The sequence below is a fragment of the Eutrigla gurnardus genome, assembly GCF_963514095.1.
Source record: "Eutrigla gurnardus genome assembly, chromosome: 20".
Lineage (NCBI taxonomy): Eukaryota > Metazoa > Chordata > Actinopteri > Perciformes > Triglidae > Eutrigla > Eutrigla gurnardus.
In genome coordinates, this window is record NC_139931.1 from 16,618,386 (window position 1) to 16,689,931 (window position 71,546).

Below are 71,546 nucleotides of genomic sequence, written 5' to 3' on the forward strand. Positions count from 1 at the left end.
TTTAACTATGGATTTTATGACTGTTTTGGACATAATATATAGGCTAGTACATCATATCATATGGTGGCTTTTTATAAGTTTTTAATAATTTTTTACATAATTCTATGAATTATCTTGATTGACTTTTATTGGCAAATTTCTATAGTATGACTTTAAAAAAAAAATGTGACTGTAGCCTTTTATGACTATTTTAGACCTTTGTTTGACATACGATAATGGGTTTTTATGAGTTTTAATGATTTTTTACAACATTCTATGACTCTTGTCTACTGACTTTTGTGAAATTTTGATATGTTATATAATATGACTTAAAAAATAATTTGACTATGGATTTTTAGGACTGTTTTGGACATACTATAATAAATAACATGATCTGATGACTTTTTTAATGATTTTTACATCCTTTGAATTTTGTCGACTGACTTTTGTGAAATATCGACATGCTATAGTATGACTTTTTTTCTCGAAAAATTTGACTATGGCTTTTTATGGCTGTTTTAGACATAATATACTGAGACTTTGTTTGACATATGATACAATGTGTTTTTAAGTCTTAAATTTTCCGACTGACTTTTTTGTGAAATGTTGAGAGCATGACTTTTTTTCTTGGCTTTTGATTACTTATCAATATATTTTATATATTTATATTATATTTTATATACATACAAAAATCTTTGAAACTCATTGTTGAAAAAGCTTCCATTGATTGCCATTGCCTGAGACACCTGAAACCTCTGAGTTATCTTTGATCAGGCTCTGTCCTTTCACTCACGTATTAAACAAACTACAAGGACGCCTTCTTTCACCTGCATAACAAATAAGGCTAAAATAAGGCCCATCCTGTCTCGAAAAGATTCAGAAAAACTAGTCCATTCACTGTTACCTCAAGGCTGGATTTATTATATTAGCATAATACGAGGACATTTTCATGGCATACCATACTATGATATTTTTATGAGATGGCATGTTTAATTGTTATTTACTATTTCATGGCATTCAACACTGCAACTTTTTATGACATACGTATATTCGTTTTTTAATGGAATAATATGACATTGTTCTTTTATTATTTCGTTATTGCATACCAAACTGACACTTTCATTATAGACAAACGTTATTTTTTATTTGTTGTGGCATACAACACTACATTTTTACAGCACTTTATGACATGCTATATTATGACATATTTAATCAATTTATATTGCATATACCATTTTTGTCATACCATACACATTACTGTTAGTTATACTATGACTATTTCATTCCATTGCATTATGGTTTACTATACTATGTTTTATACTGTGAATTTCCTAACATATCATCGTTCAGCTTAGGCTGTGTCACGGTATACCACTGAACTTGGAAATCCCGACGGTATGACTTTCATTACCGTCATTAATACAGACACTGCTTTCAGTGATGCTGTGTTTATGTGATGTGTTGTAGTGACCAGCAGACGCCACCAGATGGCGTCTTCATAGTGTAACAGGCACCTGAGTAGATGGATGGCAACTCAACTAATAGTTTGATGTAGGGTTTTCTGAGGCAATGAGCATCATGTGCTGTAAATCAAAACAGCGACACAACTAATACAACTGCTGCTGGACATGTTTCACGAACAGGTGGTCCGCTGATTTCCACTGATATCAGCGGGAAAAGTACAACAAAGTGTTTATACGACGCCATGTTCTTCTCACTACTCTTTAGTTTTCACTACGCAGCTTTCGAGTTTATTCGCCGCAAACAGCCATCGCCGTTAGAACAAGTTAGCTGTGCGCTAGCTAGCAACAGCTGACCGGCTCACAGCGTCGTTTTATCTCCCTTCACAGCTTGCCCACGGCTCAAAAGCTTGCCCGCCCCCGCGGTTCGCGGGGGGGCGCCCCGCGCAACCGGTCTACTTCTTCTTCGTTGTGTTTAAAGGTGTATGGAGGTAGATTTATGTCTTTATTATTCAATCAAAAAAAAGGTTGCTTGAATCAAAAAAAATATTTTCAATAAAAACCCCCCCTTTTCAATTAAAGGAAAAAAGTGTTTGAATGCAAAAATATGGTTGAGACTCAAAAAAATGCATTTGAACACCGGTTTTCTTTGATAGAAGTGAAGGTTTTTTTGTGTGAAGCAACTTTTTTGATTGAAGTAATGTTGTTTTGTGTTTGGGCCATATTATGGGTAGGACATTTGTGTCTTTATAATTCAATCAAAAAAGAAGTTGCTTCAAACAAAAAAAAAATATATATATATTTTCAATAAAAAAATCACTTTTTTCTATGATTGAAAAAAACCTTTTTCAATCATAGAAAACAGTTTTTGAATGCAAAAAAGATTTGAGACTCAAAAAATTGCATTTCTTTTATTTGCATTTTTTTTATTGAAAATGTTTTCTTTGATTGAAGTAATCTTTTGTAACTTTTGAAGTAATGTTGTTTTGTGTTTGGGCCATATTATGGGTAGGACATTTGTGTCTTAATTATTCAATCCCAAAAAAGTTGCTTAAATCAAAAAAACCTTCACTTCTATCAAAGAAAACATTTTCAATCAAAGAAAAGAAAGAAAAGTGTTCAAATGCATTTTTTTGAGTCTCAACCATATTTTTGCATTCAAACACTTTTTTTCTTTGAAGCAACCTTTTTTTGATTGAATAATAAAGACAAAAATCTACCTCCATAAAGGAGGCTCTCACACAACGCTGCGGTGCACTACGCCCATCAAACGGTGTGGAGTGTGACTCACGATTCTAACTATTTTAGTAATTATAATAAACAAATAAAATTAAGGAGTAGCATTAAACCAAGGGGCGTGGCCTGTTATGTTGTATGCTTAGTTTATAGTACGCATGTGCCACAACACATGACGTTACTACCTCGAAAGGTTTGTCTTGAAACTACAACAATATTCTTGTAATCGAATTACAACAAATGTGACCAATCAGGGTAGTTATCAGGCATGACATTTATGCAATATTGTTCATGATAATATCAGTTAGGTATACATGTCTAATATATTTTCTTATGTTTGCAAACTAATCCGAATGAATTACAAATGCGTCATAAAGTTATCTCTTTTGCATTATGACTGCATTTTTTTTACCTGCTCTGTGGTCTAGATTATAACTAACCTGTTATATAGGAAGCAGTAATGGGCCTAAAACACATTAAATGCAGTTTTCCACTTGCCAAAAGTGATTACAGCTCCTAGTGTCACTGAAAGAGTTGATATTATTCACGAGGGTTATATTTGACACAGCATAGCTTACCCAGCCTTTATTATCTGTTGAAATACTTTAAATGGCCAATACAATATATATATATATATATATATATATATATATATATATATAAATACTGATCCACGAACAGAAAGTAGAGCCAAAGCCAAACTCTTTGAGCACAGTGAACAGATAGTTGTATTCAATCCTGTCAAATTATTTTATAAGGTCTGGCTTGACACTGTTGATATATGAAATTTTGCCACGGTTGCTCCTCTAACTCCAATAAAACCCGTCTGATGTGGAGGCATCATTTTCTCCACCGTCTCTGCCGGCACCTTGGTTAGAAATGTATTGTTGTAACATAGTAGACTAACTGGGCCATAAGACCAACACATCAACAGATCTTGATTCTTTTTGAGTAAAAAAATGATAGGGGCCTGCATCATAGTTGGGTAACAGCCTTTTTAAACAGGACCTGTTGAAATACCTTCAAAAATGACTAATCCTATTAAATACCCAGATGTCTGTTAAAGGTAAATTTCTTCCCCAGTCTGATTCATCTAAAGAGCTCATTACACATTTACTGCAGGAATGATTCCTAAAAACAGGAAATAAATAAGTATTATACACTTCCTTGTCTCAAAGTTCATTTTTAAATGGGGTTTTTCGGTTGATGCCTGAAATACGGTCAACAGAAGCTTAAGATATTCTAATGGTTTGTATAATATAATGGCCCTCTTACAAAATTTTAAGCTTTTATTTGTCTTAAAAAAGATGGTTGCCAAAAAGTGGCTTAATGAGACTAGAAAGTCTGTCATCAAAGCCTCGATGTTTATACCGTGTACTCCCTTCATAGCCGAACCTTTTACTTCTGCCGACTGCGCTCACCCTTAAAAAATCACAATTTGTTTGGGAAGATTATCTTGCTGAACAAAAAACATGTAAGCACCATATTCTTGTGTGTACCACTGAGTTTATTTTTTGCAATAATCCAAAATCCAATGGAAAATCTTTTGGGAAAACGCTAAGTTCTAGTTTGACCTACAGAATGCCTCCTCCCTGCAGCTTTCTATCATGATGTGATTTTAAACGAAGGTGCATTTGTCACAGTATCGTCTTGAGCAAAATTCTCTCAGAAGGCGACGTTGAGTTTAATGTTTAACGTGCTATGACTTATCTCTGGAGGGTCCGTTAGTTCTGAGAAATACATCTTTGTGTGTTTTAATAAAGTCAACAAGGTGTTTTCCTGCCATAGACTTGAGTCATGTAGGCTGATATGCTTTCTGAAGTACTAAACAATGATCTAATATTACCATCCTGTTGTATTTTACTAGTTTAATTATGGGCAATCATGTTTGGTGGACCACGGAGGAAAAAGTGTTCGGACCCTTTAAGAAATGCAGGTATGGTAAAAGTTGACCAAAAAAATTATGATGGAAGAAATCCACATTATCCCGATTGGGGGCATAAACTAAAACAATTTCCCTTGAGCGATTATTGCAGCGGCTATTTGTGGCATTTGTGGTTCCTTATTTATTAATAAATAATTGGTTTCATTATTGTTTTATTTTCTTAATCACTGTTGTTTGATAAGGATTTTTTCCCCCAGCGTCTGTCCCTTCCCCTCCCTCTCTCAGGAGAGCAGCCTTTAACTCCATGGTGATGTGTGTTATTACCCAGCTTGCTTTGGTCACGCCCACCTGTCCCCCCTCCCCCTCCCTTTCCGGTACTTATAACCAGCTGACAGCCTTAAAATAAAAGCAGAAAGCTGAAAAAGTCACTCGGACGGTGGAGCCACAGAGACAGAGAGCATTGTGGGTCACACTCAGAGGACAGGAGAATAATAACGCTGCTGTGCTCCTGTTATCTCACAGTCGGTCTGCTCCCACAGCAACAGCCTCCATCACCACAGCGGAGGGAGAGACTCTGAACAGGAACTCAGAGAACGCCTTGGATACCTCCCGTGAAAGGTAAGAGTGACTTCATCGAGCTGCTTTAAAGTTATGTGGTAGATTTTGGGTTTCGCCGTCCCGTCACAGGAAGGGACCCATCCAACAATGACCCATTGTCTCCTGAGACCTGCCTGCAATTATTCCACTCAATGGCGTCCTTTGAGGTTGGTCTGTTTGCTTTTGATGGAAGCTGGTCAGTCAGAGACGAGATGTTTGCTGAGTATGTGTGATTCACCCGGTTGCGTTGGACACAACGTCCTGCTGGGACTTTTTTCTTGTTGTTGAGATTTGCTTGTGACTCCAACTCGTTAATACATCACCAGGCCGAGTCGTCGTATGAGAGTGCACATCGCTGACCGTGGAGGAAGTGAGGATAAAGCTCAGAGGTGATCCAGGGAGTTTGGGGGAGTCAAGGCAACCGCTCGTTATACTTCCTGAATGTATGATTAACTTGATGAGGAACAGCTTCGGAGCAACAGCTGCAGCAGGCTGACAGAAACATCTTTACTTGATGTGTCGAAGGTGTTGGGGAACCATAAGATCTGTGGAACGCATGAGAGAAGGCCAATCCTGAGAAAGCTGCAAAACACAAGGGTTCTGCTCAGTCATTGTTGTTGGGGGGGGGGGGGATAACACGTTGTCTGTTTTATCACGACAAACAAAGGGCACTGTTTCCCATCTGGCAAACAGTGCCCACACATTTGGCTGTGGCAACCTTGAAGTGACTCCAGAAAGCCCGAGGTTGTAAAAGTGAGTGGGATGAGGCGACGTGGAGAGGAGTCAGTGATGAAGATGATGAAGATGGAGAGGTGTTACGTATGAGTGTGAACACCCTGAGGAGAATGTGTTTCGTGCATTGTGTCAACAGATATAGAGGCAAGTCAATGGGCTGTTATGCTATGATGTAATACGTCACTGCTAGCATCACCGTAGACTCTAACACTTAAGTGGATCAGCCAGCACTTTTCTATGGAAATACTGACACTGGTTCTTTGTTCCTTTGTGTTGTGTATTTCCGAATATGAATGCAAAATGTTGTAAATATGAATGCAAATAGAAAAAAGGTACAAAGAGATTAACATGTGTTCATACATGGGTTTGGTTCCCATTCCTCATTTGCATACCACTGGCTTTGGTGAAAAGAATATGCACACTTCCTCACTTGTTCACCTCTCCGCTCCCATGAATTCTAAACTACACAAAGCCCCCACCCGAGCGCCCTGCAAGGTGATATGTGTACAGTAGACGTCCTTAGGGTGCCAATGAAAGGCTCAGAGCACTCTGAGTGTTTGACAAAGATAAGTTATGAGGCCGACAAAGGGCAAATGGTGAGGAGTTGGGAAAGTGGCAGGTGTTTTCTCCCCCCTCTCTTGAGGAAACGGCACAATCACAACGTTCATTTGTCACCTAATTGACATACTGACATTGTGACACTCAGAGGCGTCATCGAGGTGACTAACAGTGCACACACATGACTGTGACATGCGTATTTGTTCCTGGATACTTCAAGATAGGTGTAAAAAATGTGAAATGAAAGCTTTCATGGAAAGTAATAATAACACAGAAGATGAGAAGAGTATTGGTTGACCGTGCCTTTTCCTCTCTTTGTTTCCCTCTATAGGTAGAACAATCCGCAGCAAATAAAATGGGGTGCTTTGGATTTCTCAAAGGCATGATGTTCGTCTTCAATGGCGTCATCTTTGTAAGTCTGTCATTAGAAATACTTTTCCACCCGAAACTTTGTGTGCAGCACGAGTTGGTTTCTGTGTGAAAGGTGTCGCAAAGTATGCAAACAAAGTGCAAAGAAAAATGGTGACGGAAATGAATCTATGGGGCTTGGAAGATAGGAGATTTGACATTCCATACATGTTATACTCCCTTTTTACAGAATCATAATTTAAAATGAATTAAAGGTCACACTTTCATGAAGTTGTTGGACTTGGGGGAGGGTGATTAAAAGAAAGGCGATCAAATTTGATAGCAGGAACAAATATATCCTGACTTCTTGTCCATAATATGGGGCAAGCACCCAAAAATGCTAGATCCTACAAATCCCACAATGCATCTCATCATTTATACCACCCTCCCTGCTTGGTAAATGTTTCCTCCTCCTCCTCCTCCTCCTCCTCCTCCTCCTCCTCCTCCTCCTCCTCCTCCTCCTCCCTCCATCAGTTGGCGGGTGCTGCCATCCTGGGTGTTGGGATCTGGGTGAAGGTGGACAGCGGCTCCATCCTCAGCTTTCTCGGGAAAATTGAAGACGCGCCAGCAGAGCTGAGTCAGCTGCTGAACGTGGGCTACCTGCTGATTGCCATCGGAGCACTGCTGCTCGTCCTCGGCTTCCTGGGCTGCTGTGGAGCCATCAAAGAGAGCAGGTGTATGCTGCTGCTGGTAGGTTGTTCAGTCTTTGGTTTTGGTTGGATGATTAGACTGATGTCTTATGGTCACAAGCAGAGTTTCAATAGTTTACATTCAAATTGGATGGAAATTTGAAGCAAATTTCCAGATAAAGGCAGTACAGAAAGCATCAATGTGTGTTTCCAATTTCCACCCAAATAGAACGTGTGAATTTGGGGAGTTGGGTGTGTTGAGATAAACCGCTGTTAGCACATTTTCCAGTTTGCTGCCATTAAAGGTTGAGTATGTGATTCTATTCAGAAACACTTTCTGTTATATTACTTGAAATCCTCGTAATATACCGATGATAATAATGAATATTGGACGCCTGCCTGTCTGTCAATGATTCATTGGAGTGGCTTTGAACAGAGGTCTGAACCAATGAGGCGGGACTTTTTCAGTTCGGCGATGCGTTCAAAGTCAAAGTCTCTGTGGTTTTTCCAAATTACCTTATCAGACATTGGAGCAGAAGACGGTGCAATGAGATGATGTAGCTAAAAGAGCACCAGTCAAACCTCAAACAATTGAAAACCACGTGGAAAATGTTACGTTGAATATGACATTTATGGGATTCATGCATTAATTTGTTTGTTTGTAAGAAAGTTACACACATTGGCCCTATTTGGAAATGCAGCCCAGTCAACGGGAAAAAATGGCGGCATTGTGTTTCGGTTTCTGCAAACCACAGATATGTTGAACGGGGACATTTTTGCATTCGGTGAGAGCTAGCGATCGTTTTTGAAAGTTACGTGCTGTAATAATGAGTATAACAAGTGAGGAAGTCTGTGAAGCAAGGTCTCAGGAGACAAACGTTTGTGTCCCGTGTGAAACAACAAGTAGAACTTTGCTTTAAGCTTGTCACGCAACGTTGTTATGCTTCTTATGTTGTAACGTAGCCTACAAAAGTCCGCTAATGGGGGTTGTTATTTATTCATGCTAGTCACATAACATTGCTATGGTTGTTGCGTTGTTGTATTGTGTTTGTTAGCGATGCTGTCAAGTTATACTGTTGCTATTTTAACCACAAACCTTTTTCCAACCATGACCCAGTATTTTTTCTGCATTCGCGATAGGAAAGTGTCGTACTTTTGGTTTAGAAACGTTGACGTTCAACAATCCCGTGGTTGGCAGAAACGTGTAGTGCCGACATTTTTTCTGGCGACCGGGTCGTGAAAATGACAATATTAATAATCCTATCCCAATAAAACCTTTAAGATTCTGTCCTTTCCCCTAGTTTTTCATCATAGTCCTGCTGGTCTTCATAGCAGAGGTTGCGGGAGCAGTGGTGATCTTGGTGTTCAGACCCGTGGTAAGTCAACTAAGGAGCCGTTTTACCATCATGATGGGTTCGGCCTCCCCATACCTGGATTCAGAAGCTACTGTATTCTTGCATTTTAGGCAGACGAGCTGTTTGTCAAGTTTGGCACCGCTGCCGTTAAGAGCATCAGGAAGGACTACGGGAAGAATGCCGACGTCACCGGGCTGTGGAACACGACGATGAGCACGGTACGTCATCCTCCCCGAGAAAAGGCCTCCACACCGCCTCACCGATGCTTTAACGTGTGTTCTCTCTTTGTGTCCACATTAGCTAGACTGTTGTGGATTCTACAACTCCTCAGACTTCGTGGGCTCTCCGTATTACTTGGGTCACGACAAGCAATTCCCACCGCAGTGCTGTCCAGGGGAGAGCAGCTGTAACCAAACGGTGGCTGAAGGCGTCACGGTACGGGCTTTTGGTGCATCACAACCAAACAAAAAACATCCACGTGCAAACCGTTTCAATGTATTCTTCACTTTTTACTCCCCTCAGATGATCGCTGGCTGCTACCCGAAGATCAAGCAGCTGATTGAAGACAACGCGGTGGTCATCGTGGCGGTGGCGCTGGGAATCGCAGCTCTTGAGGTACGTCCTTATCTCTCGTCCTACTCATTCGCAGGGGCCCACTTTAGATTAGGCTGAGGTGATGTCACAAACCCATTTCCAGTTCAAATCAATGCTGTGAAAAACATTCCCTTGAATAGGCATCCTTTCTTGTTCGAGCGTTTTACTAATATATATGTATTCTCCTCAGATATGTGCCATGACCGTCTCCATGATCCTCTACTGCAGAATAAAATCCAGGGCGGACTAACTGCAAAAGGCGAAAGCCTCGGAAGGGCCATTTTAATCACTGGGGTCTTTTTTTCTACTTCCTTTAGCGCCTCTAGAGGCGTGAAGGGCTACAGCTTTATCTCACAAAAACTCCTCATCCTTGGAGACAGTTAATGTCCGATCTTGTGCAATCAGAACTACTGAATAAACATAACAAATCTATTTTTTACTACAATCTATCTAATAGACGCCGCATGTGAATGTACATGATCCGTTTGAGAACGTGACACTTTGTAAAACAGGCTGCACACACTGCCTACTTCCTCCTTCAAGGTGCTTCTGCCACCTGGAAGAGACGGCCAGCCAATGAGGAATCACACGACGACTGCGTTCGCCGTGATAATGAAACAAAGGCTGGGATGTGAATGTTGTTGCCATGACGCAGCATGTAAGATAGCAACAGAAACAATGGGTTATTTCTATGTATGTTGTGTGGTGATCAATTTTGAAATAAAGTGCAAAGTATTTGTAGTTTTTGAGCTTGAAGACAAATGTGGTTAAAAGTACATTATCAGGTACTTAGTTGAAATCCTAAATTTTGTTTAGACAAGATAACATATAAGACATATATTTACTGAATGAGGAGCTTATTGTTTTGGTTTATTTAGGTTGATATAATAACAACAACATTATAATAACAGATGTTAGAGCCTTTAGATGAATTTTGCTGTGAGGGTTAATATACTAGACTGAGCACTAGTGCAAATAACTTCCTGCCATGCTGAGTGATGATCCTCAAATAAACTATGGGAAGGTTGTGGAATCACGTACTTAAATGTAGCTACAGCATTGTTAGATATATAGTGTTATGTTTTGCATACTCACATTTGTCCAGTTCCAATATATCTGATAGAAGAAGGTTCTGTGGAAAGACGGTCAAATGTTCAGTTTCAGTGACGTATGCCAGAACAAGATGGAAGGTGTGAATACAGCAGCGAATGGGTTTCTGTCCACTCAAACCAACACAGCACTAAGGCTGGCCTTCAACATTCACGTGAATATTAATATTAATTAAATGTAATTATATTTCATGACTATAATTGAAAAAAAAAAAAAACTCAGAAGAATTCAGATAAATAAATATTTACACATTTATAAAAATGTTATATATAAATATATATACATGTAGAGAATACCATACAGAAAACTGGGGATAAACTTCCATATCTTCTCAAAACACCGGAGGTTATTACAACTGGACTTCATTCTTTTAGGATCATTCTTTTATGAGGACCTGAGTAGAAACATCCAGCCCATAGTGGAGCATCAGAAATACACAGTGAAATACTATATGACGGCCTGTACAGTTTCTGCCCCCTAGTGTCACATTTGTGTTTTGCAGTGAGACAGCCAGATCCCTCAAAGGACGTGACGTAACAGACTCAGAAAAGCTCTGTTAAAGCTCTGCTGGCTGCAGCTTTCCTCACACTCTCTGCCTGGCATCCAGACATTCTCCTTATATCACACTGCAACAATGCAACAATGCAACAATACACACTGGAGTTAGAACCAGGTTTACAAGGACAGTAAACGCAACATCTGATATCAAATAAAGTCAGTTCATTTCAACATCATCTGTGAAAAACTGAATGTATTATATGTTATTCAAATCATTATGCGACTCCTCTGGCTGCAAAAAAAGTTCAGATTGTATAGAAGTCTATAGGAAATGACTCTCACTTGATTTATTATCTCAGTAAACATTGCAAACATGAGTTAATTGTCTCAATCTCTAGTTTCAAGTCTTCTTCAATCCAGCATGACGTTCATTTAGTCAATTATGGATAATTTAGAGTCAAACAGACCCGAAAGCAGGGGATGCTTTAGGGCGGGGCTACCTGGTGATTGACAGGACGCTATCATCCTAACAATGCAATTAGCTAATTAGTTGGAAAAATTCCAAGATGGCGACGGCCAAAATGCCAAAGGCGAGGCTTCAAAACAGTAGTCCACAAACCAACAGGTACCATCACCATGACTACGTCCACTTGTTATATACAGTCTGTGTTATTTACATCCCTCTGACTGTCTCACGCCCGTCTGTCACACTCTTCACAAGACGGCCACAGTTTTATATAATAATAAAGTCGGTGGACAGACGGATGGAGGTATGCCAAGGCTCTCTGGTGGTATTAACAGGAGACGAGAGGGAGGGGGACAGAGGCGGAGACAGGATAAAAACATCAGACAAGCTGCCTGCGTTTAGTGGATGAGAGGAAACATTTGGTGATTGGACAGGATTAGAGGATTACCCACACAGCTGAAGGAATCTCCATCAGCAACATCACTCTGTCTTTGTTTCTCTCCGCGTCCATCATAACATCCGTCCTCCGGCGAAGTGAGAGGACACAGAAGTTGATGATCCAGAATGGAGATCTGGTCCGGGTTCTCCATCAGCAGAGGAGGTGAGTTGGGAGAGGGAGGCTTCGACCTCAAAGACAACATGGGTTCTTTTTTTAGATTAAACTCTTTAACCTTTGTGCGATTTTAATTGTGGTCATTTTTTTTATCCTAAAAATGCAAAAAACATAAAGTATACATTTAAAAGTAATCTCTTGCTGCTTTGTTTTCCTCTACATGAGCAAAATAAAAATAAAGTAATATTTCTTGACAATAATTATATTATATAAACAAAGATCGATTCGTTTTGAAGATTTGAGGAAAAAACAAGCTGCTTTCCAGTAAATAAGAAATAAACGGTGGATACGGGTATCACTTATAGCATGTTGGTGTGTGAATTTCAGACAGGCTTTCTGGATTTAATCCTTTCTGCTGCTTTGCTCTTAATGACTGTGATTATGTAATTACATTTGGATGGGAAGGGGGGTAAATCGGATGAAAAAACCTATGTTAAAAGGGCTGAAAGTTTTAAAATAAGTCAGTAATGAAATATAAAAAAAATGTGCAGACTGCTTTTTTAATGCTGGCATTTGATTGTAAGAAGTATGTGCGCTCTTTTAGGGTGAAAAGTGATTTTTTATATTCAAATAAAGGTAAATGTCTTTGCCTTCTTATTTCCAGGCTGACTCCATAAACAAACATGTGTCCCCTGTTCCCAGCCCTTGTCTTCTTCCCTCTTGCCTTTTACTTCCTACCGTCCCCTTTCCCGTCCGTCGACTGCTTACCCTCGTGTCCTCACCACTGCATCTGTTACGAACACACCGACCTGGTGGACTGCCGCAACCGCGGGTTCGAGCGCGTTCCCGGGGGCCTCCCGCACGCCACGTGGTTGCTGGAGCTGGGAGGAAACAATCTGAGCGAGATTGGCACTCAAGCTTTCACAGGACTGTGGTCCCTGCGGGTGCTGGTGCTGAGCAACAGTCACATACAAGAACTGGAACCACAGGTAGGAATGGAGGAACTTTAAAAAGCCACATCTTACTGAGGAAAATGCCCAGAAATAGCACTGGAAACAGGGAAACCTCTACCCCACCCAGACCTCCTGGACTCATTTAACCTAATTTGTGATCCACAACAAAATATTTCCCCTTTGAACCAGAAGTCTCAATGCCGCTTTGTTGCGTAGATCATAGTTTTTGAATGAAAATGTGCTTCAATCGAAGCACTGAAAGGATCAGGTCTTGTTCTTTCTCTCCAGGCGTTTTTCTCTCTGTCCTTCCTGGAGAAGCTGGACCTGGGCTGGAACCAGCTAACAACTCTACCTGTCGACTTCTCGGTCAGTCTATCTGCTCTCAGAGAGCTGCGACTGGAGCACAACAGCTTACATCATATATCTGCATACAGGTATACCTGCACACCTGTCTTTGTTCATAATAACAATGGGCCAAATGACTCAATAGGCCTATAATGTGCTCCCATTGCATAGCTTTAGGCTATCTTCAATTAAAAAGCTCCAACCCCTCGTCTCTTATTACTGAAGGTAAACATTCAAACAATTTAACATTTTACTCTTGTGTCTGGTCAAACATCTTTTAGGCTCTCAGACCTGGAGTCTACAGATGAACACTGGATTCCCTTAACCTTTATAGTCTTGTTTGGATTTTCAGACCCACAACTTTGCCGTTTGCTTCACTATCCGAACACTCCCATTGCATTTAGCTGTCTTCAATGAAAAACCTCTAACCCCCCCTGGTCAGGAAGCTTTCGGATGATAGATACTTTCAAATGTGGTAGAGACCAAAACTGGAGCTAAAAACAAGTAATTATTGGACTTGACATTCATCATGAAGACAAAAACTCTACTGAATGCTAACAAATTGGCCATAAACTCTTTTCCTCCACCATCCCACAGACCAGTTTACTGTTGGTGGGCCAAGTGGCCACACAAACCTCTTCGCATCAAGTAGCAGCTGAAGCTACAGACAGCAGTATTCGGCACATGGATCTCTGTCTCCGTGTCTCATCCTGTCATCGTCTCCCTTCCTTCTGTCAGCTTCGAGTATCTGGACAACCTGGAGAAGTTGGACCTTAGTTACAACCAGCTGGTGGGGGTTGGCCCCGGGGCGTTTCAGGGCCTCTCCAGGCTCAGACATCTGCACCTGCACAACAACAAACTGACGGTGGTGCAGCAGGGGAGCCTGGATAGGCTGCCCGGACTAGAGGTGCAATGAATCACATTTGAATCGATTATACCAAGTCGCCAGTGTGCCTGTCTATCTGCTTACATGTCTGTCTGTCCAAGGTGCTCCAGCTGAGCAACAACAACATCTCTCAGATAGACAGCGATGCCCTGGCCCCTCTCTACAGCCTGGCGGTCCTCGCTCTGGATGGAAACAACCTGCATCACCTGAAGTTTAAGACCTTCATCAGCCTCCATACGACCGCTACACACATCAAGCTGTCAGGTTTGCAGCATCTGTAGCAACTGTTGCCCTTTTTGTTGTTGACCGAGTGAAGAAACTTGTGCATGTTCGCATAGCAAGTTGAACAAGTTTCCATTTCATGTCAACACAAGATAGTTATTATCTCCGATAATCCCCTCTTTCATTGCTGTGGATGGTACATTTGGCTAACAGCTAACAGCTAACAGAACTACACACACAGCTAACTGCTGTTTCTCAGCCGGCCAGAGACACAGTTTCCATTTTATTGGGCATCAACCTCAAGTCTATACGGTATTGCCCCCCCTATATTTTCATAACCGTTCTCGTTGCTCCACCAGGCAACCCCTGGAGCTGTGACTGCGACCTGCATCGCGTCTTCAGTAAGATCCTGCACGTTCGCCACCTCCACGTCGATGACTACGGCAACGTGACTTGCCAGGAACCGCCGCAGCTGGCCGGGGCGTCGCTGGCCTGGGTGGACAGCCGGCTCTGCATCGCGGAGACCGCCACCGTGCTCGTCATCACCGTCACTGTGCTGGTCACCGTGGTGGCGGCGCTGGTGATGGCGGAGAGGACCAGGAAGAGGAACAGTGGGAAGAACTGGGACACTGAGTCACAGAATCAAACTTCCAGTCCTCCGTCCTGAGAGTCCGCGTGACAGACAGTGAGAGGAGGAGGCCACCTAATCATACGGAGACCCTGTGGGATGATGGGTGAACTCCCGGGTTCCTCTAGTGACGACAGGCATGTGACATTCAAGATGGCTGCCAGGGACGATTACTTGAATGGACTAATTCCCTTTACCCTTCCATAAAACAGAGGATCATCTGATGAAAATAAAACCAGTTTTCATAGTTACTGTTAGAAGTGGGATGGTATTATTAAGTACTCATCAGTAATTGGCAAGTACTGAAATCGAAGTACGTCAAAAATATGACGATTATTTCAACCATTTCAACCAACCCTGCCATTCATGGCTCCATTAACTACATAAATGAACAAGTTCTTGAATATTAGAAGTTTTAAAGAATGATGGTTGGTTGTTTTACCAGATACTGTATCAAACATCTACTTGTTATTCCCCACCCTCAATGTAACTTGATTAAAGTATTTCTGATTAACATCATCTTGTTTTTTTTTGTTGTTTTTTTACAAGTGTCAAGAAGAGCATGGAAATCTGGGCCCTGTAGTCCATCTTCCCGTTATAATAAATCCATTTTCATCCATGTAGAAATGACTGAATTCTCAAGCACCTTTAATGGTTACTTGATTAAACATGAACTGTTTCTGCAACGTTTAAAGGAGTCATAACCTGGTTTTATACGTATCCAGCCCCCCTTGGATCGCTTTGGATCAATTCGTAAAACTTATTAGAAAAAAAAAAAAAAAATTTAATCAAACATTGAGCTTGTTCTGACCCTTTTTCGTACCGCGATTTTATCACGCGAGATTACGCGCGAGGTTTTGACTGGTCCGGATGTGCGTTGTATAATATGTAATGAGGCGCGCGTTGATTCGCCGCAGGAAGGACAGAGCCGGGGGGGCTTGCCTGCATGCAGACTCCAAAACATAATGGCGGCGCTTCGGCGATTTCAGGTAGCGGACGGGGCGGGGTTGGGTGGTGAAAGAGGGGTGGGCTTATGCAAGTAGCCGCCACGGTGACGTCACCGAAGGCGCAGAATCAAAATCTCGTGCTTTAGGAATGCACACCCTTGTGTGCTATTCCTGTTCGGAAAAAGAGCAGAAGCGAAAAAACGGCGCCACTTTCAAACTCCAGCCTTTCAGGCAAGTTTCAACTGAGGTCAAACACAGATATGCATGTTTTAACAAGAGAAATTGCGATTTCCTGGTGATGACTCCTTTAATAAAAATAGACACATTTTCGATTATGTTTGTGTTAGTCTGCACAATCTGCGATCTATTACTCTGTCATCTTTTGCTGAACCTTAAAAAATCTTAAACACAAATAAATAGACATAAGCTTCATACTATTTGACCTTTGACATCTTCCCAGTGTCTCTCTAACCTTCAAATAATACTTGAAATTTCAGTCTTCTCGAACATCAGTTTTTCCAGCAGCCACCGTGTGACGTCCAAATCCATTTTCAGCATTTATCTTCACAAACAGTCAGCACTCGAGTGAATTACGAGGACAATATGTCTTTGGACACAACAGGATTACTGCTGGACTGATGAAGAGAAAGAGAGGTAGAGTGATATTGAGGTCACATGCCAGATGTCAAGATGATTAATGCTGAACTGGAATACCTTTATTCAGTGTGTGTGTGTGTGTGTGTGTGTTTGTGGGGTATTATAGAGGCCAGACAGGCCTGACAGCAGACTGTTATTCTCTTTTCATATTTATTAAAACTATATTTGAAATGTCAAAATCCCATCAGGCAAAAACAACCCAAATCTTTAAAGAACTATTAAGACCAGTGTGGCGTATTTTATTGATTCTTATGTTGGACATTACTTTGTATTCTACCTGAAGCGTTTAGTTCACATTGTTGCATCCATCAGTTTGATACCTTTTTTGTTGTCTTTGAGTTACCGTCTCTGCTGCAGTCCTCCTTCCTGGTTTGGCCAAAGGAGGTGGTTTAGGGTGGGGCCCACTTAAATGGAGCAACCACTAGCTTTGTGAGCATCGGGGGAAATGGGATGAGTTCTAGTCATTGTTTATGTTGACCCCCCCCCCCCCCCCCCCCCTTGTTTCATGTGGCCTGATCAGCCAGTATACTGTTTGTAAATATGGATTAATGGACAAAGAGTTTTGATTGCTTTGATTGACCCCTTTTAAGGGCCCAATTAGTAAATTATTCATTTATTTTCATTGTCTTCGCCAGTAGGAAAATAAATCAGCAAGGTCCAATCATATCATTCTGCATAATAATTAGTCATATGCTTCTGTTTATTGTAGGAGAAATGGGATAATGGGCTGTCAGACAAATGGACTTTCAGTCCAATTGGACAGTTTTCGGCCTACAGGGTTTCGGAACTATGGGGAGTCAGGGAAAGCTGAAGGGAAGGACTGGTCACATTGTGAATGAAGACAAATTCGTCCACTATGTCTCTCTTTTAGGTAACAGGTTTTAAAGCTGGACAAAATGGACTGGAACAACAGGGATTAGAGAGAGATTTACCTCGCTAATGTGAACCAAAACAAAACCCCATACGAGGCCCATCACACTGGGCCATTTCCCCCTAAACATGATAATCTTAAGCAAAGTAGGTTTCAGAAATCTTAAGTGAGTTTGTTCTCTTGTCTCAGATTGTGAGAGCTGAGAGGTGACTGCATTTCTTTGAGCTCTACTGTTTCAAATCTGTCCATTGTTGCTCAGACAGTCACTATTTCTGACAGCTTGACACCTGAAGAAGTCACCAGCTGGAAAGCTCACAGTGTTACTATGACAACCAGCAACCGCAAGCTGTCATCGTCTTTGCTTAGGCACCATCCTTTGTTGTATAAAATGGATTTAATGTAAATGTTGCCTTAATTTTTTGATTTAGTAAAACAAGTCCTCCAAACTAAAGGACAAAATACAATGACAGTTTTTTTTATGTTAAGGTTTGATAAGATTTAGGCACAAACATAACTTTGTCTTAGTTGAGACCAAACAGATTTGGTCACAAAGCAGCTGCAGGTGGACTTTGGCTGCCGGGCACAGACACACTTCAACAGAAGTCGGACAGTCTGTCAGTGCTGTACAGCGCTCAGGAGGAAGATGAGCTCCACCAAGGTAGCTGTCTGTCTATTTCTCTCTGTCTGTCTCTCTGTCTGTCTCTCTGCTGTCTCTCTCTCTGTCTGTCTGTCTGTCTGTCTGTCTCTCTGTCTGTCTGTCTCTCTCTCTGTCTGTCTGTCTGTCTGTCTGTCTCTCTGTCTGTCTGTCTCTCTGTCTGTCCAATTTGGTCCTTAATTTGTTCTCATGTTTGTCGGATGTTTTTTGGTCACAATTTTTGGTTTCTTTTTGTTTCAGATTAGTTCTGCTTTCGTTATTGTTGCGGTGTTGTGGGTAACCAGTTGGGTTGGAGCAAACCCAGCTGACTTGGTTAGTGAACTGACCTTTGACCCTTGACCCTTGACCCTTAACTTGTGGTCATGTGTTAATGAATGTGTTAATTGATGCTTTTGGTGTGAATAAAGCATTATACTGACTCAACATAACCAACTCCCTCCTCATTCACCCCTCAGGTCCTCCGTCAGACAGCAGCCAGTCAACAAGGTAGGCAGTGTGTGTGTGTGTGTGTGTGTGTGTGCACATCAGAAAAAAACAATAACATTAAATTTTTTGTCAGGCATTTGATTGAGACATAAATCTGTCCCAGGGGGCGCTGTTATTTTTTTCGTTGACTACCAGGGCCAGCTGAGAGATATCCTCTTCGACCCGGCCGTCTTTAACGAGGTGGTGGTGAACCAGGGCTCGGCTTACAACAATGGAGTGTTCACCGTGCCAGTTGCTGGCATTTACCAGTTTGTGTTTGCTGTCCAGCTCTGCCGTGGAAACCACGAAAACAGATGGAACTTCATGGTCAATGGCGAATCCAGGATGGCCTGCTTTGCTCAGGTACATAACAATAAACATAATACCAGTACCAATACCATAGAGACTATACAGAAGTGAGAATGGCTTAAAAGAAATATAGTAACTTAACTAAACTAAACAAAAAAACACCAACAAAATGTGATGAGGATTCAGAATTACAGTGACACCTATATTATGTTGCTACTGAGATCTTCTTAATGAGCTAGCCCCGGCCAGTCCACTCTTGTAATACCACTTGTACCTCAAGGGGCGGTAGTGAGTCGCTGTAGCGTCCAGTCTGCCCTCAGTCATGAGAAGACGAAGAAGTAGAGTTTACACAAGTTAAAATAAACACAAAGATGGCTAACGTAGACTATAAGCTAATGCCTATAATGTCCCTTTCACCAATAGAAGGCTTCTAACATTATTTGGAAGCAGCAGAAAATGTTTGGTTGCCATTAGCTGTCATTTAATCCAGCTGATACATCTGTGAGGTTGATATCAGTGAGAGAGAAATAATGTGTTTACAGCCTGGTACAAAGAAAGGCTTTGGTCTTTATAGCTAATGTCCTTGTTCATCACCACTGTACATGGGAGAACTCAACCATTTCTATTAAGCCTTAAATCCATCCATTATCGTTCTGCTTATCTGGGACTGGGTCATGGGGGGGCAGCAGGCTTTGCAGAGTATTCCAGATGGTGAAGTGCATTCGATCTGGTCTCCTGGACCAGAAGCTAGTTATACTGACACATCTTCCTTATATACAACAACCCCCGGTACTCCGTATTCCCACAGTAGCCCCCACACGTTGTAAGTCTTCCCCACAGTGAATGAAAAACCATGTTTAAAAATCTGGTCCTGTCCTCCAGGTGTCTGGTGGCGACACAACCCGCACCACCTGCAACTACATGGAGGAAGTGCAGCAAGGTGACCGGGTTTGGATAAAACAGAATGTGGGGAGCTGCGCCTGGGCCAGCACTACCTCCAAAACCATCACCTTCTCCGGCGTCCTGCTGGCGAGTAAGGGTGTGTCCACGCTGGGGGAGGAGTATGGCTCTGGCAGCTCCAGTCCACTGCCGAGCCTGGGCGGCGACAGGAAGATGGTCTCCAGCTCTGAAGGCTGGCATGCCTCCTCGTCTCGTGTGATCATCACTCTGCTAATCTGCTGTCTCCTCTTAGATTAATAATGGCAAAGTTATACATACCGATATTATATCCATTTACAAACTCACACACCTTTTGCAGTACAACCCAAGTTGTATGCTCACTACGTATATCTACAAGATAGGAACTATTTTGTTTCCATTGGTGACTTTGTATCAGAACCTACCAATGTAACGTGTGGAGTCCCCCAAGGTTCAATCTTCGGGCCAACTTTATTCAACATCTACATGCTCCCACTAGGACAAATCATGCAAAATAATAACATTGACCACCATTGCTATGCCGATGACACCCAAGTCTATGTATCACCAAACGACTATCGGCCCATAGATCTTCTGTGCCAGTGCACTGAGCAAGTCAAAGACTGGATGTGCCAAAACTTCCTACAACTAAATGAGGACAAAACTGAGATAATTGTTTTTGGTGCTAAAAAAGAAAGGTTTAAAGTAATTCAACACCTTCACTCTCTGTCCCTGAAAACCTCAAACAAAGCCAGAAATCTTGGGGTTATCATGGATTCTGATTTACACTTCGACAGTCACATCAAATCAGTCACAAAATCGGCCTACTATCACCTCAAAAATGTAGCAAGAATTAGAGGGCTCATGTCTAGACCAAAAAATGTGAGCACATTACACCAATTCTTAAATCCTTACATTGGCTCCCTGTATGTCAGATAATTGATTTCAAAATCCTCCTGCTCACATATAAATCACTACATGGTCTCAGGCCGAAGTATATCACTGATATGCTCCCACTACATAAGCCTTCTAGTCCACTAAGATCTTCTGAGACCAATCTGTTAGTGATTCCCAGAGTAAACAACAATCACGGGAGAGCATCATTTAGTCACTATGCAACAAATAGCTGGAATAAACTTCCTGAAGATGTAAGACTTGCCCCAACTCTGACCACTTTTAAAACTAGACTGAAAACTTTTATGTTCAGCTGTCTGCTAAATCTTTAACGTCTGCACTGTTTTTTGTTGTTGTCCATTGTTATGATGTGAAGCACTTTGAGTCTGCCTTGTGTATGAAAGGTGCTATACAAATAAAGTTGCCTTGCCAACGTACTACCAGATGCATGTTCAATAAAACCTTCCTGTTGAAAACACACTACAGGAGCCTTATATTTTTAGGTTAATAAAATCCAGTGAAATTCACAAATATATAAGATGTTCTACAGACATTCATGTCATATTATGTTGCAAAGCTAACTTCAGCAGACCGATTATCTAGCCACTGTTGCAGCTAGCTGTTCTGACCAGCTAGAAGCCGGTGAGCGAACCTCTGGTAGTTGACCAGCCTGATAAAGTCGCTTCTAGCTATTGGAGTGTTGCCAGATTTGTTCAAAAACGTTTATTTGCCAGAAAAGAAATAGTCAGTAGGGTGACAAATCAGGTCAACATTTTGTCTACCCACCATAAGTTAACTTTAAGTGAGCCAGTTGATTTCATTCAGCAGGAAAATCCCAAAATATTCCACACAAAGGCCGTCCCAGGGGAAACAATGGCACAGCTATCATCAATTTATGTGATTGCTGACATGGACAGCGGTCTCCTGGATGAAAGTCCTCAGTATATTTGATCCGTTCACCTGTAATAGGATGCTTTATGAATACGGCCCCAGGAATCAAACTGATCAAAATTAGTGTTGACCTTTAGTGCAGAGTTCAGTCCAGTTGAACAGGCTGTTGGGAATAACAGTCAGTGGTGTAACAGCCCTCACCGTCCAGCAGATGGAGACACCTGAGTGAGAATAATGTACATCCTGTGTTGGGACTTTCATTTATGTGCTGCATGCAAGAGGATAAATATCACACAATATTATTCTATTCAGACAAAAACAAAGAAAATTAAAAATAAAAATATTAAAAAAACATTGCCAGACCAGACTTAACAAACAGACGTAGTCATTGTGACGTCACCCTGTCACGTGAAAGACTTTATGACCCGATCATCACCTGATCTGATATAGTGACCATCGTACAGACCCAGATATCTCAGTCTGAACCGGTGACGTTTTTGTAAGAATTAATATTGTAAATATTTAGAGGTCTGGCTGAAACGAAAACATTTTTCAAATACTGATCAGTGCAAATGTCCATCAATGATAAAGATGCTTACAACTTAAAACAATGGTAATAAATATTGCGTTTATTGGTTTAAAATATATCAAGATGTATGAATACTCTTAATGCAAGTCAGTAATCAGGTACATCATGTTATAGTGATAACACTGATAATGATTCCCTTCATATTTGAAATCTTATGTATCAGTCCTTAAAGGGGGATTTCAATATGAAATGGCCTTGGTGGAGGAAAGTTCAAGTTCATTTGAGTTCATGAGCACCTGTCTCTCAAAGCTGGAAACCTCAGAAGTACGTCTCAAACTTGACGTGATGTCATCATGTATAAACATTCTCCCTGACTTCCACATTTTACTTGATGACATCATTGATTTGAGTTTCAATGCTCTAGTTTGGGGGTTTTGAAAAATGATTGGACTGTCTTAGATCACAGGAATATCATGTATACATTTTTAAATGTTTCAGTAAAAAGGAAATAAGGAAAGAACCAGTCATTACATCCCTGTCTGTCCATCACTTGACCATTTTATCCTATTAAATATAAGCGTTAGCATAGAAATGATGAGTGGAGGCCAAAAAGAAAACAAGTGAGGCCACAGTGACTGTTGACAACCAAAAAATCCAAGCTGTGATTTGTTACCTAGAACTTTTCACAGCACTATTTTGTCAGAAACCACCCTATCATGAATATACTCTTCCGAATGCCCTCTGTGTTGAGTTTGAGGTTGTAAAGTTTCATGAGTCTGTGATCAACATGGAGGTCACAACAGGTAATTTTATACAGTGACGTCAAGTTTCAAATAAGGTTCTCCGTGAATATTGATTGAAAATGTTCTGTATGTTCCGACTGCTGCAGCAGATCAAACTCAGCAGGTGCTGGGTCAAAGCATCAGTTGACACAGAAAACGCCGTTTGTTGCAGAGTTGCTCCTCAGATGCAGGTGTTGTTTGCAAAGGTCGTGGTGCAGTGGAGGACTGCACGAGACCACATCCTCCCCCGTGCTGTCGCTCAACGCCTCAGCCTCCAAAGTTGACTTCCTGTTACAAGCGCTGTGGTCGACTCACATGTGAACATTTGTTCCTTTAACTGAAAGGAATAAAGCTTGATTCACAAACAGATTGTTAACTAGAACAGCCATACACGATCGGCATAGTGGAAAAAACTAAAATCCACTCAAGTTCATAGAAATCAAATTAAATATATTTGCAAAGATAAAAGCAAAGCAAACGTTTTAGTTATTCCAGTTCTTTCAGTTGTGATAGTGATGCATGTGAATTAGAACCATAAAGATGAAGGAATAACACATAAAAAGGATCGGTAATTAAGATCAAGGCTTTCCAAGATACTAAAAATGTAAAAAGCCTTAATTGTCCCTACTGATGAACAAGGACTAAAAACATGAAATAATTACAATGTTACTTTTGAATGTCACCATAGAGACTTTGATTAACTTTAAGTTGCTCACCAAATGACCTAATTAGTAGAGCTGGTGTTTTATTGGTGTGAATGGAAATGTGTCGGAGAGAAAAGGTTTCTCAGAGAAAACAAGTGAGCAAGGTGCTAAAAATACCAGAGTTTGCAGTTCGCATGAATGCAACACGGATGGAAACTTGCACGTTAACTGCTTACAACTAACTGGCATCTGACAGGTGAGAAGATTGACTTAACTCCTGACCTTTGGTGTCACTTCAAAGAAATAACGATGGAGTACATCTCTTCGGGGAAAAAACACTTTTAATAGGAATTCAGCATGAAGCACTTACACACACAGACAATGTTAAGCATCAATCGGCTTCGGCTATCAGATTTAAGCTGCTCTCGCCTTATGATCTTTAACTGGTTGGTGCAGCTCTTCTCTCAGTCGTCCTGTTTTCCAGATGAATCCCTGTGCAGCAGACAGACGGACACATTTTCATAGGTTTATTATTGTTTTTTTCTCGTTTTATCTGCAGTTTGTTTACTTGATTCCCCATCTTGGTTTTGTACATTTTATCAAATAAATAAAAATGTATGCATCATCCGGCCATGAGCACTTAATTTGACAATGCACTGGAATTTCTTTATTACAGCTCAATGACTCACGTTGGAAGAACCTGAAGCCTCCACACCAGAAAAAGCATAAAGACTCCCAAGATGCTGCTCTTGACGATCAAAAGGATGTAGGACAGCTTGGCAGAGCTCGTGATCCTCAAATATTTAGCTGCAAAAAAACCCATTTGCATCATTTTATGGAATGACCCAGTTTTCCGAATCACAAAAGAAGATTTACCTCTTATCGCTGCAGCTCCCGGTCCTAAGGGAGAGAGAAAAAAATATGTAGTTGTTTTATCAGTCCAATCGTCATTAAAAACTTGTCTGGGTTCTTTGAGTTGTGAATGAACGTACCGTTGACGCCTTCGACCCAATTTGAACGGTGCACAGTCTTGTTACCGTTGAAGAAGCTTGCGGTGCAGGTGAACGTCCTGCCCGTGGTGAACCAGTCGTTGAGTGGGACCCTCAGCCGGCTGGTGATGCTGTAATAATCGCCTTCCCGCAGGGCGCCTCTGTCGGTCGCCACGCCATCTGTGACATCTCCCCCGTTGACCTGCCAGGACACGCTCACCTGGTCCGGGTAGAAACCAGAGGCCACACACACCAAAGTCTTCTTATTCTTCTTGTCTTTCTTGTTTTGACACTCTTTCACTGAAGGTTGGAGCACTTTCACTGTCGGCAGGGCGATAGCACGCTCTGAATCTGTGGGGACAAAAGAAACAGAAGAATTAGTTCATATTTTGGAAATATGCCTTTTCTCTATTTTTATAACTTTGGAGCTAGAAGCAGCAGCTAGTTAGCTTAGCATAAAGACTGGAAACGGGGGAAACCGTTGCTCATAATCTTTTAAAAGGCAACAAAATCTACTCAGCACCTTTAAAAGGTAACTAATTAGCATGTTTTTTATGATGCACAAAATCACAGACGGACTACCACTTGGTAAACAATATGTGAATTAGTGAGGTTTAGAGGTGCTGCTTAGAGGGTTTTGTTAGCTTTAGCTAAATAATCTTTACCCCTGATTCCAACCTTTCTTGCTAAGTTACACTAAACTAAACTAAGCTAAGCTTAGCTAAGCTAAGCATCTGCTGGTTCCATCAACCTGTTTACCGTACAGACGTAGGAGTGGTATCATATAACTCATGGCTAGAATGCACATGTTCTGTAAACTGCCCATCTAATTCTCTGAGATGTTTCGACTTTAATGTCATAATTTAGAAATTAAGAGGGGAGAGGATGCAGAACAGCCACATACAAACAACATGTTTCAGAGCAGTTATTCAGTTTCTTTGGATGTCTAAGATGCATCTTCCCAGAACTGATCAGTGCAAAATTAAATGGACGTCCTGTAAAATTTAAAATGGGATTTTACGTTGTTTGCGATCCCCCTAACTACACAGCAACTAAGGTCAAATCTAACTGCTAATTCAAATTATATTTTTCTTCATTGTCTATCAAACTTAAAAAAGACAATAGAATTAAAAATAAATAAATCTCCAGCCACAACTTGTGGAGCCAGTGATATTTAAATTATGGAATATAACACAATATTCCTGTTGATATCTTTATATAATTATTTATTCGTTTATATGTTTTACCTTACCTCAGATCGTACATGTTCACAAAGCAGGAAACTCACAGACCTGCTAAGAACTCACATTGATGGGAGCAAATCTGGGCAAAGAGCCAATTATTTCACTGCTGCAGCATATTGCTGGAGAACAGTTTGGTATTGAAACAAAAACTAACATGTGCATGAAATGTCTTTATCGTTTAAAGTGGGAATAAGCCCAAATATAATGTTCCTCTCATAAACGACCTGAAAGATGCTTTTATACATTGATGCAGATTTTCTTACCCAAGACGGTCAGTTTGGTTCCGGCTGCAAAGACGGCCTCGGTGAATCAACACAGAGCTTTCATACTGCGACAAAAACCCACTGTGCTGCTTTTGTCTCTTTGCAATTTGATGATCTCTTGTCATCGTCCACCAAAACACGCTTTGGATGTTATGGAAATTTGCATTGTATTCTGAAAATCGTAAGACATTTTCAATAAATAAAATACAATAATAGACTGAAAGATTAAGCCAAAATGATCATGTTGGTTCTGACAGGATGAGTGCTGGTTAGATTCTTCCCAAATGAGATAATCTACCCAACCGTTGGACAGTGTTTCCTTCATTGTTGCGCAATTAAACATTTTTTTTGTGATTAATTGAACTTGTGAGTCCCAACTTACCCAGAACAGTGTGTTTTGTTCCATAGCCAAATTAAGCTCCGTCCTGAAACCAAAAAGGTAACAACACCGCCCATACCTGCTTGGAAAGAGGCTTACAATCCACGACCTTGAAGAGTGGATGAAAACCACATTCTGCAAATCTTTAATTCCAAACAATTTTCCCCAAATTTAAGTTGTTGTACTATGTCAGATTAGTGATGCATCCCCCATCTTTTTCAGAATATTCATGTCATCTGTCAGAGTGACTAGCAGCCGTTAAATGGAGGAGGTTTTTGTGCAGAGGCTCTATGGGGTTGTATCACCGTGCCACTGTTCCCACGGCGATAAAGCATTACACAAAAACCTGGCATCTCTTCGCCCGTCTTCTCCTTCCCCCCTCGTATCTGAGCCTCCATCTGTCAGTGAGGGCAGCTGTGCAGGTCGTTCTGACTGCTGCTATTTCTGTGACAGCTAAGAAAGGCAGCGAGCCGGAAAAGAAAACTTCACAGAGGAAGTGACGTTACTGGGTACACCTCATCCCGCCGAGGTTAACTGAAAAAATCTTCGCTAAATGACATGATGGAACTTGCAACAGCAGGAATCGGCCTACATCCTGCATAACACGAGACAGGTAAAGAGACCGTCCTCCACTGGAGAGGACACCCTAGTAGTGTATTTACTGAATGTGTTTTGTCTGGATTCTCATGTGGAGAAGGTGGGACCTTCCTGAAGACCATCAGCTGAAGACCTGATGCCAGTTGGAGGGTAGAAAGAGGAGAACATGGGAGGGTTTGATGCTGGTGACCATGGAGACCAGCGACAAAAGACGGTGCCGAAGGAAGACGCCCCGTGGTCAGGAGCAGCAGGAGGTCCCGCAACCTCAGCAGGATGCACTTTTCGTATTGGGTTTCAGGTTTTATATTCTCCTACAATGTTTGCTATTATGCACTTGTTGTGGCGAGGATAAGGTGAAAGTAAAAAAAGAAAAATTAAGCCTAATAATTTGACCAACAACCAAATTAGGAAAAGGAACCGACAACGCCACCCTGGGAATCTCGCCCAGGGAATTAATTTGGAAGGCACACAGGTAAGTTTACTCAATCAGGCATGAGACGTGGTTCAGATATTTAGAAAAATATACAACTTTTATTGTTAACTGACTAGTTTAAAATATCAATTTCATTCATACAAAAGAAAATCAAAACAAAAATAAAAAAAAAGGGAGGCTGGAGCTGAGTGTATGGACAGGAGCGTAGTGCAGGAGGGGGGGTTAACCAAAAAGAAATCAACTCAAACACCCGACGTGACACACACACTCAGTGAAGCGAAGCCTGCTTCCCCGGACACTGCAAACAAAAAGGGGATACCACCACCCGGGCACCAGCACTGCCACCACCAGTCTCCAGCAACTGAAGAGAAATAAACAAATTAATAGATCAATCACAAACAAAAAGGGGCAAATAATCTTAACCAATATCAATACGTGCCCACTTTAAAAACTGAAGAATAAACTAAAAGAACAAAACAAATTTAAATATGTAATCAATCCAAAATAACAAAATTACTCGAATAACCCAACACTCATCCACACACACAGGCCAGGCTCTAGTTAAAACACCCAGGCGTGAGTCTAACAGAGACGCTCTAGGGCATAATGTGGGCCGCAGACGCCAGGCCGCGGCGACCGCCTGGTGAAGCCAAGCAGAGCAAGAGCAGCCACACAGCCAAGCAGCGTGAAGACCACGCAAAGCAGAACAAACAGTCAAGAGCAGAGCAAAGCATCAGCGGTTGAAGCAGAGATAAAACAGCGACAAAGCAGCAGCGACCCCAATCAGCTGATCGCACGTTACACCTAATAATAGAAGAAAATAAATAAATTAGCGTCACTACATTTAACAGCAAATACTGCGGTCGGTTGCTATACCAACACATACCTGGGACACACCCATTCGCACCGGAGGAGGGAGAGAGAGAGAGAGCGGCCACGGCTGGTGTTTACCTGTGACCACACTAGCGTTAGCCCTCAGACAGCATCAACTACAATGGCAAGAAAGGGAGGACACTTACCACACAAACTACGCCACACATATGGGACGCACGAAAAACAGCACGCCAGCAGCTGCCCTACAAACAAGCACAAATGCCGTGAGCACGCAGAAAAGGACCGAGCGACCAGTGTGGTGGAGCAGCGGGCACTGAACTCCTCTTCATCCCAGGGAAAGACTGCCCTCGCATGGACCTGTCGGTCACTGTCAAGGACATCACAGTATTTCCTTCCTCAACTGTTGAACCTGGGGGTAATCCTTGATGACCAACTATCCTGCTCCCCCAACATCACTGCTGTGGCCCGATCCTGCAGATTTGCCCTCTACAATATCCGCAGGATTCGGACCTTCCTCACAAAGGATGCAACGCAACTCTTGGTCCAAGCACTGGTCATCTCCCGCCTTGACTACTGCAACTCTCTGCTGGCCGAACTCCCGGCCTCTGCGATTAAACCATCGCAGCGTATCCAGAACGCTGCAGCACGCCTTATCTTAAATCTACCCAAATTCTCCCATGTGACCCCCCTCCTCCGTGACCTCCACTGGCTCCCTGTTGCAGCACGCATCCAATTCAAGACGATGGCACTGGCCTTCAGGGCCATCAATGGAACGGCACCCATCTACCTTCAAACACTGGTCAAACCACATGCCCCGAAGCGAGCACTTCGCTCCTCTACTTCAGCTGGCCGGCTGGTACCACCATCGCTGAAATCAAACAAATGTCGCTCAGCAAAGTCCAGACCCTTCTCTGTTCTGGTCCTCAGTGGTGGAACGAACTCCCGACTAATGTCAGGACAGCAGAGTCATTTGCCATCTTCTGAAAAAGGCTCAAGACTCACCTATTCAGACATCACCTCGACTCTGCATAGCATGACCCACTAACACCCCCCCCCCCCCAAAAAAAATCTTACCTATAGCACTCTGATCATAGCACTGTTGTTCTTAAGGTATGTTTGCTGAACAGCTACTACTTTACACAGACAAGGATCTATCACTTGTTCTATTTTTAGCTCTTTATCGGCAATGATATTTTGTGGTTTCTTTGTTTCCTTCTTTTGACAAATGTATTTATTGTAAGTCGCTTTGGACAAAAGCTTCTGCTAAATGACCTAAATGTAAAGGTAAAGAGGCAGACAGTGCAGGAAGTGAAGAAGCTGAACTCTGACCAGTCAGGGACAGGCTGAGGTGGAAACAGAGATGAGGCAGGGTTATTAGAGCAGAGCCAAACCAAACCGATGGTGAGAGCAGGAGAGGCTTATGTAGTGGCTTGATTGATTGGTGATGTGGAGCAGGTTTGCCCAGGTGAGCAGAGGGGGCGTAGCTTAGGAACAGCAGAGTAAAGGCAGGAAATTGGCCGTCTGAAAACAAATTGAATGAAAGCAACAACATGCATTAAGAAGACAAAGTGGCTGTAATGTGATGAAACCCTTCTCTCTAACAGACACCTGCTGTATTGGTGAATGATAACAGTGCCACACTGTCGAGCTGAGGGGAATTTATTGAGTTGTAACTCCACCTACAAGAATGATCTGAAAAGCATGATGTGAATCCTAATCCTCAGTGATCCCAAAGCAGGAGATCTCAAGTTTGTGCATGTCGCCCTGGAGTAGATGGACTCGAGGCACCTGTGGGAAAGACACCAATTACTATTTTAACGTCTAAGATGCTATATTATTTGCTATATTATTATTATTATGGTTATTATATGGTCCATTTTATATTGAGTTTACCATGTTATAATGCTGTCCAATGTATAGTGAGAATTATTATACCTAGTGGACCCAAAATAACCCACAATTCATCTTGAAATGTACAACTGATGGTCACTAAGTGAGCGTTATATACCAACATGCACTGAAGGAAAAAGGACAGATGCATGAAAGTAATATATTTACATTCTATTTATTTCTACATCCCAATCTCACCTCATAACATTAAAGAAATAGGATAGGAAAATATGAATAGATTTATATTTGCTAATTATAGGTTGTATTCATGTTAATTTTTGGACATATTTACATCTTTTGGAAGAAATAAAGCTTGGGTTCAAATCATTTCGGGGACCCCCTGCAGTAACTCTGCGGACCTCCTATGGGGTCACGGACCCCCTGTTGAAGATCTCTGCTCTATATAGTCCTATAAGTCATCTATATAGTCATCTAGTCCTTGAAACAGTCCCCATTACAGAAGTCCCTGGATAGTGAGTTTCCTGCTTATCAGCCAGTGGCAGGCTGTGGTTAGACACAGGTGTGCTCATGAGGCTGTTCATCACGAAGGTTTTTGTCGAGAAGAGAAGGCGACTGAGTCACTGTGTGCATAGAGGCAGCACAGTAATACATGCCGCTGTGCTTCAGATGTCTGAGGTTTAGAACATGAAGCTCGGCTCTCTTTCGGCCGTCTCCCGTCATGTTGAAGCTGTCGTCACCGAACGGCTTCTCTACGACCGACCTATCGTGGACCACATACCCAATCAGTTTGAGCTCAGAGTCAGCATTTAACTGCTGGTACCACAATATAATGTCGTGTCCACTGATCGAATGGCTGCAGCTGATTGTGGCAGAAGCGTGAAGAGGTCCCAAGATGGCTGGCGGAGCCTGGTGGATTTCCCCACACTGAGAAAGACCTGTGTTTAAAGAGAGAGAAGAGGACGCGGATGAAAACAGAACTGGCATTTAAAATACATTTGAGTAAAGGTTGAATAAAGGATTTGAATTGAAACCCACATAAGAGCCAGAGGACCAGGAGAGTGATCGTGTTCAGGTTGCTGATCATGGCGTCTCTGCTCTCGCTGCACTGACACACTGTGGGACGAACAGAGGAGGAGACAGATGTTTTGTTTTTAGTTCTTCCTGTCGTGCTCCTCTTTTCTGTCATCATGCATTTTTTGACTAAATTAACACTTATATTTATTATTAATTTGTTTTTGATCTTTTTATTGGTGTTTTCCATTGTAAACAGTATTTTTTTTAAATAAAGTGAAAACATACGATAGTAAAGGTAACCTGCAGCCAGCTTCACTGAGGTTTGAACCTGCAATGTCTCCGTATGGTCAAAGCATGCGTTGGAAAAAACATGTGGCTCAGTGATGCAGAAACTTGATGGCACGTGTCACAAACAGGGTGAATATCAGTATAAAGTTATCAGTATAACGTTTTGTCCCATTTGTGTTGCATGATTTTACACTGGGATGTGATGTCAAACCAATCATTTCATAACATTAACCATAAAGCATTGTGTGTTTTTGCTAGCGTGTGGCTGAAATGAGACCTTTCCCCCCAGAAACAGCATTCAATGTATTCAGGGGTTCGAAGAAACGTACAATGCCAACATTTTTCTTTGGCAACTGGTTTTAAAGCATCACTTGACTCAAATGACCAAATTAGTAAGTTAAATTAGTTAGCAACACCAGTGACATTCCTATATGTATAACTATATATACTACAAACGGTTTCATTCTCCCCTAATATTGGAGTGATGGGATTAGATTCCAAAATCTGGTCAAATAAAACCCAAACTTCATGACTAAAAATCCCCGGGGGATAATTGATAGAATATATTTTCTTTTTATGTCATTTGGGCAAGTATTTTAAAAGTCCCAGTCCCTCTTTATATGTATACATCTCCATCTCCTTTTTTAAATCTGCTTCTACCTGGCCTCACCTCACCAACATCCTTCTGATGTTTACCCACAGCACTGAGTCCCACTCGCCTGCAGAGGGGCTTCCTCTCATCAAACAGAGCCTCCTCTGTGTCTGAAACCGGAGAGGTCAGCATTCCTCTGCCCAGGCCTCAAATAAAGACCCAAATTCTTGAAGAAATAATCCAGATTCCCACTGGGACTGCAAACCTATCCTGAACTGCTCCTGGGTAGAGCTGCCTCCCACAAGGTGGACAATCAGTGTCTTTGTAAAGCCGCGCTGATGCCAACAGGCTGAGCCCGGTGCAGGTCCGCCCGTCAGTCCTGCAGCTCGAGCTGTGCAGATGCTTTGCCTTCGCTGTGGGATCACTGGATTATTATGGACAAATATTATCATCATCATCAATGCCGGATTATCACTTATGTGTTTTCTTCATGGATTGGGGATCTTCCTTTTCAAATTCGGATTAAACAGCCTGGATAAAACATCACCAGCTCTTTGGGATTGCCTGTCATCAAGGAGTCTCAACCAACTGCGAGGTAGGCCACCTTCTTTCTGAGCGAGACATCGTACATGTGGGCAGGAGGCTGACTTTTTGTATTTGGCCAGATAACTGTGGGAAAAAGATTTTCAGGATTCAAGCAAAATGTCACAGTGCTTCTCAATATAAGGGCAACAAAATCCGGTTAAGAATCTGCTTTGTCTCAGTTGCATCTTTTTTTTCTTCCTTTTCCCACACACTTGCACCCTCTGCCTCAATGAGGATCAACCCCTCCAAGAGATTTCATAAGCATTTCTGAGATTCTAAGTCTTTCCTCTTGTTCCTGTGGTCAGTCACTGTACTACTAGTGAAGAGTTCACTCAAGTCCTAGGGGGCAGTCAATGAGTCAGTCAGGGAATTAGGCAGGATTCACATGTTAGACCACTTAACATGCTTTATTTCAGCATTCAAAATAATTAAAAACATCTCAATTTATTATACATATACAAAATAGGTACAGATCCTTGTGGTGTTTTCCCCCCATGGGTGTGTCTGTCTGCATTCTCTCACAAACTCTTGACTGATGGCTCTCTTTCTGTGCATTTAAAAAAAGAAAAATCTCTGTTTGATTCCAATCTTTTGCTGAGAAAATTCACCCTTCGCACAAGACAACAAGAAATAAACTACAACAGGATGATGGATTGGAGAAGAGGAAAAGTGGAGGGCAGGTTTGAAACATGAAACCAAAAAGAAGAGATGTGGATCCTGCTTTTCACTTAAACTCAGAGTTAAGAGTTTGAGTGCCAGCGCTGCCGTGGCTGGAAATCGAAAAGAAGTCTGTCTCATTCTGGATGCCAAGAATAAAAATAACAACAACTTGTGGTTTCATTTTAGCACCAAGAGGGCTCTGCCACACCAGATTAACACTACACAACCCTGTAGCCATACTGGACGGCCAGGAGACCTCAAAGAAAGAGTAGCACCTTAAGTTTGAGCTGTTTCTGCTTCTGCTAAAGTAGAAAAACCTCGACTGCCCCATAGACCGCCAACAGTACTGCAGCCTTCACTTCACAAAAACTGGGCCCCCTTTTTTTCCTTTTTTTTTTACAGCTGGTATTCCTTGCTTTTCTGAGGTAGCCATACGTTTTTTTTTTTCTTTTGAAAAAAAAAAAAGAGGTTTGAACCCACGTTTCTCTGCTGGTGGTTTTAATGTGACTTTTCTTAAAAAAAAAAGGTAGAAACAGAAGGGAACAAACAAGAAAACAGCCACAACAAAACACATCACAATCACAACAGCTACAAAATCAGCGAATGAGGTGGAGGGAGGCAGGTGGACAGGGGGGGCAGAACAACAGAGACAAACATGGCTGTCAGTTTCACCGTTTATTCATCAACACCTGAAACGTGGTACAAAGCAATTGGGTTGTGTCTGTTGGGGCTGTCCTTTCAATCCTCTCACCACAGTGGTGTATAAAAATACAAAAGTCACCTGTGTGTTTCTGTAAACTCCAGAGAGGCCTGGTATGGCTGGATGAAGAGGGGAAGTCAATTTTTGACACTTTACAGAAGCATATATTATTTTCTTGTTGCCAGTGAAACAAAATGTCTTCTCTACAGGATCCTTGGTGTTGGTGATGGTAAAAAAAACAAAAAAAAAACCAAGAGTCAGAAACAAAAAAAAAAGTAGTGGTCCCAAACACGACTTTGCAGACTCCGCTGCTTTGCCGCCATCTTGTTGAAGTGCAGGTTTTTAGGCAAAGTGGACCATCGGAACAATGGCCGAATGGAAATTCGTAGAATCAGGAACGAGGGGTCAGATTTTTCAGAAAAAATGGCATTATAAAAATGTTTTGGTGGGTTTTTTTAGAGAGATGACTGCTAGAAAAAAAAATAAAACACGCACACACACACAACAACAATTTCAAGTCCAGATTTCTCTTTTTACAAGAAACAGACGGGTCCAACTTCAAGGCCAAACTCTTGGTCTGGAGCACCAACGTCCATAGGAGCGATGTCAATGATGGGCAGGCGAGATGTTTTCGATGTCTTGTAGTCGATGACTGTCTTGCCCCATGTACCGGTGTGTGACTGGAAGGAGAACAGAAGAAAGGGTCATTCAAAAGGGCATTTGAGGAATGCCTCCAATTTTGCCTGAACTTTTGTTCAAAGTGCATGAACCATGAGATTATCTGCAGTGGATAGGATGCATGTTTGATATCGGGTCCTCCTTGGAGTCTTATTATCTGATTCAAAACCACTGAGTGTATGCCATCGACATTGCTGATTTGTCATCTTGTGGTTACTCCTAACTTTGAGTGTTTAGCATTTGAAACTTTGAAGCTGTCAGATGGATTGAGATGAGAGTATGAACTAAAGTTTCCTCACCGTGCATCCGTCTTCCAGGACGCTGTAGGTGAAGCGGCTGTTGCCTTCGGCTCTGATCTCGATCTCGTTGGAGCCCTGGAGGAGCAGGGCCTTCTTGAGGTTGCCGGCGGCGGCATCCATGTAGGCGATGCTGTTCTTGCAGTGGTAGGTGATGTTCTGGGTTGCCTCAGTGGACATGAGACGCAGGAAGGTCAGCTGGATGTTGACATCCTCTGGCACAGAGCCCTCGCTGCCATACTCGAACTGTGTAGGAAACAGGAAGGGGGAGAAGTTACTGACTGAACTGAGAGGTAAGATGGAGACAGTTGAGATCACCAGAATGGATTTGCAGAAAAGAGCAAGGAACTGCTCCAGTATAGCACGTTTACCTGGAAGCCGTCGGTCATAGCCTCTCCGAACCAGACGTGCTTCTTCTCCTTGATGTTCTTGCTCATGTACCAGTTCTTCTGGGCGACCTCACGCTGAGTTGGGGATACACATGTCTCTCCAGTCTCCATGTTGCAGTAGACCTTGATGGAATCCTGAGTGCAGCCCTGGTCGGGGTCGATCCAGTACTCGCCTGGAGGAAGGAATTTGGAAAGGAAAAGGTCAGATATATCACAACTCCAGCATGCTCGCTTAGATTATCCAATCCTCCTTTATCCTTCAACTGATATACCACTGCTAGTAAAAAAACTCACCGCTCTTCCAGTCGGGGTGGCACATCTTGAGGTCGCGGCAGGTTCTGGCGGGGTTCTTGCGGGTTCCGTCGGGGCTGCGGATCTGCTCGATCTGCTGGCTCAGGCTCTTCAGGGTGCTGTCAACCTCCAGGTCGCGGTCGCGGAGAATGTTAGCGTCATCAGCACGGAACATGCGGAAGGGATCAGGGCCCTTCTCCTGTGGCTGGGAGATGAAACCGAGGTCGAATCCACCGCCAGGGGCACCTGGTGCTCCGGGAGGTCCAGGAGGTCCAGTAGGACCCTGAGAGATGGGAAGGAGGGGAGAGGAAGTTGATTATTTCAATTTGAGTAGAGACCACAACCTCAAGTTAGGAGACACAAAGCAACTAAAGACATGAATGAATGGATAGTAAGACAGCGAAACTCACAGCAGGTCCCATCTCTCCAGAGCGTCCACGAGGTCCAGGAGGTCCAGTGGGTCCAGGCAGGCCAGTCATACCGTCCTTACCAGCAGATCCAGCAGATCCAGATGCGCCCTGCAAACAGCATAAAGTAATACCTTATGATTCTCTGAATGTCAAAGTCCCTCCTAAAAATCTGAGATAGAAAGTTAACCATTTTTAAAAAAAGCAAAACACCTAAAACGGCACCAAGAACTATAAGGTTGTGTGATGTGTTAACTCACTCTAGGTCCAGCGGGTCCAGCAGTACCAGCGGGTCCCTGCTCTCCAAGAGATCCCTATGGGTTCAGAAGAAAAATAGGGCTTAGAAATAAAGTGTGCATATTGTATGTGCTGTATTAGTGTAGGTGTGAGTGTGAAGTGACATACAGATGGTCCGGGAGGTCCCTGCATGCCAGTGAATCCTCTGTGTCCCTTCATGCCTCTCTCTCCAGCCTCGCCACTCTCTCCCTTGTCTCCACGGAGACCAAGAGCTCCCTGTTAGGGGGAAGAAGGGAATTTAGAGTTTTGTTTCTCCTTCCTTCGATTGCAGGTCCAATTGTTTTTTTTTGTTGTTTTTTTTATTTGTCTAATAATAGTGCTACTTACAGATGGGCCACGAGGTCCAGCAGGGCCAGTAGAGCCAGCAGGGCCAGCAGGTCCCTGAAACATAAAAAAGATTGATGTTTGAGTCAGGCTGCAGTGAAAAGTCTATGATCTTACTTACATTAGGTCTAGGTCCAATGGCAAATTTTCATTTACATGTACAGATATTTTCAGAAAAATATTATGTTCAGTAAAAATAGTTTCTTCACTCACAGTCTCTCCACGGTCACCGCTCTTTCCAGCGGGTCCAACGGGTCCAGAGGCACCAGAGGGTCCGGGGGCACCAGGGGCTCCAGAGGGGCCGCTCTCTCCACGGTCTCCCTAAAACGCAAGCACAAAATAGTTTTATTTTTCTTCATAGTCGTGATCAAATCCACAAGGAACTTAAAGAGCTGCTATGGTGAGAAAAGGCTCAGATAAAACCAAAATCTGTCTTCCAGAATCTAACAGGTCTTAAGCCTATTTGTCCCAAGAAACAGGCCACTGTCGATGCAAAACATAACCTACAAGTATAACCCTGTCCTCTGGCAGTCAGATTGGTGTTTCTATCCATGTCACCAGATGACAGATTTTCAGAGACATGGCTCTTATGGTAACTACAATAGGTGCTCAGTTAAGCATCGCTGTTTGTAGCAGAAGCATGTTGTTTGCTAATTGACCTGCTGCTTTATAGTAGAGACTGGAACTACAGACAAAGTTTACAGTGTCACTGTTCCATTTGGAAACACATGTAGCTTTAGCTAAGTGTCTCTTTGACCTTTTATCTGTGAAGTACCAGGGGCCCCAGACACTCAGGGCCTGTGCGATAGGCATGTTCAGTAAATATTCAGGGGCTGTTGACTAAACGATGTTGTCACTTGAAATCACCTTAGGTCCAGCAGCTCCATCGCGACCAGCTGATCCCTCGCTACCAGAGCTTCCCTAAAACACAAACACAAAGTAGGTTAACTGATCAGCAAACACCTACATCCATTTACAGAAGTTAAGACAGATAGTAAGTTAGAGTACAGGTACAAGTGCTTGCTTCATACCTCACGTCCAGTCTCACCAGGGGCTCCAGCCATTCCAGTGGGTCCCATGGGTCCGGGAGGTCCACGCTCACCAGCAGGGCCAGAAGATCCCTGCTTTCCAACCTCTCCCTGCAGGTGACGCAGCCACAGTCAGTCCAGTCCAAACAAACTCAGTTACTTTTCTAATTGATTAAAGTTTATCTGGACTTGCTCAGTGTTGCAACTTTTAACATAAGGTAACAAGACAGGGAGTAACTGTTAATTGAGGCAAATTTTTATAAACTCCCCTTTCTGGTCAGTTTTCATGGACTGAACCAGAGTCATGTTTAATTCAAAACATCATATTGACTGGTTAAAGTCAACATGGTACCATCAGTTCCACGGTGGACTTTGTCGTTTTTAGAGGAAGTACAGGGACTTACAGCAGGTCCGGGCAGGCCAGGGAAACCTCTCTCTCCTCTCTGTCCAGACAGACCAACGATACCACGGCCTCCATTAAGACCCTGAGGTCCAGGGATACCAGGACTTCCCTGCAGTGGAGCAAAACAGAGAGATAAAGAGAAAGTAGTTAGACATTAAGGTGTACGGAGGCAGAAACGGTCAGCAACCAACAGCTAAATAATGTCTGCTTGTTGTCGGTGAAAATGTAGAGACTAAATTAATTCAAGCTCCTACTTAAAGTGGACAGTTTAGTTGGTCAATCACTTGGTTTTGTGATACATTGAGATGGCAGGGGTTCCAGTTTTATTTTGAGGGTAAACAACTTACGCTAGCTCCATCTCCACCAGGGCTACCCTTCTCTCCACCAGGTCCTGGGGGTCCAGCAGCACCCATCTCACCAGTGCGACCAGCAGTTCCAGTCTCACCACGGTTTCCTTTGGGTCCTTCCTTGCCAGATGGTCCAGGGACACCGGGAGGTCCAGCATTGCCCTATGGGGGGAAAGCAACATTTCTGAAAACCATCCTGGACATTGAGCCCTGTCACAAGGACAACAATTGCTAATAACATTAAAGATGGACTTACAGAGGGGCCGGGAGGTCCAACTCTGCCAGCAGCACCAGGGAAGCCAGTAGCACCCTATGGACAGACAGAGGTCTATTAACTAACTGTGGCGGGAAAAATTGCTGTAGCATGTCAGTGCAAACAGAAGGCTGAATAATAAACAATGGACTTTTTGCAATATAACTAAGAAAACATGTTTTATAGTGGATTGTCTCAAGACTTCTTTCCTTAATGGCCATGGTTTCCATCACCTCTGACCACTACACTACTGCTTAGGAGGAGGCTGAAGTCAACATAAATGCAAATGTAATAGAGGAAGAAGAGCGATGACTTACAGGAGATCCTGCGGCTCCGCGGGCTCCCTTAGGGCCGGTGTTTCCAACGGGACCCTGAAAAGACACAACATACTGTCAGTCACCCAGTACCAGGCAATGCAGCCTCAACTTCTTCATTATAAGTTATGGGAGTTTCTATAATGAGGTGTGAATGTATGAATTCACAAACCTGAGGTCCAGGTACACCAGTGGGTCCAGCAGCGCCAGGGGGACCAGAATCTCCCTTAGCACCATTATCTCCACCTTCTCCCTTAGCACCAGGCTGTCCATCAGCACCCTGTGGTGAAATGATGTTGGATGGAGAAAGAACTCAGTAAATGTTGAAGCTTTACAATTTAAAAAGAAAAACAGTCTATAAGAAGAGCCAGGACATGTGGAAGTAACTTACAGGGGGTCCGGCAAATCCAGCAGGGCCAGTTGGTCCAGTCTCTCCACGCTCACCCTGAGGAAGAAGAGGAGGAAGAGTCAGTCATGGATTTCAAGATTTAAGCAGCTTTGTCTTCTACTCTTGAGAAGGACAGGCAACCAGTTACTTACAGGGCCTCCACGAGCACCAGCAGATCCGACAAGTCCGGGTGGACCAGCCTCTCCTTTGTCTCCGGTGGCTCCAGCAGGTCCAGGAAGTCCAATTGGTCCAGTCAAACCACGGGGTCCATCCTTACCAACAACTCCATCAGTACCCTTGGCTCCCTGGTCACCCTGGGTAATTGTATAGAGAGGGGAAGTGAGGAATATATTGGAAAGCAACTGTGGATGCTGTTGTTTCCTATATATTCAATATACTATGTATACAATCATACATATAATAAAATATACAACCCCATATATTGGGAATAATGGGAGTGCGAAGAATATAGTTGTGGGGACTTACTCTGTCTCCCCTCAGTCCTGGAAGGCCAGCAGCACCACGCTCACCAGGCATTCCCTGCAGTCCAGGAGGACCCTGGCCTCCGGGGTTACCGGGGGCTCCAGCATCTCCCTGAGGAAGGGGTAAAGAACAAGAGCAAGAGGGTTACACAACAAATCAATGAGAACAGCACAAGCCATCAAGTGTTTTTCTTTTCTTTCATATATCCCAGGGGTTTACCTTAGCACCCTCGTTTCCAGCAGATCCGGGGGATCCACGGGCACCAGCGGGTCCAACAGCACCAGGGGAACCACGCTCACCGGGGAATCCTCTGTCACCCTGAGGGAAAGGGGAGGCAGAATGTTAGGTAAGTTGAAGTGGAAGTCCAAGAGTGGTCAAAGAAGTCATGAGGATCTATCTGACTGTGGATTGCTTTTCTATGATGTCGATTCCCAAATGGAGGTACGAGCGATAATAGAGAGAGCAAGCGCCTTTCCCCACGTGGCCATCATGGCGCCATTTTTTTTGTTTTTTTACACAATGTATGCTTAAAATTGGTTCTGTAACGTATACCAACAACACATAGTTGTTTAAAAATGATTTGAAGCCTGATTGGTATAGACAAGTCTCTAATGATGCTCCATTAATGGATGCTGCTGGTGATGATCGTGATGATAAGTGACTTACTCTAGCTCCAGCAAGTCCTGTGGCTCCAGCCTCACCGGGCACACCCTAGATAGACAGAGAGGCAACGTATGCATTAATTTATGAGATAGTATCAATTTGATCAAATATCTACATCAAGCATGTTTCAGTCAATACCTGCTCTCCGGGCTTGCCACTCTCACCAACAGCACCCTGGGGTCCTGTAAGTCCCTGGAATCCAGGAGCTCCGCCAGGTCCCTGCTCTCCTCTCTCACCAGAAGGTCCCTAAAGGTGAACAAGAGATGGATTGTTAGAGTCAAGCCATTTTTGTATTATTGTAGTATGAGACCATCAGGCTTATGAGTCAGGTGTCAATGTTGACACGTGTGTGTACGCTCAACTTACAGAAGGTCCAGAGGCGCCAGGAGCACCAACATCACCATCCTTTCCAGGGGCACCCTGAGTAGAAAGATGGATGCTTTCAGACTCACACACAGGTTCTAGCTTCTAAGCATTACACAAAACAGCAGAGTACAATGGATTCAAAGAGTAGCATAGTATAGACAACTTACAACGGCACCAGTAGGTCCCATTACTCCTCTCTCGCCAGGCTTTCCACCATCACCCTACAAACAGGAGTAGAAAAGCGCTATTACCAGAGATGTAGAGACCATCTTTTAGTAGCCTACTTCCCAGTAGTCAACTAGTGTAATCAGAAACACATGATCGATGATACTTTGTAGCAGTTGAAACATTTTACTCACAGCAGCTCCCTTGGGTCCGGGGAATCCCATAACTCCAGGCTGGCCTCTAGCTCCAACAGAGCCAGGGGGTCCGGGGCGGCCATCTTGTCCAGTGGATCCCTGGTAAGGAGGATTAATTAAAGATGAAATAAACAGAAAATGTCTGTTTCGACAAGATTAAGAAGAAATGTATTAAACTGAACGTGAACTTACAGCAGGTCCAAGCTTGCCATCGGGTCCGGGGCTGCCAGGGCTACCAGTCATACCCTAAAGGCAGAGGTCAGCAGTCAGAAGAGGGCCTATGTAGTGAATGCATTATGTTGCTGACAATTATGTGACGGACAGATAGTCGGGGATCTCACCTTAGCTCCGGGCAAACCAGCCTCACCAGTGCGGCCAGTCTCGCCAGTAGAACCTTTAGGTCCAACAGCACCGGGGGCACCGCGCTCGCCAGTGGCACCCTATAATGTGGGAGAGACAACAGAGGTAGAAAAGATTAGAGAAAATCAAAGCTCATCCGAAGTATCATTAAGCTTGTATATTTGTGTATGTGCGTGTGTGGTATGTATGTGTTACATTAAGGGGACTTGCCTATCTTTCAGGGACAGTTACATTTAGAGTGAAGACTTGCTTTAAGATTAGCACTGTGTATGTGTGTGTGTGTGTGTGTGTGTGTGTGTATGTGTGTTTTACTCACTTTGGCACCAGCAGGGCCATCAGAACCGGGGAATCCACGACCACCAGGGGCACCCTGTAGAGAGAATCAGGCACATCTTGTTAAGCTCTGTGAGCTGTAGCCAACACTGTAACATCCACACAGGGATGGATCCTAACATGGCCTTTCCTTTAACATGACATCCATTTCAACACTGTAAAGTATGAGCAGATGTATTCTGGAGGAAATTCCACTCTGCTTTAGTCTAAACTGTTGGAAAATTTCAGGAAGACTCAAGAAGCAAGTGTGGCAATGGCAGGACCCTGGTGGCAGCAGGAGCTATGATCATATTTTATTCTATAGTATTTCAACTGTTTTTTTTGTGTCTGTGTCATGCACAATATTCTGTATGTTAGATATTATGTCACTAGTAATGTTGCCAAATATTTAGATCATTTCCAATATGTTCCTGCATTTACAGTTCTGCTTTCTGGCCTGCAGGGGGCACTAGAGTTTCATTACTTGGTCCAGGGTGTCTGTATCATTCGTGGCCAATGTAAACACAAAATTAATATTATATTATATATAATATATTTGCACTGACCAGAAAAGCTTTTTTTAAAGTTAAAATGATCTGTTAAATCTGTCACTACACAAAAGTAAGAATTTAAAATTTACTTAGGTAAAAGTGGCATAGCTGCCTCAAAATGGTAATTTAAGCAGAGATGAATCACATTCTATTAAGAAACTTCATGCTATTACTCTCTGAGGTTTGAATACACCACCAAACAACAGCCATATCACTTTCCCTTCCAATTACACTTAATATCACATAATATTACAGTATACAGTAATATAGTACATACTCGCTCTCCGGGAGCTCCACGGCCTCCTGCAACACCAGGCTCTCCTCTGGATCCTCTCTTGCCTTCCTCACCAGAAGGTCCAGAGGGTCCCTGAACTCCTGCAATACCCTGAAGAGCGCACACATAATAGGTAGAATGGGTATTCATAGATGTGTATACTCCAGTATATGCTCCATGGTGACTGCGTTGAACTTCAACTTACACCCTCTCCCTTGGCACCGGCCTCTCCCTTGGCTCCTGGGGCACCAGACTCACCCTGAGGGAAACAAGCAAATAAGCAAACATAAAGAAAATAAACCAATCCAACAACAACAACTAAAACAAACAGACAATAACTGAGACTAAGTAATACATTATGACTACTTTCGATTCAGTAGTTTTACTTCACTTGTTTGGAATTCAGCATTATCTTGAATCATGTCCATAACAGATCTCAGAATTTGTATTTTTTGGCTTTGGTTAGGTTTTCTGAGGAAGCTTTACTCACAGTGTTACCCTTGGCTCCAGGGGCACCACCAGCACCTTGAGGTCCGGGGGGTCCACGAGGTCCGGGGAAACCGGGAGCTCCAGCAACTCCAGCAGCACCCTGCAGGGGGCAGCACACAGCAACAACTTGGTCACATCATGCTGTATCACCAGTTATGAGTCTCTGAAGGTTATGTTGGTATGAAACACCAGTCCTGGCTGCTTTGACAGTGCCTCGCACAACTTTTTGAGCCAGAAAAGGATGAAAATCCTCAAACCTAACTTGCTTATGAGGTAAATCTGTTGAGGGAGATACTCACAGGGGCTCCCTTAGTTCCGGCAGCTCCATCAGTTCCGGGGTTTCCCTGAGAGGAGAAAGAAGGGAAACAATCTTCATTAACCAGAGACCTGAAGATTCTGATGAATGATGATTCTGATTGCATCACCTTAATAAGTGGACCTGAACAGTCCATCATCTGAGGTTATTGTTTGTACTTACAGAAGGTCCTGCGGGGCCAGCAGGTCCGGGGCTACCAGCCTCACCACGGGATCCAGCGGGGCCCTCAGATCCACGAGCACCCTGAGCTCCACCGTCACCCTGGGAAGGTAGGCGAAAAGAAATATATTATTTCGGAAGATTTGACTAATACTTGGAACAGACTTCCTGTGCAGCTAGGGCGACCTTGTATGACCCCACCCTATGTTACCTCTGTTCAAAGATCACATCAAAGGTCACATGTACACAGACATTTATTAAAGCCCTACAAAGTCAGTTAGATAACTTTCTAAGGACTGCTACAACATTGAGAAGAGAAGAGAAATAGGATAGATAATATGCATAGTTGTACCTTGGCTCCAGGGCCACCAGGGAATCCGGGAGGTCCAGCAGGGCCAGTGGGACCCTGGGAGGAAGCAAAAACACAAAGAGTCTCAAACAAATGTAGCATTCATACACAAGGCAATTCAAAGTGCTTTACAGAGAAGTACATTAATAGCAAAGACATAAAACAGTAAAACAAGTAGCTGAGGATTGAGTGGTAACTATCTGAGAATCCCACTCTGGGTTTTTAACAACCAGGGTCACTGGAAGATGTGCATTCAAAGTGCTACTGAAGGACACAAACTGGAGACTTACGGGAGGTCCAGCAGCACCAGCAGCACCATCGTTACCACGAGCTCCCTGATGCAAAAAAGACAAACATGATTGATTGATCCGTTCATTGACTAATCGATTACAGTATTTGTATGTGTGTGGGGGAGGGGGTACTCACAGCAGCTCCATTAGCACCAGTGCGGCCTCTCTCACCGGGCAGACCACGAGGTCCCTGAGACGGAACACAAAACAAAGAGTTAGCCATACTATTTATACATCAATCTGAAGGGGGGGGGGGGGGGGATCCAAGATGGCAACTATTTATAAGCGAGGGAGTGATTGTTTTACTCACCATAGCACCAGGAGTTCCGTTCTCGCCGGCGGTTCCAGTCTCTCCCTAAAAATACATTAACACACAGGCAGGTGAGCTAATGAGAACGGTAGCAACATTTGTCAATATTAATGTAACTAGCCGAGATGCTAGCCCAGACTACAGCTAGTTGCAACACCACAGTGGCCACCACTCATACTATCACCGAGACTTACTTGAAAGGTTATTTTACACGTTACTCGTCATCTTGGCAAGGGAAAGCCAACATTACAAACTGGGAATGTGGAGTTTGCAATACATGAGCAGTTACCAGGCTAAAGAAAAAATTTGATGTATGGCAACGTAGGAGACTAAAAGTCAGGGTATCTCAGCTTCTTTTGATTCTTTTAAAAAATCAGGGATTGTGAATGGCTACTATGCCTAGTACATCTGCTAGCGATACTATTCCAACTACTACTTCTATTACTGCTAGTTTATTGTTTGTGCTGTACCCACTTAGGTGCCTAAAATGTATATTTTTCAACACTGAAACAGAGAAAGGCAGCCACCTTGGGGCCAGCGGGGCCGCTGTCTCCCTTAGCACCATCCAGACCGCTGAATCCCTACAGAGAAAGAGAGAGACATAGAAACAGATGAAGTCCACAATTATAGGAGGTTATAGTGGTGGATTCGTTGAACGGGGAGATGTTAGCTCTGACTCACTCTGTGTCCCTTGATGCCAGGCAGTCCAGGGGTTCCTGGGAAACCACGAGCTCCCTGAAGGGAAGAAAAGAGATAGGTAGAGACGTTTATTTACTGTCATATTTATCTCTTCCTCCCCCTGCAATGAATAAGAGTTATGCTCCCATTGCAACTTACCTGTGGGCCGGAAGGTCCGCGCTCACCGCCACGACCAGGTTTGCCAGACTCACCCTGAGAGAAAGAGAGAAGGGGATGAACGGATGGATAAAGTTCTTATTTGCTCTAAACCGAGATAAAGATGGTGAATATGAAGAGTTGACTTACATCCTCTCCGTTCTTTCCAGGGGGGCCAGCAGCGCCACGGGGACCCATGGCACCCTGTAGAGAAAGACACACTCAAAGTGAGAATGACTACCAAGGTGCAACGTAGGTGTGTTATGTGTTGTGTGTGTTCCTAATACTCACAGAAGTTCCAGACTCGCCAGGCTCACCAGGGGGGCCGGTGAATCCCTGAGGTCCCTGTGGGTAGAGACACACAAACACCATCACTACTCAGCTCATACCACCAATATTGTACAAAGTTATATGCATATATGTTGTCTGTGAGTCAGTGGGGAGTCTTTGTTTCATGGCTGCTGTCAATTCACTTGGGTGGGAACAGCAGCAGAATTTTGAATGCAGTGGTGAGGAGTATCACTAAACACTATCCCTCTACTTATATGGCAGGACTCTCTTCCACTGACTTGATGAAGTGGGTCCCCTCTAGCGTTGACTGCATTTGTGGGTTAAAACTCTGCAGCCCAGAGCTAACCCACTAGCTTAAAATTCTTTATGGTGCTGAAAATTAATTTTTTTTTAAAAGTTAGAAGCATTTAATGCAAGCAAGGTGCTGTGAAATACTGTTTCACTGGCATTTTGGCCAAAGCTGAAACACACGCACTTATCTAGCCTACAGAGGGTAGCTGTACGCTAGTTAAGCTAGTTGTGTTTCATGTTCAGCTCAGCCTCCAGGGCTACGTCTACTCCCACTCGCTAAAATAATAATCACATTAGAAAATATATTAATCCTGCATTAGCGTTATTGGAGTTTTCATTAGTAACTGAAGGAAAGGATTGTGTTTGCGTTTGGCAGTGGCTTTATGAGGGTAGTGATGTCATGGTGATGTCATGGTGATGCATGAGTTGCATGTGCAGTCACTGCTCTCTCCTCCTCTATCTTCAACTGTGAAACTGTTTGAGTTCTGGAATAAGAAAGTGGTGTACTTACGCTTGAGCCGGGTGCTCCAGGGGGTCCACGGTTTCCCATAGGGCCCTGTCGATAAAATTAAAATTAATGAACAGAACAATGATATTAATGAACAGAATAATGATAGTGTGTGTGTGTGTGTGTGTGTGTGTGTGTGTGTGTGTGTGTGTGTGTGTGTGTGTGTGTGTGTGTGTGTGTGTGTGAGAGTCCTACCATTGGTCCAGGAACAGACATGCCAGGAGATTTATCATCATAGCCACCAGACATCTGAGGGGAGAAGTTCTGCGGGGGGAAAGAAGACAGAGATATAAATATTCCAATCATCTCTCATGTCTTCTCATACTGTCTGGAATTATAAATTAAGTTTAAAATATCCATGATATGAATAAAATGCCTTTTCTATGTTTCTATATACATAAACCATTTTGACACATATGTATACACAAACTCAAGACCCATTGCCCTTCCTCTATGAATGCATGTTTCAAACACTTAAATGTATATATAAATTGAATCCATTCTACAAAATATGATAATAGATTTTACATCCCAGTCAAAAAATCCTCAATTCTGTCTTAATCATATCCTGGAAATTAAGATTCATGCACAAACAACAAGCAACCTCTGTTAACTGTATATAAGTGTCCAAATATGTGTCCTGTTGCTACTTTGCCGTACCGTATCCCTATATTCAGTTTGCTTGAAGTCAACAGCACACTGAATAATAGCATGCCAGTTAGACTCTAAAACTGTTAGCTAGCCTGGTTCATAAGCATGTGAGTCTGCAGTAAATTTGAAACAAGCATACTAAATTAAACTGGGGTGGTATGTCAGATAAGCTTAGCCTGGTGAATTAGCATGTAAGTCAATGATCAATTCTACATAAGAATTCAACATTCTGAAATAAGTCAATGGTAAACTGAATCATAGCATGCTAAATTAGATTATGATCCTAGCTATATTTGGTAAAGAAGCAGGTCAGTCATTGATAGCTTTTTCTTTTAGCAATGATACATCATCCATAGGAATGCAACATTAGCCTACAAATTATAGCTCAGTATCTTAAACTACAATGAGTCAGTGGAAAAGTTAGCGCATTATAATAAATTATGATGGAAGTTGATGGTTAACTAAATCATAGCATACTAAGTGAGGTTTGGGGAATGTTAGCTTAGCATGCTCAAATGTAATAAAAGGAGACCTTATACATCATTGATGAATCTATAGGCCCTACATTATTGGCATAGGAGGCTAAAACTCGTCACTCTACAATATACTAATCATCTAATGGATCAAACAACCTGTGACATCTGCACTTTCCCTTCCTGAGCACCTACCCTAATAAAAGTCTGACCTTCTGACCCCAGACTGAACTCCAAGTCTTAGACAGTATTTTTAAGCCAAATCCATCACGTCAATGAAAAGCTTATGTTTCAGCGGTGAAATTGCAGTTCAGTTTCCCAGCTCTTCATGCCCCTCTCTGCAGTTCATACCCAGCATGATCTTCATGATCTATCTTTTTTTTAACAAGAGCACTGTGCACACTGCAGGAAATAAAAGGAGTTATGGATGATGGGATATGAGGGCTGAGAAGAACAAAACAAAATTGGGACTAATGTTTTTTTGTTCACACGTCTGTCTGACCACCCCAGAAAAAGTTGTAATGACTGACATATAAGAACCCCGTCTAACAAATGAGTCATGTGACTTTTGTTTCCGTCGAAGAACATTTGGAAAGAGATGACTCAAATACCAGAAAAAAAAAAAAAAACAACTTACTCCACCAAGGCCAGGGGGTCCAGGGGGGCCGGGAGGTCCAGCCACACCAGGAGAGCCGGGTCTACCATCATTTCCAGCAGGACCAGCAAATCCCTGTAGATAGGAAAGAAGGGGTCAGGCTCAAGAGGGTCACCTGGCTGCTCAAGGCAACATCAACGGTTTCATTTATTCAACCCCAAATCACATGATTGCCTATACTCTTGTTGCATCATCACAACAGATCCATGTGAGTAATCTTTAATGTTCTATGTGTGTCCTGGCAGGCTCACTCGCTCCCTATAGTGGTGAAAGCAGCATTAAACCATGAGGAGATGCAGTTTATGCCCCAATGAGACGACCATGTGACCAACTAGGGTCATGTGACATCAGGACACAGGAACTGGGTAACAGCCATTGAAACTTTTGTAGGAAACTAAACATTCTGTAGTTAATTAAATCATCATCACAAACCTATGTATGATCCTAATAAATACATAATAAACAATATCACAAATACATATAGCAACCATTGCTGAAAACCTATAAGAAGAATTGTGACTGAGAATATGACATTATACATTAATAAGAACTGATTATAATTATGTTTTCCAACTCAGGGAGCTGACCTCGGGTTTTTGATTATATTTGTCAGATAAGGAAAATTACATTGTGACAAAAACATTATTAAATAACAAAATATATATATCTGTGAAAACATTTAATTCAAATGTAATTTAATTTCCTTTAGATAAAAGCAGCATAACCCCAGCAAATGCTTTTCAAAACATTTTCCCCTGTAAACTATGATCAATTTTGTTTCCATAAAATGTTAGTTTTCTATATGAATAATCTTCTTCAGAGTGTCTAACTTCCCTTGAATGTTACCACCTTCATTCTGTGTGTTTTAACATGACCTCTGCATGTTTTCAGTCACTGATCATTTCACTGCTCTCAGGAAATGATGAACCCTGTTAAAGAACATTTCTTGCCCTTTATTTACTTTGTTAAATAATGATTTCTGGAAACAATATATGCTGACTTAATTCAGGGATGGGGCAATGGAGCACAAGCTGTGCTCTTTCTGTATAAGTATTTTCAGGGACTTTGTCATCAGTCCGTGTGTCTGATAGATCTAGTTACTATGCAAGAAAATATATAAACAAAAAAGTACTCTTTAAATATTTGCCAGTAAGTAGTTAGACTTATGCCATTTGGACCAGCTATTGTTTACCGTCCGAGTGCTCTGTTTTACTTCTAACTCGAATGTTAACACATCAGTTTGTTTTTGTCAGTATAGCTGCTTTAAGTCCATCATAAACCCCCCAGGAATCTGGGTAAATAAAAGAAATCAAGATATTGATAAGTGTGTTGACCTACCCGCTCTCCCTTGGCTCCACGCTCTCCCTTGGGTCCCTGTAGTCAAAGAAAAGTAGAACAAGTAAAGATGGTGTCTCAGTGTATGATAAAATAAAATATGAAATTATTATATACAAATATGATTCACATGATGTATTTGATCTAATCAATAAAGTGATTAATAAACAATCTATATAGATTTAGTTTAACAATGATAATCTTCCATTTGATTATGATATGTCGTAATCATCACTCCATCAATGATCAATATTACAATCAATAGTTACATCAAACTGATTAAATGTCTTCAGAGAATTATATTGTTTGTGTGATGATGATAAATATCATATCTTTTCATATTTATTATTATTAAGTAATCCATATTTACCTCAACCTGAGGCTCCTGGAAACCTGCAGAGAGAGAGAGAGGAGACAGGTTGTTCAATTGGATGATGTAAGAAAACACATAAAATAATCAGATGTTCTTACAGCAGGAGGGGGATGGGTATCTGGAGGAGACTATCTATGTCTGCATACTTGTACAGTTGTCTTTGTGAGGATCAACATTTATTTGCTCCTGTACAGATATCTTTGTGAGGACTAATTTGAGTTTTAGACCTCCAGAGTGAGGACATCTTTGGAACGTGAGGACATTTTGGCCGGTCCTCACTTTGGACAGACCTTGGACGGCCTGTTGGAGTGTTTAGGTTCGGAGTGTCAAGCAAAGATAGTAGTACAAGGGTGTGTGAGTGAGTGTGTGCATTTGCTGTGTTAATGGATGGAGAAAACATGTTCAGTCATGTTGAGGCAAAGGGGAAAGATGTGTGGAATTGTTAGCATATTTTGGATTTGTCCTTTTTGTAAGGAAATAAGAGAAATAAGAACTATGAACAAGAGGAAATAAAACTTTTGACTGCAGGTGACATTAATGAGAAAATAGTATAGTATCATGTAAAGAGAGAAATAGGAGATAAAGATTTAATACCGTCATCGGGGCAGATGGGGCAGCACTCGTCATGGGGGATGATGGGGTTGGGGCAGTCAGTTGTATCCTCGCAGATGACCTCATCGCACATCACCGTGCCGCTGTCGCACACACAGATCTGGCATGGCTCTGGCTTCCACACATCCCGGTCCGCAAACACCTGGCCGTCCAAGGTGCAGCTTCCGCCCGTGCCTGAGGGGGGCAGCACAGAGCGAGACGTGTGAGATACCTGAACACGCACGCATTGAAATACAAGTCTATGGACAAGACATTTTAAAAATGAAAGTTGTTGGGAAAAAAGTTTTGGACAGTTTGTGTTTTAAAAAAACATTATTATTTACTAAAATACTCACATTATATCAATACATTTTTTTAATTAAAATGTCATAATAATGTATAGTTGTTATTTATTATAACAAATATACATTGATCCACACAGGTCTTTTGTTTAGTGGAGCACTCTTAGCATTTAATCAATTTAAATCTACTTAACGATGAGAAAATGCATGAAAAAGATTGCTATACTAACACAATCGTTACGAGCAAAAATAGAGGAAATGGTGCAGACGATAACATAAAAACACCAAGCAGCAGAACTGAGGGTTGGGAAAGATTTGGACAGGAACTGGTGGCCTCAGAATCGAACAAGAAAGAGGACAGGCTGAGGTGACGGAGAGGACACCGATGTGCAACATCTAGATGCAGTTCACATCAGCAGACGCATCTCCCACTGATTTAACTTCCCTTCAACAACAATAAAACATAGGCTGTTGTGCTGCTCTAATTCAACGTCACACTTTCCGACCTGCAGTTGCATCACTACCGCTACGGTGGACTTCGCAGTAAAACGAAACCCAGCATGGGGCTCCTTTTAGGGGTTACAAATGTCCCAGCGTGCCAAAGTGCTGAGCTCAGAGGGAAAAGCTGTGTCGCTGCTGCAGACTGTCGTCTTGGCAGCAGCTGGTGGAAACACAGTCCGCATGTGTTTGCAATTAGAGGAAACCAAAAAAAAAAGAAAAAAAAAGGGTGGAAAGTAGAAGAGGCGAAGGAGGGGGGGGACGTGGCAGCCAGATGTGTCTGCAGGTGCAGAGTGAAGCCTCTGGGTGGCGCTGTGAGACCGTTGTGAGGATAAAACCCACATCTGCTTCAGATAGACAGACAGGCAGCTGAGTCCTCTCCAAACAGGAAAAACATCTGGAAAAATAGACTTTCTACTCCGCCATTCTTGTTGCCAGAGCTGAGCTGATTCTCTTTGTCTTCTTAGAGGAGCAAAAATGTTTGCGTCTAAACACCAACAGAGGCCTTTGTTCCCCTCTCTGACCCCAACTCTCTTTCTTTGAACACATCTGAGACTTTGTAAATTCTCTAAAGTGGAAGATCTCTCAGGTTGCAGAGGTCAAATGTTTCCAGCAGACGAGACTACGCCTACCTCTCCCTATGCGACTCTCCCTCTCTCGCTCACCTGGCCAACTCAACACTTGGCTCCAGGTGCTGAATTGCTCTGCCACATCAATCAGGCCTGTGGAAGTCTTTCCCTATTTGCCTCGTGTCAGCTGGCAGCAGGGAGATGCCCCATCTAGTCTTACATCCAAAACAGTAGAGTTTAGCATATTTTTCCGGCTGAGATTAACCTTTGGCAGCCTGGGGAGGGAGGTATGGTTCTTAAGGGTATCAACTTGATAAAACGCCATGGGGCGATCAGGTTTTTTCAAATCGGTACTAAAGCAAAACGTTTTTTTCCCCCTGAAAATACAGCTGTTTGCAAGGATAAAACATGCATTTCTACTATTTCTGCGATTTCTGCTAGTCAGAAAACATCGCCTGAAGGAAGCCTGGAAAACCTGCAGCAACTCGCTCTGCATGCATGGGGGAGGTGGGGTGGGGGAGGTAGAGAGACAGAGACAAACACAAGGAGAGAGAGAGGGGCCTTCTTGAGATGTCCAATGCATTACGTACACCCTGTACTGTTTAAACTACAAGCTGCACAAGCTCATCTATCTCTCCATCTCTCATCTATCTATCTCTCTATCTCCCTGTCTATCTGTCTATCTATCTAGTAGAAACAAAGGAGCAGCACAGGTAAAAGTTCTTAATTCTACTTTTTCCTTTCTTCTCTGTCTAAGGTATCAGCAGCCGTCCACCCATGAAGAGAAAATCCACTTTCCAAAACCAGAAAAAAAGGGAAGGGGGGTTGAGAAGCTCCAGCAAACAGTGATGAAACTTACGGTCGTCCTCGCCCTGCGCTCTGACCAAGAGCACTGCTGCGCCGAGCAGCAGCGCAAGCCGCAAATCCACAAAGCTGAACATATCTAGATGCCACTAGACATGTAGACTCTTTGAGGCAAGAGAGGAAAAAAAGTTGGGGATGTTTTCTCTTCCTGCTAGACTCCACTCATACACGGTGTGTGGGGCAGGGTCCGCTTGTCTGTTCACAGTCCTCCTGACCCCAGCAGAAAACTCCCTACTGCCTACACTCACTTTCCACCAGGGTTTTTATATGGGAGCCTGAAGAACTGGGAGGTGCTGGGGACCGGACCGAGTGGGGACGCACCCTCATTACCCCGCTGCTGCACGTTTAGGGAAGACAAGAATGGACCCCTCCTTCAAAGAAAGGAAAAAAACAGAAGAAAGAGAAGAAGAAGCAGAAAAAACAGCCCTCCTTCCATAATTCCACAGCAGAAGGGTTGGAGTTTGGAATCAGAGGAGGAAAAGGGGGGCTGAGCATGGAGGAAACCTGATCCTGAAGAGCATCGGAGGGTCGGAGGAGGATCTCCTCCTCCAGCAGCCAGAGGTTTAATCCAGATTTTTATTTCTGGTTCTGGTCTACTTCCTGATTCATTTGATTTTAGTTGAAATTGAGACCGTTTCTGGGATTCTGGCTTCAGTTTTACATTTATTTTACAAACAAATGTCTCAGAATATGGCAGTTTTAGTGTAGTTTTGGTGGTGTTGGTCATCGTGTCACCAAAGTGTTTTTAGCTGAGTGTGGTTTGCAAGCGTCTGGTTTCGTTTGCACGTTTAGCTTAGCTTGTATTTTTTTTTTCTGCTGTTGATTCAGTTCAGAACAGTGTTGAAGTTTGACCTGAGGTGTGAAATCACTGATAGCTTGAATAAGAAAATGACAAGTTGGACAAGATCTGTTTGGGCAATTTCTTATCTCTCAGACAAAATAATGGATGCCATATTGAATATCAGCTTTGCTTTCTATCTGTAAAAACCGGATCAAAAACATGGTGCATGGGGTTAAAAAGTATGAACCTACTTCATCTTATAAAGTTGCATTGAGGGACTAAACCATTGATGGAATGGTTTAAACCATTCTTTTAAAAAACAATCTTTATCAACTTTCTTCAAGTGCAATACTACATTTCTAAAGTGTCTGAGAGTCCATTCCACGAGCCTTTATCACTAAATGACTCCAGCAACAAGATACAAATCAGTGTGTCTTTCCTTTCAGTGTCATAGAACTTTAGACACAACTCAGATCTTGATCATCGACTCATCAGCATCGACAGTGAGCAACAGCCCCTGGTCATGTGACCTTCTGCCTTATTTTGTCTCATTAAATTGTCCATAAACACAGTACTGTCCAACGACATGCTAATGAGCTTCAACTGACTAGATGGCTGCTAACTTTTCCAACTTGTTGAACGCGGTTAACTCCGGTGTGACGTTATTCCCAGCCGCGATCGGCTACATCGAGCTGTATGGAACGCACCATGAGTGTGAACTGGAAATATTGTCTTTTTTATTCCACACTCTTCTTCTTCTTCTTTCTACATTACCCACAAATCAACTGGACCGTTCCTTATGAGATTCAGTATGTTATGCTAGCAGCAGCTCATGTAGATTCAAATCTCAGGCCTCAAGCAACAAAGTAGAGGTCATTGGTTGACGTTTTACATTTAAAAGACAAGAGAGGTGCTCCAGTTTGTTGCGTCTTGAAATAGTGATTCAAATGCATACTAAGAAGACTCAACATATCCTGATGATGAGGAGCAGATTATTTGGCCTTAAAGTTGACCATGTGCTCATGTTGTAAGTATTTCAGTTGGTGCAGAGGATCTCAGGCTAAAGAAGACTCATGTATAGTGATGTAACGAGACCAGCACAAGAATGGTCCCTCATTTGATAGAAATGTATAGCAATGACAAAATGTTGCACCTTGTATCCATGTAATCACATTGATAGCTACGTGGACGGACAGACAGCTGAGTGTAAAAAAAAAGCTCCCCCATTACTGAAGAGTGAACCAGATGTTTGCATTTTTTTAACGCTTGGCTGCGGTCTGCTGCCTGTTTTGAAATACCTGCAGAATTGTGGGGTTTCGCAGACATTGTGCTTGTTATTGGCTCTGAATAATAAAAGCCCTTCTGTACCTGCCCCTCAGTCCAAATAAAGGTTTATATGGGCGACCCGCTCACCCACCCCCTCCCGCCCTCCTGCAGGCTGAGGCTGTGCACAGCGCCGGCCGGGCTGCAGGTGAGCTGTAATTAAGCAGAAAGCAGACATTATGGAGCAGAAGAGCTGCAGGGAGATGCAGAGCAGCAGCTTTCTGCCATCTGATCCACCAGCAGCAGACACGTTGCACAGTCTGAAGCTGGCCAAGCAAGCCTCTAATTCACTCCTCCTCTTCTCTCTCTCTCTCTCTCTCTCTCTCCCACACACACACACACACACACACACGCTGCTGATACCTTCACATTATCCATGTGTCTGCCTGTTCCTTTTTTTTTTTTACAGTGAAGAAGACGGAATGTAATCCGTCTTTCAGGAAGAAAGCAAGGCAGAAAAGAACAAGCGGAGGAAAGCGCCACCTCATCATGCTGGAGTTGGACCTCCAGCTCTGATCGGATCTTCAGAGCGTCACAAACCAACACACTCACACACACACACACACACACACACATATATACACACACACGCACACACATACACACACACACACACACACACACACACACACACACACACACACACACACACACACACACACACACACACACACACACACATACACACTTTTAGCTTTTGTTCCAATGCATTGCTGATGAATAACACATCGCTCTCAGCAGCAACGCATGACTGTTAAACTGTATCTTCACTATGTGGTATTTTCAGACTCAATCAGTAAGCAGTAAACTTCTTAGTCGAGTTTAGGCACGTGAAAGAAATCAGTTCAGGTTGCATACAAGTAGCACAATCTCGAACAGAAACACTTGAGAGATCCTGAGTTTGAACATTGAGTCATGCAGTACAGTAAAAATGAAATAAAAATCACAAATATTTCGTATGTAAACCTTTAATGATAATGTCAGTGTTAATAAAGGGACTAAAGGTTATGAAATGTCAAGGATGTTTTCCAAGTTCAGCTTGACCACACTGAATGCATACCAATAGATCATGATTATTTTTGTTAATTAACCAAACTTTAGACATCATATGTTATGCTGGGAGGACACAACAGAAAAAAATCTGTTTCCACTTATTAGATTCATCCAGAAAAAATGCATGTTGAGAATTTTTTATTTCTGTCGAGTAACTAAATCTGTAGCTACTAGCATTGGGTTAATGGGAGTTGATGCCCACATGTATTGTATCACTAATGCCTCATTTCCACTCCTTATATACCTTATGTTGTATATGTACGGCATTCAATGTCAAGAGACAAATCATTTTTTAAATCCTGTTTGAATTGTACCATCAATTACACACACGGTCGGGTGTTTCTGAATCCAGTATGAACAACCTTTTGTGAACGTGATGTTGATATCAGCGTTATGAGTGACCACACTTCATGCCATCTAAAGGGATTGGATTGAATCTCCTACTCCTATGCTGTTTGGAAGGAAATGGGTGTGAATGAACTCGAGAGGTTTTTGCACTAAAATAGCTGCAATTGTAGTCCAAACAGTCAGAAATAAAGATATGCTAAACATGAGTCAAGTTTCCTTGGAACAGTTTCTATACATATACTCTAATAAAAAAAATAAATGTGGGTTGAGATGCAGCTTCAATCTTTTCCTTCTGTGTAGTCTGAAATATGTTGTTGTCGTGGAGCTGATAATTGAGCCTTTTTTGCAGCCTTAAAAATAATGGGACCAAAATTAAAATCTATAAATGTACATAAAAGCTTTGATTCCTAAAAAGTCCTTCCAAGCCACATAGCATTCACAGAGCTGTCAGTAATTAGTTGCAAGTTGATTGGTTGGTTGAGAATTTCAAGGTCTTTAACTTTAGCATGTTGGTAGGTCAGATCAGTTCCCTCAAGCAGAAAAGTATGTTGACCCCAGAGATGAGGCTACATACAGACACACAGCCCATACATATAACTATGATCCATCTATAGCAAGTCTGACTGATCAGTGGTGTAACATTTTCAACTCTGTAATTTGAAAAGTGTCCCTGGCAGAACAGAGTCGGAGAAAAAACATAGAAATGTTTGGGATTCCTTCAAAGGAAGGTCTCCCAAAGGATACTTATACAACAGATTAACAAAGTAAGTTTCCTGTTACTTTTATAAGGAAACACATTGTTATCCAGGATCACCTTGCTTTTATTTATTTAATTTATTTATTTTTGCTCTCAATTTAATTTGTATTCATTGTATTTGATTTGTCGTTGTTTTGTCTTGCTTTTGTTTGGCCTCACTCTTTGTTTGTATACTTCAGTCAGCCAACGTGGGATTTTTCAACGCACAGAAAATATGATTTTTTTTTATGAGGAGGAACAGTTTGTGCATAAAATCTACTTCTATGCAGATGATTTGCTGCTGTATATGGATCATATTTTAGTTACACTTCAAGCTGAAAATACAGGATGGAATAACATAATGATTTTGGAATAAATACAATAACTATACACATTATATGATGTCATACATGAGGTATTATGGTTCTTGGTTCCATTGAAAAATCTATTTTTTGAAATCTTTTATCTTATTATATTTTATCTTGGTAGAAACTGACAACAAATTATAGTTTCAACACTAACAGTTTTGTTTTATTTGTAATCATAATAAAGGCATCAACCAGTATTTTTCTTCCAAATGTTTTTCTTTTATTATAACCCTTAACATGATTATTAAGATTCATTTTGTAGAGTAGCATTAAGGTGAAATATTGGTGAAAGAGCACAGATTTGACTAATGCATATGGGTAATGCATGACAAAACATTTGATCCATTTTATGTGTAGAGAATAATGTCAAGTGCAATGTCCCAAGTGGCCACGTTGGTGATTGGGCATTGATTATCTGCAGTGGAGTGATGAGTTCACCATGGAGTACAGTAGAACAGAGTGAGGAGAGGTGAGGGAAATGTTGGCTAAATGAATGGAAAGAGTCAAATGATAAGCCACTTTTCACACGAATACACAGGATAACCTTGTCACATAAAGTATTTCAATTGTCATAATGAAGGATACGAGATTATGAAAATACGGACTGAGATTGTTAAAAGGTGGCTTCAAATTGTTTGATGGTAAATGGTAAATGGTAAATGGGATGGGAGTATATAGAGAGCGGCCCAATTGTTTGATGCTTACTGAACAACTACTTAGAACTAAAAATAACTGATAAAAATGGAGGAACCATAAAATTACAAGACATTTGCATCATTGCATACAGCTCTTCTGGGTTTAGTCAAAATAAGTTCAAGGTCGCGGTGCATGTGTGAAAGAGGCCAGACAGTCTACAGAGAAGATGACAAAAAGCCAAAGACAACTGGCAACAAGCTGTGAAATTTGTTTCGCATTTACCTGCTAATATGTTTGACACCAACACGTCGACACTGACTCGCACACACATAAGAATTTAGTCGCCAAACTGATGTTATAAGCTCCAAAGAGCTGGATTTGTGTGTTGGCCTGTCAAGACAGGATTATGGTAGATTCCATTCAGGAAGATAAAAGAAAATAATTTCTCTGAAAGCTTTTCTCTCCATATGATAAGAACGCTGTGAAGGCATCTTTGCCACGTCATCGTCACAATCCCATCAGAGACACAGACAACAATAAATATAAGACATGTCTCAGACTCGCTCGAGGTATTTTACACAGTGATACTGAACACTGAAAAGTACGCAGACTTAGGCTATGTCAGACTGTGTCCGAAGGTTCACACTACTATAGTGAGAATTATTATATCCTGTATAGAATCCCACAATTTATCTAGAAAAGTAGTTTACAACTGATGATCACTCGCAGAACATTAAATACCATCATGCATTGTGCTGAGAGAAAAATACAGACAGATGGGAGTATAGAGAGTGGCCCAATTGAGACAAATCCATGAGTTTTTTAATTATTATTCAAATTAAATATTATATTTAATATGAGCTGAGCATCACAACACAAACGGCCACAAACTAAGGCCTACTATTTTATTAAAATGTATATATCTATTTATTGATATGGGAAAATACAGCAGCGTATATCGCTCCTTTCGTTCTAACCTTTCACAATAAAAGCCCTAGACATAATGTATATAGGCGGATCACTGCTTACCAGTGGAACTTAAAATACAACACATTTGTATAATATTCTCAATAAAATACAACACATTTGTATAATATTCTCAATAATGTTGGGGTTGATTATGGATAGTCCACCAGATATTGACAGTGTCTGAAATTGTTATTTTCATATTGCTGAACCATTATCTATGCTGGATCAATAATACATGATTGTTTGAAGCTTGACCTTCTCCCCATCGTCAAACATCCCCAAACCTGTGGTTTATGTAAGTATGTGTAGATTACAGTTATTGAGTGTGGGGATGCTTCGGATATGTCCTCATGCTAACACAGCGTCCCCCCTCCATTCCTGGACAAATGACATGCTTCCTGCTTTCTGAGGCGCTCTACGTTAAAAGTGTTTTTCCTTTAAGCCTCATATTACACGAGAAACTGCTGCTGTCATTACAGGTTTCTGTTAATATTATCATCACTGGTGACAGACAGATAAGTGGCTGTAAGTACAGCACGGCTGAAGACTGCTTTTCACAAGACAGTTTCACCTCTTGGTTCCGTGGTTAAAAGGTTCACATTAGGATTTTGTCATTAAATCCATGAAAACCTTTCTTAGTTACATTTTTAATAACGAAAGCATTTGGTTAAGGTAAGTGTAAGATCAGTTAAGATTCACACAGAATTGTTAAGATACAGGTCTGTCAAAAAATAATGAATAATACATAATTATGTAGCATTAGACTTTGAAAACTTGAACACTTTTCTACTAATTTTTAAAGCTGCATTTGGTGAAATGATGTGTAATGTCAGTCAGATCTCATGGGAAGGCGTATAAGTAGCACAGCTTTTTAAGGATATTCTGTGTGTCATGATAATGCATTTAAGGATTTTTTTATGTAATTTTACGCCACATTGTTACCGTGAAACAGCCGCAGTTAGGTAATGCTAACCTCTTTTAACAGATTCTGTATTTATATGCAGACAGCAGAACAAGATTTTGGCATGAAAGCTTTCTGGTTAGGGTTAAACCGCCTATGTGGAATGCAAAAGAGGAATTACAGAATAAGCAAGCTAGCTAACTAGCCAGCTGCTAGTTAGTCTGCTAGCTTGCAAATTCTAGTTTTTATGTTGCACTTGTTTCAGAAAATTAGGCCAACAGTTGACGATAGCAATATGTGGTTGAAGCATTAAGTTGTTCGATTTGACTCATATGCTTTGTAATGTTACTGCTCCACTGCTTGCCGTGAGTTGGTTTACTTTATACCCAAATGGCCTACTACAACTGTCACAATGGCAGTCGTACACATAAAAATGGCCGCCGCTCTGTCCATCCTGCTACGGTGATTTAAATGGGAATATCTGTCCGTTTTATGTTTTTAAATTGTCTCTGGGCGCTTTGTGAGCATTCTCTCATTACATCCCATCTCATTCCCAATACATCTAATATGAAATATATAACTGTTTACATAACTTTGCTGTCAATGTGGGTAATTAGCAACTTAGATTCGAACTGTACACACACGCACACACACACACACACACACACACACACACACACACACACACACACACACACACACACACACACACACACACACACACACACACACATTTAACTGATGGGCGGCTGTCAGTCCAGGTGTTAGTGCTGTTTGGATTTCTGCTGCTCATCTTTCAGTAAACGGCATTGATGGGTGGGAGGGTTGAGTAGGGGTGGTTGAGGCGGGGAAAGGGGGTCCTAAACATTCATCTTGTGTTGCCCCCAGCTGTTTCCCCCCTGGGAGCGAGGCTCTTCCTCGCTTCAGGTCCCGACTGTGTCATTAAAAAACAGATCGTGAGGAGACGGGAAGGAAGAATGTGGAAGGGAGGGATGGAGGGATGGAAGAAGATGAGCGCAGGGGAAGAAAGATTCAATTATTACCAATAAATCAGAGTTACGGACTAAGGTGTTTGAACAGGAAACAGCTGGCCGTGTGTTATCACCAGAATGCCGGCCTAGATCGATCTGATTGGCTGGATGAAATCACCTGTTGTGCAACCCTGCATACGTGTGCTTTCTCTTAACCGTTCAGCTAGACAGGACGGGAGTGTACGACAGTAACAGACTACATTCAGAAGATCTTTTTGAGCAGTGCAAGAAGTAATGTGCCTCCCGCAATTCACCAAACAACACGATCAACACTCTAAAATTAGTTCCCACTTGGCCTTATTCGCCCGACTTGAGGGGAAGTTGTAACGGGGCGTCCCTCCTTCAAACATAAACATTTTAATTCCTCAGGAATATATTCTTATCCCTTTGGTTTGGATCAAAGACTTTGAGAATATTATGTGTAGTGAGTAATTGAGGGTTCAGATACACTGGTGCCTTAGCATGTGTCCGTATGACATTCAAAAAAAGATTCAATTCTAATATTTTTTTGAACGTGAAATGAAGATTAACATGGCATTTTTATATTAATCTATTACTAGCATGTAATTATTATTCCCTCCCTATTTTTTTCAAACTTACCCTGAGGTTAAATTCAAAGGTACAGTAGCGTGGCTAAATTGGATTCTGCGCTATGATACTACCTGACAGCTCCTTTGGTCTTTTGCATTATTTGTACTGTGTGCAGCGCATGTGACATCAACTGCATGTCTGTCCTTAGCTGCTCTTCCTGAGGTTTCTTTCAGTTTTAGCCTTTAAAGAGTTTTAAGGGAGTTTTTCCTCCTCCAACGTGATGGTCTAAGGATTTTTTGAATTTGAATTTATTTATTCAGGATAGCCCCTTGAGATGAATCATCTCATTTTCGAGGGGGTCCTGGTCCTCAAGGAGAGAGGGTGGGGTATGCTCTGCAGATTGTAAAGCCCCTTGTGGAAAAACTGGGATATTGGCATATTCAATATAGACAGTAATGGGGAGGAGAGGAGAGGAGAGGAGAAGGTAAGAGGTTGACTAAGAGAAGAGGAAGGTAAGAAGGACAAAAAAGATGGGGGAAAGTTGAGGTTTTAGAGAAGACAAAAGAAGAAAAAAATGTGAGTCAAAGCAAGAAAAGGGCGTGTGTGTCCTTGGCTGGAAGGCAGTGTGACTGAAATAGAAGCAGTCATTACTCCATATGCTGCTGTGACTCTTAACTGTCTCTCTGATTGATTGATTGATTGATTGTCTGACTGTCTCATTGATCGTCTGACTGTCTGATTGTCTGATTGTTCCTTTGTTATTTACTGTCTGACTGACTTTCTGTGCTTTATTCATAATGTCCAGTGGGCAGAGAAGCAGACTGCAGGGTGGAGCTGCCTTCACTGTAACCACACACACACACACACACACACACACACACACACACACACACACACACACACACACACACACACACACACACACACACACACACACACACACACACACACACACGTAGACACACTTGATCCCCTTCTTGATGCGGATCTGTACTGTTGGCAGCTTCAGTCCAGCCTGTTTTCCTAAAAAGTATGTTCCCATACAACAAAACTGCTAATTAAGTTTAGAGGGAAAAGTATTAGATTACGTTTGTATTGATGTATCACAAATACTTTTCTATTTGCCTGCTGAAGTCCACGTAAGGAGAATTTCGTGTTTGATGGGTGTTTAAACACAGGACTTTCACCCAGGAGACCTGTGTAAAACCAAAAATTGATGTTTCATTTTAATTTGCATCTATAACTTAAATAACATGACAAATGTACTTATTTTAACCCGTTATAATGACAACAGTCAGTAGAGGTTACCACCTAACAATGGTGTACTTCATTTATACCCGGCGTTAGCGTTAGCATTTCACACCCGCTGATTGCATTCGTGCTACAGACATCATATAGTTAGCGTCCATTGGTGAAGATTATCTTGCTGAACCAAATGTATCATTAACATGCATTTGTCCCAGAACCTTTTTTCTGCAATAATCCAAAATCCAATGGAAAAATCTCATTGGCCTTTTATCGATTTTAACTTCCTGGTTGGTGTAAAAAACAAGTCCTCCCTGCTGCACTCTTTTTGGTGCAGACATTCATGTTCCAATCGAGTTCAATTGTAATAGCTTTATTGATCATCAAATAAATGCGCCCATGACTTTCACTTGCATGATTTAATGTTTTCAAGTACATTTGAAGGCTAAATGTTGCTGAATGAGGTTTTAACTAACTGAGTTGAGCATGTATTGAGTTAAACTGTACCTAACTGGACAGTAGCTCGCGGCCCCTTTGATGACGCTCTGTTGTCGACTTTGCACTTCCTCTCGAGCTGTAAAACCTGAATACACAGCCGTCTGTCATCACGCACAGCGAGACAACCTGTGTGTGCATGTGTGTGTGTGGGAGAGTGAGAGAGAGAGAGAGAGAGAGAGAGAGAGAGAGAGAGAGAGAGAGAGAGAGAGAGAGAGAGAGGATGAAAAGGATAGCCTACCTGCTGCTTTCTCATTATAGCCTTTGAGAGCCTCAGCAATGGTTAAACATGCAAGTATGTGTGTGTTTGTGTGTGTGTGTGTGTGTGTGTGTGTGTGTGTAATGGGCTCTTTATGAACGGAAGCTATTGGCTGTTTGAAGTTTATGCTACTGGGCAATACGGGAAAAGAGAGACGAATTTAGGGTTTTACGCGAGGTGTGTGTGTGTGTGTGTGTGTGTGTGTGTGTGTGTGTGTCTGTGTGTGTCTGTGCACATGCATGCGTGTCAGTGTGTGTGTGTATATAAAGGGGCCTCCTGCTAATAATGATTTACTGCAAGTGTGTATATGGTAGGAAAGAGAGGTTTACACCTAATAATTGTGTTTTACCTGTGCGTGTGTTTGTGTAGTTGTGTGTGTGTGTAGCTGTGTGTGTGTGTGTGTGTCCTATGTGTTCGACAGGAACTGACCACCTGTTGATTAACCATTCTCCTTTTGGCTTTTCCAAAGAAAATAAATCAGGAAAAGGAAGATTCAACATTGTGACATCAACTTCCACATAAATCTCTTACACTGAGAAGTGTACACTGAGGATTAATACCGCGGTGCTAAATATGACGTTAATGCCAACAATTGAATAGCTTATCTTATCACAAAAAACTGGAAAAGGTAAATTGGCTCCCCTGATTCTGTCCAAAGGTCAGACAACAGTCACCTCTTGCAAGAAAAGGGTGCTATGTGTGTCCACATTTTTCTGAACCGACTGAGCAGGAAGTTGTGTCTTGTCACACGCACGTCTCTGGGTTTTATTTGGACAAAGAGGTGCAGTGAGACATAAAAAAAACACTTTACAAGACTTAAAATTATCCTTAATTATGTAATATAATAATGATGTGTGTGAGAATGTGCAGGCCTGTGGGCTACTGACTACACTCTACTGCCACCTGCCACCTACTGGGATTACAACTAGTCAGGGGAGAGAGAGAGAGAGAGAGAGAGAGAGGGACAGGGAGCTGAAATCAGTTTAATCTCAAAGAACATTATAAAGGAATTTCCTGGGTTGAGAGACATAGAGAGAAAGAGAGAGAGGCAGCGTCGAGATGAAGGCCTTGTGAGTCCACAGACTTTCCCCCTCTCTCTCTCTCTCTCTCTCTCTCTCTCTCTCTCTCTCTCTCTCTCTCTCTCTCCACCAAATAAACAGATAATTGAAGGCCTCGCTCTGGTTCGGGAAGTACAGGAGGGACGAACGCAGAAGAAGACGCTACCATTGAGAGAGAGAGAGAGAGAGGGAAGCCACGTCCACATGTGTGACTCACTTTCCTTCCCTCCCCCTGCTCTGTAACTCTTTCTCTATGACACTCTACCATACTCTCTCTCTCTGTCAATGAGGTCAAACTGAACTCAGAACTGCAGAGATTTTCCCAGAAAGCACTTGCACTACGACTATTTACTGCCGAGGGAAGGAAAGTGGTATCACTATCTCCTGGAGTCTGAGTTTTTAGCAGCATTAGGAGGAACATATCGAGAGGACAACATCTAGCATGTAACAGTATAAGTACGCCACGTCGTAACATGTGTGTAGTGTAAGTGCCTCTGAGCAAGGCACCAATGCCCTCTGTGCAGTCAGTTAAACACACAGTCAGGCACTAACACGTGCACACGTGTTTTTGATGTGTTCGCCAAGGTAAACGCTGACTGCTCGAGGGGGGTGTCTGGTTTCTAAATACATGCGTGGCAAATGCTACACCCTCCTTTGCTAACCACAGGAATAATGGCCACAGATGGGAAAACACAAAGCGACAGAATGTTAAGTGGGCAGAAGCTAGCGGAGAAGAGATGTTAACGTTGAATTGTTAAGTGGGCAACGAGGTTAGCAACAAGGTTAGCAACGAGGTTAGCAACGAGGTTAGCAACAAGGTTAGCAACAAGGTTAGCAACGAGGTTAGCAACAAGTGTAGCACCTTGTGTTGCGCTCCAGGGCCGCAGAGCGTCCCCTCGCCATCTAGAAGAGAAAATCAACAACCACTGATTTGTGTAACATTATTTTATTTATTTATTCATTTGATGGTTATAATCCTTTACAATAGTAACATTTTTAGTTATTTGTTGTTTTTTTACTGTCCTTTAAATGGGTCCTATCTTTTTTTTATTTCACTATCTTAAAGTTGTGTGTGTGTGTGTGTGTGTGTGTGTGTGTGTGTGTGTGTGTATATATATATATGTGTGTGTGTATGTATGTGTGTTTGATTTGTCTGTCAAAGTACTTTGTTAACTTTTGTTTTTAAAGGTGCTATCCAAATATTTTAATATAATCTGCTGTTGATTCTGTAAGTCTGTTCAGGTTTTTATTTATGTAGATGAATGGAAATGTAAACAAAAAAATCAGTGTGAACAAGAACCGGAGCAGAATTCAAATGTAATGATGGATGATTCGTTTCCTCCTTTGTTTCGATGAAATGGACCCAACTACAGGTGTGAAAGCATCTTTAGTCTAGAATCATGTTTCAGAAACTTACAGCTGACTGGTGAGCGATGCTGTAGCGTTTAACGTAAACCACAGACAGACAGACAGACAGACAGACAGACAGACAGACAGACAGGGGGCAGTGTCTTTGTCACGGCTGTACGTCAGGACAAGGAGACCCTCCGGTCACAATGCAGCGTCCCGGGAACGTCTGAGTGACATCACCCATCTGCAGCCAATCACACGCTTGCAATAAAATGTTTAGAATCTCTCTTCATTTGCATGTTGGCTCAGCTGTGAGAGTCTAACAGTAATGTGAAGATCATCCAACAAAGAGAAAGAAGGGGGGGGGGGGGGGGGGGGGGGGGCTAGGCATGAAAGAAAGTGAAAGATACAGAACGGTACGAAGAAGGAGAGAATGAGGATGTGAAAAGAAGAGAGGAGGAGGCCGGCTAAGAGTGAACGAATGGAAAAGCAGAGGAGTGACTCAGTAGAGAGAGAGAGGAATGTTTAACACACTTTATGTCTCTCTGTTGCACTTACTTTCTTTCCCAACATGCAAAGAATATCAAACCCATCCCCCCGCTCTCCTGAACACACACACACACACACACACACACACACACACACACACACGGAGGGGCAGACAGACTGAGGATGGAAACTATGAGCACAGTGCTGCTGCCAGACAGCAGAGAGAGAAATGATCCACAGAAGGGAAATATCCAGTAATGCTTTGACTCGGGTTATTCTCTTCCCTGCTTGATTCAAGGAAGGGACTGGGCCGCATTGTAACATACATACAGTGAGATTTGTATGTAAACAGACATAGCTACCGCACCGTAAGCGGGACAGATGCAACTCCATGATGATGAAGTTCTAACCTCGTCACTTCAGAACGTTTTTAACAAAAGGAAAACACACCTTTATTTAAAAACAATGCACACCAATCGGCCAATAAACTGGCAGGTGTGGTTCGTCCACTGGGTGATGCCTCTCAAAAATGAACCCACCACCAAGTTATGCTGATCCTGGGTCTGAATCACAGACTTTTAATCAAAACTGGGCGATTTGAAGGCTTGATTTTTACATTTTGGCCGTCACCATCTTGGATTTTTTTGTTGTTGCAACCAGTGAAGGAAGTGACCATATTTGGACTGTGGAGGAGCGACGGGTGGATCTGAAGAACAGTGTTTTTTGATGAAACACATCTGCCGTGCAGTTCATTTGCTCATTGGTGTGCGTTATGTACAAATAAAGGTGTGTTTTCCTTTTGTTAAAACACTCTGACCGGAAGAAGATCCAAGCGGGATCGAAACATTGTCAGTTAATACATAATCATGGATTAGTGTGCATGCTTTTTTTCTCTATGATGCTGTACTGTTAGCCTAGCACCTTCGTGATGCGCCTATAATTCATCTTTCTGATCCATCATGGCTGATGTTGACCCCCTCCCTCCAAAAAAAAAAGAGAGAGCAGTGTGTTACTGCAAACATGTTCTGACACACACATAGTTGCATTCACTCCGGGGAGCCATTAAACGTCCACGCGGCTGCAAAGCCCAGCGGCCGGTCCCAGAACACATGAGCGTGTTTAGAGAATACAAAGTGCAACTGTGTGACTTCATTCATGATCTTGAGCTGTGATCGGAAGCTGTTAACTAACGCTGTATCTGCAGAAAGAATGAGAAATTGCATGTGAGTCTGTGACGTGTCATAACCTCCTGCTGTCCACCATTTCCTGTGTAGTAAATCCACAGCCTCCAGCCTCCCGTCACACCTGTGTGTGTATGTATGTGTTTGTGTGTTTATATGTGTGTGTCTTCACCTCATGGTGCGTCCAGGCGCCATTAGCGTGCATTTAAAAAAGCAATCCCGCTGCGCGCTGACTCGAGGGGTGATGTTGAATTTGGGTTTAACGGATAACATGAGGCTGACAGAGATCAAAAACAGAAATATGGTTAAAAAAGATATTTAAAAATCCAATAAAAACCAAAGGGACTCCGGTGCCAGCGATATTTTTATGATCCATTAAGGTTGATGTGTTTGAAGGAAAGGAACTTTATTAGCAACAGTTATAATCGGTGCCATTAATTACATCACGGCTGTCGCACAATTCCGTAAGTAATCAACGACGGCTGGTGGACCATCCATGATATATACAGACACATGCTTTTGTAATACATACATATTGTAAGCTAATTTGTTGTATTTAAGTCCCTCTGGTAAGCAGTGATGCCACTGTGATGTCTAAGGCTTTTATTGTGAAAGGTAAGAAGGAAAGGAAGGAAAGTGGAGGAAATAAGCATATTTTCACAAATTAATAAATAAATACAGTCAAACAAACCATTACTTCAGATTTTTTTTACAAATTGTCTTTTACACTGGAGTTTGACAAGCATTGTCACTATCTTGACTCTGATTATGATTAGATGGAACTGTCACCAAATATCTGGTCAAGTCAAGCACCGCAGGAAGCTCAAGGAGGCCATTATTATTATTATTATTATTATTATTAATTCATTATTATTATATTATGTTACAATCTTACATATTCTAGTCTTTTGAGTGGATGAAAGGCTTTGGAGGTTTGTGACTACACCCGAACAGCAATAAGATCCAGTAGAAGCATCAATGTAGCAGTCAGAGGAGAGATACGATTCATGCTCTCTGTGTGTATTGTATCATCACTTGCCGTGGCATTTAAAAAGGCATGACAAGTCACGTCGGGACGGGCGGCGCTAATCCAGCCCCCACATTCAGATCAAATAACTGCTCCACGGTCAAAGGCTGGAGCCTCAGCTCTCCACGCCTCGCAGCTCCGTGAACCAATGTTTCTTTGGCTGTTAGTCAAACCCACAGCGCAGGAAGAGGAAGAGACACACCAACATTTATCTACACTACCTCTGCGGTTACACACTTACTGTACCTGCCCGATCAGATAAGACTCTCCAAACACACAAGTGTATCAATCAGCAGTGAGGAGATAGCAGTCAAACTATCTTTTGCTAACATAACTGATCAGAGATGCCAAGAAGTGTATTTTATTGTGATGTCTTGAATCAGTGCGTTGGATCAAATCCCACATTTGATTTAGATTAAAAAATATCGGCGTACATTCATACCTATGTGCACGTATTGTAAAAGAAACTCAAAAGTGTTTGAGTGTGTTCTTGTTCATTGTTAATTGCTTTTCCCCCTCCTAGATTTTGTTTGTAAAACATCTGGAAATGCTCAGCTCTGCATTGTCGTGGTTACGGCCAGGAGATGGACAAAGGGGCGGTGTAAATCCGCCTCCGCCTCTATCCCCTGGATGAGAACGGCATGATGGGAAAGATAGTAGCACTGAAGGCGAGGGGGGGACTGGCTAGGAAAGAGTAAAGCAATGTGAATGAATGAAGAAGCGTGTGTATATGTGTTGCAAACATCCACATGAGAGCAGAGGTCACTCTGAGAGACATCACAGCTCATCCCTTGGTAGAGGTCAAAGGTCGGGGCTGGTAAAGTGTTGGTGGGGGTGGAACAGTTGCTCAGTCTGACAAGGTAAAAGCTTTACCAGCTGCCTCAGCTGAGGGCTAATTCTGTGGCGTTCGTTTTATCACCCCTGAGGAACCGCGTGGGTGGGGCTTTGCTCATAACGTGGTAGACATGGCATCAGGTGTAAATAACCATGATTTCTCAAATGCATTTGGACTTTGTTTGTGCTTTTCTGTAACCCCATCTGAGCCAGACATCTTTCAAAACCACCCCACTCCTCTAAATGGAGTGGGTTGGGGACTGTATGCGAGGTGGCACTCTGTCTGTCCATCCGGGGCAGCGGGGCGTAAACCCTGCCTCCTGTTGGTCCTGCATGTGTTTTCTCCATCACTGTCGAACACTGTGCCTCATTGGCTACGAGGTCAGCGACCCTGCCGGCCTGTGAAAACACGCAGTAAACAAGAAAATCCAAGGTGAGGCATCCACTCGCCAACTCCTTCACCCTACAGCAAAGGGTAACTACATTACCCAGAAGTCCTTTCCCCACTGCAGACACATATGCTGTTGTCTTTGACTGCTAGGATGACTGCACAAAAATATGTAGTAGTAGAAGAGAGACAGTCAAGATGAGCTTTGAAGGGCCACCCAGTGTTTTGCATGTTTTATGATTGTTGGGTTTATTGTGTGGAAGTTGTGCATTTACAAGCATTATTTCAACAAAAGACATTAACGTTTTAAAATCAAATCAGGTTCCAGACATCACTGTATCACAAGATTGTGTTTGCAAACTCAAACCCAAAAGTCAAACAATAAGCAAACATGGGATGATAAAAAGATCATTTGGATGTTCTTGGCATTTAAACACGTTTTAAAAGGAGGTTTTGAAGGAATAAACTATATAAAAGAAGGTTTACTGCATATGGTAAAAAAATATGTGTAACTTCAACCCGAGGACTGAGCCAAATCCATCCACTGCATGTTCGATGGGGTATTATTAATAATAACAACAACAACAATAATAAGCCATCAATTTCAGATATCTAGCCGAATAGCTAGCTGGCTAACTCTCCATCTAACCATCCGATCACAGTGTAGCTGCTGAATGTGCAAATATCAACATTGTCTCCAACGATTCCAGCGCTAATCAAGGTGAACAAATACAATTGCGATCGAGCCATAAGTGAAAAAATACAGTCACAGTCCCACAGCAGTCCGTGAAATAGGCATGAAATCTCCACCAATTCTTGTACAGCAGGGGGGTCCAACCTTAACCAAGAAGGCCGGTGTGGGTGCAGGTTTTTGTTCTAGCCCAGCACTCAGACACCTGATTCAACTAATAAACTAAGCATGGTCTTCAATCAAGACCTTGATGAGTTTCCATTTCCATTTCTTTCGTGTCTCTCAGCACAACTATAACACTATTGTATTTCAAATGGAAGTGTTGTTCGTACGTTTACTCTGTCAGTTGGGAGGATATAAGACGCGACAATATTTCATTTCTCCACATCATTTGTGATGATGTCATAAAGCTTGGATGTGCTCCCCATTCATGGGCAACGTGGATCTCTGAACACTGGGGTATTCATCTTCATCACGTCCTGAGAGGTGATACAGCATTGAGAGCAACTGAATGACTACAAATACTTGACTTAGTTTGATAATTGTATGGACTCAGACACACACTAGTCAGACGCTCTGATGATTTCTGTTCTCCCACAAGGCTTCCACTTCCCCAACTCCAGGCTCTCTCTCTCAGTTAATGTGAGGTGATGAGGACCTAAAGGAAGACTTCCAGGCCGCCCTGCCATACAGCTCTCAAAATAAACTCCTCTCCCTCAATTTATTTCCAGCTCCCTTTCTTTCTTTCTTTCTTTCTTTCTTTCTTTCTTTCTTTCTTTCTTTCTTTCTTTCTTTCTTTCTTTCTTTCTTTCTGTGTTCGTGTCTACATTTCC

At 42.3% G+C, this 71,546-nt stretch overlaps 3 protein-coding genes and 1 gene segment (V, D, J or C); 2 read left to right on the top strand and 2 right to left on the bottom strand.

The window, feature by feature from the left end:
* Positions 1-4,982: 4,982 nt before the first annotated feature.
* On the top strand, positions 4,983-10,177 carry LOC311031734 (tetraspanin-1-like). Its single transcript, XM_084038186.1, has 8 exons — positions 4,983-5,178; positions 6,782-6,862; positions 7,333-7,548; positions 8,789-8,863; positions 8,953-9,060; positions 9,143-9,277; positions 9,365-9,457; positions 9,627-10,177. The coding sequence occupies exons 2-8, from the start codon at positions 6,806-6,808 to the stop codon at positions 9,684-9,686; spliced, it is 744 nt and encodes a 247-aa protein (XP_083894312.1). The 5' UTR covers positions 4,983-5,178; positions 6,782-6,805; the 3' UTR covers positions 9,687-10,177.
* A 1,780-nt stretch (positions 10,178-11,957) lies between these two features.
* Positions 11,958-15,374, top strand: LOC311031730 (uncharacterized protein). Its single transcript, XM_084038179.1, has 6 exons — positions 11,958-12,111; positions 12,728-13,052; positions 13,305-13,450; positions 14,100-14,268; positions 14,349-14,511; positions 14,829-15,374. The coding sequence occupies exons 2-6, from the start codon at positions 12,747-12,749 to the stop codon at positions 15,134-15,136; spliced, it is 1,092 nt and encodes a 363-aa protein (XP_083894305.1). The 5' UTR covers positions 11,958-12,111; positions 12,728-12,746; the 3' UTR covers positions 15,137-15,374.
* An 8,608-nt stretch (positions 15,375-23,982) lies between these two features.
* LOC311031483 (T-cell receptor beta-1 chain C region-like) lies at positions 23,983-25,441 on the bottom strand. The segment is given in 4 exons: positions 25,408-25,441; positions 24,652-24,999; positions 24,349-24,559; positions 23,983-24,151 (listed from the first exon to the last, which is right to left on the bottom strand).
* Positions 25,442-33,116: 7,675 nt separating this feature from the next.
* LOC311031723 (uncharacterized protein) lies at positions 33,117-53,276 on the bottom strand. The gene is made up of 49 exons (XM_084038163.1): positions 53,015-53,276; positions 50,790-50,981; positions 50,193-50,215; positions 49,826-49,861; positions 48,470-48,562; positions 46,904-46,972; positions 46,712-46,756; positions 45,910-45,963; positions 45,769-45,822; positions 45,622-45,675; positions 45,466-45,519; positions 45,312-45,365; positions 44,785-44,829; positions 44,611-44,664; positions 44,475-44,519; positions 44,188-44,241; positions 43,839-43,937; positions 43,660-43,704; positions 43,362-43,460; positions 43,077-43,130; positions 42,875-42,982; positions 42,051-42,104; positions 41,716-41,814; positions 41,567-41,620; positions 41,375-41,473; positions 41,183-41,236; positions 41,016-41,069; positions 40,788-40,895; positions 40,653-40,697; positions 40,206-40,304; positions 39,990-40,097; positions 39,656-39,817; positions 39,507-39,560; positions 39,288-39,395; positions 39,119-39,172; positions 38,805-38,858; positions 38,549-38,710; positions 38,203-38,310; positions 37,802-37,909; positions 37,638-37,691; positions 36,984-37,091; positions 36,774-36,827; positions 36,555-36,662; positions 36,410-36,463; positions 36,153-36,260; positions 35,746-36,025; positions 35,434-35,624; positions 35,066-35,308; positions 33,117-34,768 (listed from the first exon to the last, which is right to left on the bottom strand). The coding sequence occupies exons 1-49, from the start codon at positions 53,094-53,096 to the stop codon at positions 34,622-34,624; spliced, it is 4,344 nt and encodes a 1,447-aa protein (XP_083894289.1). The 5' UTR covers positions 53,097-53,276; the 3' UTR covers positions 33,117-34,621.
* Positions 53,277-71,546: the final 18,270 nt, after the last annotated feature.

Excerpts from the sequence above, each read along its gene's own strand:
- LOC311031730 (XM_084038179.1), top strand. The coding sequence starts at position 12,747 with ATGTGTCCCCTGTTCCCAGCCCTTGTCTTCTTCCCTCTTGCCTTTTAC. Across the intron at positions 13,451-14,099 it reads CATCATATATCTGCATACAG|CTTCGAGTATCTGGACAACC; the intron begins GTATACCTGCAC and ends TCCTTCTGTCAG. Across the intron at positions 14,269-14,348 it reads ATAGGCTGCCCGGACTAGAG|GTGCTCCAGCTGAGCAACAA; the intron begins GTGCAATGAATC and ends TGTCTGTCCAAG.
- LOC311031723 (XM_084038163.1), bottom strand. The coding sequence starts at position 53,096 with ATGTTCAGCTTTGTGGATTTGCGGCTTGCGCTGCTGCTCGGCGCAGCA. Across the intron at positions 46,757-46,903 it reads TGTCTGTTCCTGGACCAATG|GGCCCTATGGGAAACCGTGG; the intron begins GTAGGACTCTCA and ends TTTTATCGACAG. Across the intron at positions 37,910-38,202 it reads CTGGCCTGCCCGGACCTGCT|GGAGAGGTTGGAAAGCAGGG; the intron begins GTAAGTCCCTGT and ends CGTCACCTGCAG.
- LOC311031734 (XM_084038186.1), top strand. The coding sequence starts at position 6,806 with ATGGGGTGCTTTGGATTTCTCAAAGGCATGATGTTCGTCTTCAATGGC. Across the intron at positions 6,863-7,332 it reads TCTTCAATGGCGTCATCTTT|TTGGCGGGTGCTGCCATCCT; the intron begins GTAAGTCTGTCA and ends TCCCTCCATCAG. Across the intron at positions 8,864-8,952 it reads TCTTGGTGTTCAGACCCGTG|GCAGACGAGCTGTTTGTCAA; the intron begins GTAAGTCAACTA and ends CTTGCATTTTAG.